Source organism: Physella acuta, unplaced genomic scaffold (assembly GCF_028476545.2).
Source record: "Physella acuta isolate Inbredline_101_S28 unplaced genomic scaffold, ASM2847654v3 ptg000562l, whole genome shotgun sequence".
NCBI lineage: Eukaryota > Metazoa > Mollusca > Gastropoda > Physidae > Physella > Physella acuta.
Window position 1 is genome coordinate 1,679,164 of NW_026732081.1, and position 72,089 is coordinate 1,751,252.

Consider the following 72,089-nt stretch of genomic DNA (forward strand, 5'->3'; position numbering starts at 1 on the left):
AAAAACCAGCAACTGGTTTTTTTGTTGTCTTTATGATTTCCAGTGGTACAGAAGGAAAAAAAACTTTTGGCTCGTGAGTTTCACCTGCGTTGCTCGCGTGCCGTGAAATTTAAGAAGCCACTCAGTGAACCCCCCCACCCCCACACACTCCACGTGACCTCATACACATCAATATTTTTTCCAAGTCTTTGCTTGGGGGCGTGGTGGGAGTGAAGAAGGGGCGGGGGGGGGGGGGGGGTGGGGGTAATCTCGTTTGTGTTACCACTTACACAACCGTTTATTTTCTCCACGATCCTGGCCGAGGTTAGATTTGACTCATTGCATACACACCAATTAATTAAATTTATGTTCTCTAATAACAAATTCTCACCACAGTTAAATTTTTTTATTTGTTTTGAACAATTCGCTAAAAACGTTAGCCGTGTTTAACCGTGTAGTTCTATCTAATGTGTCAATTCTTCTTTCATACAGTACACAAGGCCGCACGCATCAACCAAGACCTTGTATTATGCGTGAACTCAAAAGAAAACCAATAACTAATCCCCCACTTCCCTTACTTAAAAATCGTTAACTCATTTGTAATCGTTATCTCAGCGTCTCTTGTCTTCCCCTGATTCCCACGAGTAGTCTCCCCTCTTATTTTATCACAGGCTTACTTCCCCTACCTCGCTTACTCCCCTTTCCCAACGCGAACGACGGTAGAACATGTTGCAGCTGAAATGTGTAACTATAAAGTTGGAAGTCACAATATGTTGCTAGAGCTAGCTCGGCTCACGGCTGTGGTGTGGTTCACCCGTGTGCTATGATTGAACTCACCATCAGCTAAACAACGGTCGAATATCTGGATATTATCCACATTGTAGGACCAACACTATAGGATATTTAACACACGTTGAAAAAAAAATGTTGCCTGTGTTGATTCTGTGTTTGTTTCTTCAAGTTTGTGCGGAGATGGATTTAAACGGTAAGCAGTGAGTAAATATAGATACAATGTCTACATCTTTCTTTTAATATACGTGGGCAAACAACTTTTAGTGATGGCATTAGTTCTTTATACGCGGGTGTTGTGTGATTGGTAGTGCATGGGATTAGTGCATTAATCCTATGTTTATTAGATGACAATTAAGGTGATAATTACTGCTAATTAGCGTGATAAATCGCGTCAAATTTTCCCGGTTTTGTTTATTTAGTGTTTTTTTTTAAATAAGTGGGTGGGAATTTTTTTTTTGACAAAATTGTTTTCACACGTAGGCGAGATTTGTGTGTGTGTGTATGTGTGTGTGTCGGGTGGGTTGTGTGAAGGTTATGGTGTGCTGTGTGATGGATGTGTTGTGTGAGGGATGTGTTGTGTGAGGGATGTGCTGTGTTGTGTGAGGGATGTTTTGAGCTGTGTGATGAATGTGTTGTGCTGTGTGAGGGATGTGTTGTGTTGTGTGAGGGATGTTTTGAGCTGTGTGATGGATGTGTTGTGTGAGGGATGTGCTGTGTTGTGTGAGGGATGTTTTGAGCTGTGTGATGGATGTGTTGTGTTGTGTGAGGGATGTGTTGTGTGAGGGATGTTTTGAGCTGTGTGATGAATGTGTTGTGCTGTGTGAGGTATGTGTTGTGTTGTGTGAGGGATGTGTTGTGCTGTGTGAGGTATGTGTTGTGTTGTGTGAGGGATGTGTTGTGTTGTGTGAGGGATGTGTTGTGTTGTGTGAGGGATGTGTTGTGTTGTGTGAGGGATGTGTTGTGTTGTGTGAGGGATGTGTTGTGTGAGGGATGTGTTGTGTTGTGTGAGGGATGTGTTGTGTTGTGTGAGGGATGTGTTGTGTTGTGTGAGGGATGTGTTGTGTTGTGTGAGGGATGTGTTGTGTGAGGGATGTGTTGTGTTGTGTGAGGGATGTGTTGTGTTGTGTGAGGGATGTGTTGTGTTGTGTGAGGGATGTGTTGTGTTGTGTGAGGGATGTGTTGTGTTGTGTGAGGGATGTGTTGTGTGAGGGATGTGTTGTGTTGTGTGAGGGATGTGTTGTGTTGTGTGAGGGATGTGTTGGTCTGTGTGAGGGATGTGTTGTGTGGGGGATATGTTTTGATATGTGAGGATTCATTTGTATTAGTGCTGTATTATATGATTCCTGTTTACAACGATGCAAATCATTCTGTTAAAATTATATGTGTTTGTATTTTGTATGTAGGGTGTAGGAAGGGGGGGGGGGTATGCGGAGCAGTAGAGCAGCAGATAAGTATCTATGTATTTGTGCGTCGCTGTATAAGTATGTTTGTATATGTTATGTTTGTAGGATTTCTTAGCAAGATGTTGTATGTTTCTATTTGAATATACAGTTACTATGTGTGCTGTATGTCTGGAACAAAGGTATTGTGTGGTACAGTTATATTTCTATGTGGGCTAGTAATATTTTATACATTTGTCTATAAGTGACTGTGGCTGACTGTGTGTGCTTGTGGCTATATGTCTCTAGTTTATGCATATATATATATATATATATATATATATATATATATATATATATATATATATATATATATATATATATATATATATATATATATATATATATATATATGGCCTATATATATATATGGCCTATATATATAGTACAAGTTGTTGATTGAGGCTGTTTTATTTACATTTCTGCGTGTATGTGTGTATGTGTACGTGTGTGTGCGTGTGTTTACCAGTTTAAACATTATAAAGAAACCCATAAATCCCAGTATTCTCAACAAATATTTAAATCCTTTATTTGTTCCCTTCACCCCCCCCCCCCCCCATTGATCAATGTGAGAAATGTTAAGACCAATGTGTCCTGATTTAATCACCAATCGATACTCGTGGTTTTGATAACATGAAACTTGAGGGCAGGGGGAGGATATGAGTCAATGAATACATTGGATAGGAAGCTAACAATTTACATTAAGGAGTCAAGGCTAGGATGACCTTAAGCTGGACAGGCTGCTCTATAACAGTAAGCCACCCTCCACCAAGCACCAATATTATTGTGTTGTTTCATTCTCACCCACCCCTCACTACGATCCCTTACACCATTACGCTTTCAGAGAAAATCTCAATACCTCATACTTGTCATCAGTTTTATGTTTACACTTAAAAAGGGGTGTCTCGCTACCCCACATACGTCCCACTCCCCCACACACGTCACATTCCCCCACACACGTTTCATTACTGACACATTTCCCACTCCCCCACACACGTCCCACTCCCCCACACACGTCACATTTCCCCACACACGTCTCATTACCGACACATTTCCCACTCCCCCACACACGTCACATTTCCCCACACACGTCTCATTACCGACACATTTCCCACTCCCCCACACACGTCCCACTCCCACTCACACATGCACGTGTCACTCCCCCCACACACACTTCCCAATCCCACACACACACACGTCCCACTCCAACACCCAAGTCTTCCTTCCAGACACAATATACCACTCCCCCACATCTGATTTCTACAGACAGTGGCCTTACTCTATTTTATTATCAGTCTGATAAGTACACCATAACACGATATTTCCTCGCTGAATGTTATTAAACTGGCCATATCCCAAAAACCAATTATTGCTTGAGATCTACATAATCACTATCTCGGCTTGGACCCCACCTACGATCCCTGCTGCTAAAAATCTCTACTAAGACCCCAACTAACATGTCTATTGTCCCACCTAAATATTTTGACTAAGACCCCAAATAACATGTCTATGATCCCACCTAAATATCTTGACTAAGACTCCAAATAACATGTCTATGATCCCACCTAAATATCTCTACTAAGACCCCAACTAACATGTCTATGATCCCACCTAAATATCTCTACTAAGATCCCAACTAACATGTCTATTGTCCCACCTAAATATCTCTACTAAGACCCCAACTAACATGTCTATTGTCCCACCTAAATATCTCTACTAAGACCACAACTAACATGTCTACGATCCCACCTAAATATCTCTACTAAGACCACAACTAACATGTCTATGATCCCACCTAAATATCTCTACTAAGACCCCAACTAACATGTCTATGATCCCACCTAAATATCTCTACTAAGACCCCAACTAACATGTCTATGATCCCACCTAAATATCTCTACTAAGACCCCAACTAACATGTCTATGATCCCACCTAAAAATCTCCACTAAGACCCCAACTAGCATGTCTATGATCCCACCTAAAAATCTCTACTAAGACCCCAACTAACATGTGTATGATCCCACCTTAAAATCTCTACTAAGACCCCAACTAACATGTCTATGATCCCACCTAAATATCTCTACTAAGACCCCAACTAACATGTCTATGATCCCACCTAAATATCTCTACCAAGACCCCAACTAACATGTCTATGGTCCCTGCTAAAAATCTCTACTAAGACCCCAACTAACATGTCTATGATCCCACCTAAAAATCTCTACTAACACCCCAACTAACATGTCTATGATCCCACCTAAATATCTCTACTAAGACCCCAACTAACATGTCTATGTTCCCACCTAAATATCTCTACTAAGACCCCAACTAACATGTCTATGATCCCACCTAAATATCTCTACCAAGACCCCAACTAACATGTCTATGGTCCTTGCTAAAAATCTCTACTAAGACCCCAACTAACATGTCTATGATCCAACCTAAAAATCTCTACTAACACCCCAACTAACATGTCTATGATCCCACCTAAATATCTCTACTAAGACCCCAACTAACATGTCTATGTTCCCACCTAAAAATCTCCACTAAGACCCCAACTAACATGTCTATGTTCCCACCTAAATATCTCTACTAAGAACCCAACTAACATGTCTATGATCCCACCTAAATATCTCTACTAAGACCCCAACTAACATGTCTATGATCCCACCTAAAAATCTCTACTAACACCCCAACTAACATGTCTATGATCCCACCTAAATATCTCTACTAAGACCCCAACTAACATGTCTATGATCCCACCTAAATATCTCCACTAAGACCCCAACTAACATGTCTATGATCCCACCTAAATATCTCTACTAAGACCCCAACTAACATGTCTATGATCCCACCTAAATATCTCTACTAAGACCCCAACTAACATGTCTATGTTCCCACCTAAATATCTCTACTAAGACCCCAACTAACATGTCTATGATCCCACCTAAATATCTCTACTAAGACCCCAACTAACATGTCTATGACCCCACCTAAATATCTCTACTAAGACCCCAAATAACATGTCTATGATCCCACCTAAATATCTCTACTAAGACCCCAACTAACATGTCTATGATCCCACCTAAATATCTCTACTAAGACCCCAAATAACATGTCTATGATCCCACCTAAAAATCTCTACTAAGACCCCAACTAACATGTCTATGACCCCACCTAAATATCTCTACTAAGACCCCAACTAACATGTCTATGATCCCACATAAAAATCTCTACTAAGACCCCAACTAACATGTCTATGGTCCCTGCTAAAAATCTCTACTAAGACCCCAACTAACATGTCTATGATCCCACCTAAATATCTCTACTAAGACCCCAAATAACATGTCTATGATCCCACCTAAATATCTCTACTAAGACCCCAACTAACATGTCTATGATCCCTGCTGCTAAATATCTCTACTAAGACCCCAACTAACATGTCTATGATCCCACCTAAATATCTCTACTAAGACCCCAACTAACATGTCTATGATCCCACCTAAATATCTCTACTAAGACCCCAACTAACATGTCTATGATCCCACCTAAATATCTCTACTAAGACCCCAACTAACATGTCTATGATCCCTGCTAAAAATCTCTACTAAGATCCCAACTAACATGTCTATGATCCCACCTAAATATCTCTACTAAGACCCCAACTAACATGTCTATGATCCCACCTAAAAATCTCTACTAAGACCCCAACTAACATGTCTATGATCCCACCTAAATATCTCTACTAAGACCCCAACTAACATGTCTATGGTCCCTGCTAAAAATCTCTACTAAGATCCCAACTAACATGTCTATGATCCCACCTAAAAATCTCTACTAAGACCCCAACTAACATGTCTATGATCCCACCTAAATATCTCTACTAAGACCCCAAATAACATGTCTATGATCCCTGCTAAAAATCTCTACTAAGACCCCAACTAACATGTCTATGTTCCCACCTAAATATCTCTACTAAGACCCCAACTTACATGTGTATGATCCCACCTAAATATCTCTACTAAGACCCCAAATAACATGTCTATGATCCCTGCTAAAAATCTCTACTAAGACCCCAACTAACATGTCTATGATCCCACCTAAAAATCTCTACTAAGACCCCAACTAAATTGTCTATTATCCCACCTAAATATCTCTACTAAGACCCCAACTAACATGTCTATGATCCCACCTAAATATCTCTACTAAGACCCCAACTAACATGTCTATGATCCCACCTAAATATCTCTACTAAGACCCCAACTAACATGTCTATGACACCTGCCGTGAAACATTGCCTAAGCCTCCTGTAAACTCAATTCATGCCGAAACTCCTTAAGTAAAACTATTTCCAAGAGCAGATAACCAGGTAAGTCAGGGGAGTGCATCTGTTTCTGGTTAATAAACACGATATGTTCAGATAGGCTTGTCAATATAGAGGGCTGAGTACACGTGGATGGGGCTGTTGGCTGCCTCCGTCTACCTCATTAGCTCTTTACATAGGCACATAGGCTACTGCATATCTCATTCCCCTCATTTATCCATCAATACACACACACACACACTATATATATATATATATATATATATATATATATATATATATATATATATATATATATATATATATATATATATGTATATATATATATATGTATATATATATATATATAATATTAATATATGTGTATGTATACAAAATACATACGTACAGACACACACACACACACACACATCTATATATATATATATATATATATATATATATATATATATATATATATATATATATATATATATATATATATATATATATATATATGTGTGTGCGTGTGTGTGTGTGTGTGTTTCCTACTCCGTATTAATATAAACAATACATGTTTACAAGCAAAAGCTTTGTTTACATAGAAAATATTTGAACAACCGCCTAACACCCCAGGATATCAATTGTTTTATAAAGCCTACAAAAATGTGTATAAAATTCTTTTTCATCGATTATTTTCGTTGATGAGATGCACATAAAAATCATGGAAATGTCTTTAAATATAGACAAGTTGTCTCCCCGCCCTGCTATACGACAAGTTGTCTCCCTGCCCAGTTGTAAGACGTGGGTGTCAACATCCCCCCTTCTAAACAAACAATCAAACTCTCCCCCGATTGCCTCCCCCACCCCTCCAGCCTCCAGCAGCTTATCACGTCAAGTATTTACCAGTCTGTGAAAATATCCCCCACTCACCCCACACACCCCCACACACTATCCTTTTCTACAGAACTATTCGCATGTCAACTCGTTTCCCGCTAGCCGCCCTTGAGTTGGAGAAAAAATGGCCGCTCACAATGGAACCGGCAATTGATCTGTCTCGTTAGTGTCTGGGCAATCCTTGGTGCTAAACTAGCTAGTCACAGCTATAGGGATGGCTAAACTAGCTAGTCACAGCTATAGGGATGGCTAAACTAGCTAGTCACAGCTATATGGATGGCTAAACTAGCTAGTCACAGCTAAATGGATGGCTAAACTAGCTAGTCTTAGCTATATGGATAGCTAAACTAGCTAGTCACAGCTATAAAAATGGGTAAACTAGCTAGTCACAGCTATATGGATGGCTAAACTAGCTAGTCACAGCTATATGGATGGCTAAACTAGCTAGTGACAGCTATAAGGATGGATCAGCTAGCTAGTCACAGCTATATGGATGGCTAAACTAGCTAGTCACAGCTATAGGGATGGCTAAGCTAGCTAGTCACAGCTATATGGATGGCTAAACTAGCTAGTCACAGCTATAGGGATGGCTAAACTAGCTAGTCACAGCTATATGGATGGCTAAACTAGCTAGTCACAGCTATATGGATGGTTAAACTAGCTAGCCACACCTATATGGATGGCTAAACTAGCTAGTCACAGCTATATGGATGGCTAAAATAGCAAGTCACAGCTATAAGGATGGGTAAACTAGCTGGTCACAGTTATATGGATGGTTAAACTAGCTTGTCGCATCGCTAAACCATCTTGTCACATCTATCTTTATCGCTAAACTAGCTTGTCACAGCTACATTTATAGCTGAACTAGCTTGTCATATAAATCTCTAACAATGAAAAGCTAGATTGTCACAGCTATGTTGATAGATAACTAGCTTGTCACAGTTATGTTTTTTTTAAAATATGGCTTAACTAGCTTGGTGCAGCTTTTTGTGGCTAGAATAGCTTGTCATGGTTATCGTTATTGCAGAATTAGCCCTCAGAGCAAATTTTATATAAAAAATTATATAAAAGTTATAGCTTAATTTGTATATCACATCTATTGATATAGAAAATCTAGCTTTTTACATTAGACTCTGTGACTAAAGGGCGTACAACTCTCAAATCTGAAGCCTTATAATCGTTTGGTCATAGTAAACAAACACCGCTAGCCGTTTTATTATCACTGTTAAATCAAACTAAATCATTATGCATCTGCCTAGATACCGTTTTATTTTCTTTTAATGCTTAGTCCAACATAGTGATTTGGATTGGTATCTGAAAAATATTAATTAACATTCAGATTATGTATTGATTATTCCATTTAATGAAATACCAGATGTGTGGAGGAAATAAAGTCAGTCCCATTTCAGTATTCGAGTCGGTGTGTTACCTTTAAGTGGTAGAAGATTCACCTTCTGAATACATGGATCTGTTAGACAGATCTGTTCTTTTCCTGACATGTTATAATGAGCTATGTTAGAACAATTCGAGTCTAAAATAGCAGGAAACGAAGGTGGAGGGGTGAGAAACGTTGGCAACTTAAAGCAGTACAGAATTCGTCTGTGTGGTCTGTCTGTTTGAGGTTTGGAATGAACAAACACGTCTCTCTCCTCAACCATACCTGGAGAATTCTGATGACGCTATTTCTACAGGTTTTATCTTAACATAATATCGACTCTATAACCTCGACTCTTCACTCAATAGACTCAACTTTTCTAAATGCAACAATATAAACTCGACTCTAGTCTCAATATATATTCTCACTACAAATATACTATAGAATGTTTAGATCCACTCTAGGCCCATCTATCCACCACTGTGGATTTACTATCCATGAAGGGCTTTAGTCTGCATCATCACATTCTTTTCATCAGACTTGAATCTGGACTTCAACCTGCGCAGGTTGGTCTCCACTTCAACTATCCAACTGAGTGTTTGTATATTTGATTTTGTCCACATATTTGTCTACCATATAACCTGTTATCTATACACAAATTCCCTTTACATTTTGTCCATATTTTATCTAGACATTAGCCTGTTATCTATACACAATTTCACACTACATTTTGTCCACATTTCTGTCTGGAATCTACACATTAACTTCTACCTATTTCCACACTTTTGTCATACCATTAAGATCAAGGGCGTTCACTCTAGGAAAGAAAAATACCTGTGTAGAACGTCATAATAAATAAATTCTGGAATATGCAGTTCACATGCAATACGTTAATGATTGTCACGACCGAAGGTAGAGGCAGCAGAATGTACATGTTTGTTTATTCAAGTTAGATGTAGCCAACATATGGATTCGCGCCAAGAAATAACAACTACTGTTCGCATCTCGAATACTTTCCGTTGGCAACCAGTCGTCTCACACATGCAACTTGAAGCTATTTAGTAGAAGAGAAAGTTGACAAATATAGAATTACTAATGGAACGATACTATCTCTGTGTTTCTCTCTCTCTCTCTCTCTCTCTCTCTCTCTCTATCTCTTCTATCTCCTACTTCACAATATCCACATTTAATTCATGAGACTTTGTACACAACAGAAGTCAATGTCTAAAGTAGTCAATGTCTAAAGTAGCCAATGTCTAATGCAGTCAATATCTAAACTTACCAATTTCTAAGGCAGTCAATGTTTAAAGCATTTTCTAAAGCGTCCAACTTCTAAACACTAAAGTAACCACAGCTCAAAACACTCTCCAAGTTAGCCACCTTCCTCAGTGGACCCACTCTCAGTGAACCCACTCTCTCAGTGGACCCACACTCTCTACACCAGTGGACCGACTCTCTCAGAGTACCCACTGTCTCGGTGGACCAACTCTCTCATTGGACCCACTCTCTGAGTAGACAACCTCTCTCTCAGTAAACCCACTCTCTCAGTGGACCCACTCTCTTAGTAAACCCACTCTCTCAGTGGACCCACTCTCTCAGTAAACCCACTCTCTCAGTGGACCCACTCTCTCAGTGGACCCACTCTCTTAGTAAACCCACTCTCTCAGTGGACCCACTCTCTCAGTAAACCCACTCTCTCAGTGGACCCACTCTCTCAGTGGACCCACTCTATTAGTGGACCCACACTTTCAGTGGACCCACTCTCTCAGTGGACCCACTCTCTCAGTGGACCCTCTCTCCGAGTGGACCCACTCCTTAGTGGATCCACTCTCTCAGTGGACCCTCTCTCTCAGTGTACCCTCTCTCTCTCAGTGGACCCAATCTCTCAGTGGACCCACTCTCTCAGAGTACCTCAGTGGACCCACTCTCTAAGTGTATCCACTCTCTCAGAGTAACTCAGTGTACCCACTCTCTCAGTGTATCCACTCTCTCAGTGGACCCACTCTCTCAGTGGACCCACTCTCCCTACACCAGAATAACGTCTCTTCCCCCACCCGCTCTTATTAAAAAAAAAGAACCCAATGGAAACGAACGCAATCAGTGATGCGTGAACTAATTAGAGTCCGCTCGTGCGTGCACGGGTTACCGCTAATGGCTCAGTTTTTCCCTTCCTTCTTTAACTATATTTTTGTGGTATCCATTTCTCTCAGGAGAGTGCCATCCATTGTCTTGAGAAACATTATCCGTGTCTCCTTGACTCTCCAATCTTCAACTCACCCATTGATTAGAGATTATATGCGATGGTTACGAAACTCTCCCCATACAAAGAGCAAACTGGGAGCCCAATGCTGATATACACGCTATCTCCACAACCAATCTTTATCTTCTACACACTAAATCGTATAAGATTATTTTCGCTGTCGATTCAGCTATAAAGCTTCGAGGTTAAATCAGATTAAAAAACAACTTGTTTATCAGAAGATCTTAATCACGTGTTAAATACGTTAAAGTCGCCTGTATGAGTATTCGTTAACTGGAGACGTAGAAAAAATTTGACAATACCAAAAGTTCTAATCTGTGGTGAGATGTAACCAGCTGTGACCACGTCAATACTGGGGGGGGGGGGGGGAGACGTTTCTTGGTATACGTCACCGATGTGGGTCACGCTGAGAACATGTCACTCAAACCTGGGGATGTATTGATTGACGTGAAACGGATGGGACAGGCCGGACACGTTTTCTTGACGTCCCCTCGTGTTGACACACCCGGCCTTCCGAGCAGTCGGTTGCCTTGGTAACAGAATACATGAGTTGGGTGGGGATATGATTGAACTTATATTTTTGTTTATCATTATGTCTTCTCCTAAACACAACATATATATATATATATATATATATATATATATATATATATATATATATATATATATATATATATATATATATATAAACAAAAGCTATAAACAACAGAGCCATAAGCACAACACAGGCATAAACAGAAAACACAGCCATAAACACAACCAACACCATAATCTAAACACATACCATAAACACAGCACACACCATAAATACAACACAACTTTAAACACAACACAGACATACATACATCGAACCGGCAGAAAAAGTCATCAAACGCTCCGACAGACAAGACACCAACCACCAAGGGCAGGAACTCCCATCGAACTATCCATCTGTAGTGTACTCCCCTTAAAGAAGTTTTTCCATCAAAGCCTGAACCACCGACCATAAAACAATGCTTGACCTTAAGACCAACTCCAGGAGAAGCGATGGTTAGATCGAGGTCAGTCCGTCTGACCTTATCAGAGGGTTAGATCTGGTTGGAGGAAGAAACAACCTTGTCGGTTTTTATTAAAGGAATTTAAAAGAAAATTTCTAAATCCGCGTTTTTAGATTTGCTTTAAAAGGTCGTCCATAAATGACGTTATACTAATAAAGGGGAGTAGGTGTTTGGACGTTTGGTGAAGATTTATGACCAGGTGGGGGGAGGGGGGTCAGAAAATGTGACGTCATATTTTAGCATTTTCAACAATAGTTTTTTTTAAATTGAAATTTCACTATCACTTCCTTGAGAAGAATTTTTTTTAAATTCGTGGTTATAGAGTTGCTTCAACAAGTCGTGTACGAATGACGTCATACTTATAAATAGGAGTAGGTTTTGGACATGGTGACGATGTGTAATGGGGGGGGGGGAGATCCGAAAGTGTGACGTTATATTTCAACATTTTAACAGTAATTTTTAAACTGAATTTCAGCAGCGTTTTAGTATTGTTAAAAGACTGAATTTTCCTGCTTTAAAAAAATGACGTAAAAACGTATACTCAGACGTTAGATGTATTCTCGACCCAGCTAACTTTTTAGACAAAAATTCCTGTTTCAAAATACGAGAGTGGCAAAGGGAGTGAGTAGACTGAAGTGTGGCATCATTTTATGGACGTGAGTCTGATATCCATGACGGGGAGTGGTTGCACCAGAGATCGCGAGATCACACGGTTGGTATGTGAGCTATTCTAGATATCTTAGAGTTCCCATACGACTGTAACTATGTGTTCGCTTCAGATCGCTTCAGAATGACACTCTAGCGTTGATCTCTTATAGAAATCGTACAAATAACACAATAATCTATATATATAATTCTCTTCTGGGAGACGCTAGAAAACAAGCTGTAAGCGCGCTCCCTACCACCCCACCCCTACATTGTCTGGTGAGCTGTGGTTCACGCTAAATGTTTACATTCGTAGAGCCGGGTTTAGTGACGGCTATTAGGGGCAGATAAGTTAGTTTGAAACGATTTTAAACTTAGGGGAGGTAACTAAGAGGAGGCTGCTTTCATGGGGGGGGGGGGGTGTATGGTAAGGGTTGGGGGAAAGGAGGGTGGGGGTAGGGGTTGGGGGAAAGGAGGGTGGGGATAGTATCGATCTTAACGACCTACTGATAGTGTTTTAAAGCAAATATTTTCAGTGGCAGCATTCGTACTGTCGAATTCACAAATTATGAATTACTGAAAAGTAGAAAATAAAACAACTAAATAGCGGCATATGATATGCCGCGGGTCGGCACGTGTGATATATTCCGTACTTTTCATGTTTGACAGAAGAACACTTCCTCGGTAAGTATACAATCGATTTTGTAGCGTTTTAGGGAGTACAGGGTGGGGGGGGGGAGGGAGGGGGGAGGACAGTGAATACAAATGCGATGTTTTTCTTCTTTCTTGTATGTGGTTGTCTGTTAACAAAAATAAACGAAAGTAAAGGTAAATGTTGCTGACTGTGTTAATACTGATTTTCATTTTTTTAACACAGAAAATTACCTGTTCATGCGCCAGTTTTAACACAACACATTCATTTTTCACTGGCTACACATCTAAACAAGATGTTACTACACATTATGATGTATACAGGTTTCACATGAGAAAGACGTTAAATTAAAATAACTCTGCCTACTGCACATATGAAAACAAAATAATAACTCTATGTCGTTTGCATACATGACGACTGAAAAGAATGTGTCAAATATCACGATGGCGCAGTGGCGTAGCGAGGTCGGGTGTCACCCGGTGCGGCACTTAATGGTGTCACCCCCCAGAGGCGTAGCGACCCTTCCCGGGGACAAACTTTCAAGTTTTCGATTTGCACCCCCCCCACCCCCTCAAACTTTCGATTTGCACCCCCCCACCTCAAGTTTTTCTCTATATATTTTGCTATTTTTTGTCTTGATGTCACCCCCCTAAATGGTGTCACCCGGTGCGGTCCGCACCCCCCGCCCCCCCCCCCCCCTCGCTACGCCCTTGCGATGGCGTGATCTGTTTCAGATATCCCCATAAGTTATGTGATCTGTTTCAGATATCCCCATAAGTCACGTGATATGTTTCAGATATCCCCATAAGTCACGCGATCTGTTTCAGATATCCCCATAAGTCACGTGATATGTTTCAGATATCCCCATGTCACATGATCTGTTTCAGATATCACCGAAGAACGTCTCAACTACAACCTGTTTGAGAAGTATAAGTACAACAACCTGATTCGGCCAGTGATCAACACCAGCGACAGTCTCCAGATCAACTTCAGTCTGGCTCTCAGTGCCATCATCAACGTGGACGAGAAGAACCAGGTCATTAAGACCAACGTTTGGCTGCAGATGGTGAGTCAGCTTGATCACGTGGTACCCGTATTAAGAGGTTTGACCTACATTTTGTTGAATTATCGGGAAAATATAGAACTGTGCTTCAAAACAAAACTATTTTCTTCGATGGTTTATTTCCCAGAAAAAAAATACTTATTAAAATGGGGACTTAAGTGAAATACAAATATACCCCAAGCTTTCGTTATGAAAGACAATTTAGGATTTAATTTTAAGCTTCTTTTCAAAGGGTAATTGAACCTAATATTTGTGTCTTATATTCAAGAACTGACTACAAACATCTAGTAATTGTTTTTGTGATAGCGCTTTACTAAGATTTGGAAATATCGAATGGCTTTTGTTGTCTTAGTACTTGTTGAGCTATGTAAATATCCTCCAATATCTAACTAGTTTGTGAATCTACTATCCACCAACGTCTAACTAGTTTGTGAATCCACTATCCACCAACGTCTAACTAGTTTGTGAATCCACTATCCACCAACGTCTAACTAGTTTGTGAATCCACAATCCACCAACGTCTAACTAGTTTGTGAATCCACTATCCACCAACGTCTAACTAGTTTGTGAATCCACTATCCACCAACGTCTAACTAGTTTGTGAATCCACAATCCACCAACGTCTAACTAGTTTGTGAATACATTATCCACCAACGTCTAACTAGTTTATTAATCCACTATCCACCCAAGTCTAACTAGTTAGTGAATCCACTATCCACAGAACTGGCACGACTACCAGCTTCTCTGGGAGCCACAGGATTACAGGAACGTCACTCAGATCAAGGTCAGTTACACCAAGGTCTGGCTCCCGGACATTGTCCTGTTCAACAAGTGAGTAGCTTTCTCAGGTCATTAGGTCAGTTTTAACAAGTGAGTAGCTTTTTCAGGTCGTTAGGTCAGTTTTAACAAGTGAGTAGCTTTTTCAGGTCATTAGGGCAGTTTTAACAAGTGAGTAGCTTTCTCAGGTCATTAGGTCAGTTTTAACAAGTGAGTAGCTTTCTCAGGTCATTAGGTCAGTTTTAACAAGTGAGTAGCTTTCTCAGGTCATTAGGTCAGTTTTAACAAGTGAGTAGCTTTCTCAGGTCATTAGGTCAGTTTTAACAAGTGAGTAGCTTTCTCAGGTCATTAGGTCAGTTTTAACAAGTGAGTAGCTTTCTCAGGTCATTAGGGCAGTTTTAACAAGTGAGTAGCTTTCTCAGGTCATTAGGTCAGTTTTAACAAGTGAGTAGCTTTCTCAGGTCATTAGGTCAGTTTTAACAAGTGAGTAGCTTTCTCAGGTCATTAGGTCAGTTTTAACAAGTGAGTAGCTTTCTCAGGTCATTAGGTCAGTTTTAACAAGTGAGTAGCTTTCTCAGGTCATTAGGTCAGTTTTAACAAGTGAGTAGCTTTCTCAGGTCATTAGGGCAGTTTTAACAAGTGAGTAGCTTTCTCAGGTCATTAGGTCAGTTTTAACAAGTGAGTAGCTTTCTCAGGTCATTAGGGCAGTTTTAACAAGTGAGTAGCTTTCTCAGGTCATTAGGGCAGTTTTAACAAGTGAGTAGCTTTCTCAGGTCATTAGGGCAGTTTTAACAAGTGAGTAGCTTTCTCAGGTCATTAGGTCAGTTTTAACAAGTGAGTAACTTTCTCAGGTCATTAGGTCAGTTTTAACAAGTGAGTAGCTTTCTCATGTCATTAGGACAGTTTTAACAAGTGAGTAACTTTCTCAGGTCAGTAGGGCAGTTTTAACAAGTGAGTAGCTTTCTCATGTCAGTAAGGCAGTTTTAACAAGCGGAAATTTTAAAAGAATTACGGCATTTTTACCAAATAGTGATCGTTGTTTACAAGTGTACACAAATCACCATAGTGCTAAACTTGAAAATGTATGAATACCGTAATCCTTCCAATTATCTTTTCACATCTACAATAATTTTAAAATCAGCCATAGTGATTTAAAATTATGATATTAAACATTCTTTATTCGGTTGAGAAACATTGCTGCATTAATTGAACAAAAAACATTCACGTTAATAAAATGTTGTCATATGATGAAGCTGTTATTGTCTCTGATTGCTTAGATTTATTATAATCATCTTCATCTGTAGACCATTATAATCGATCCTGCCTTCACACATAAGATCTTTCTAATGCTAAATATCCACTGTTGTTTACAAATTCTGTTTTGCATTATTAAATACCTGCAGTTTAAATCAGTGTTTCTTCCATACTTTTTTCTCCGGGGGGTGCACTTGCAATTTTCGGGGGGAAGGGGGGCGGACAACAATTTCCGGGGGGGGGGGGGGAGGCGGACACTGTAAAAAGTATATATTTTCTATATAAACTCCATTTCGTTCGGGGGGGGGGGGCGTAGACTCCCCCCCCCCCTCGAAGAGATGCCTGGAAGAAACTCTGGTTTAAATGCCTGATGTTTACATGCCTGCTGTTTAAAAAAAATTGTGATCTGTTTTCCATTGCTAAATATCCACTGTTCATAAATTGTGATTTTTTTTCCAGTGCACTGTTTAAAAATTATGTTCCGTTTCCATTGCTAAATACCCACTGTTTACAAATTATGTTGTTTCCATGGCTAACTAACCACTGTTTACAAATTATGTTCTGTTTTCCGTTGATAAATGCCTGCTTTTTATAAATTGTTCTCTGTTTGCAAGTGCTGATGGTAAGTTTGAGCCTTCTTACAACCCCAACTGTGTGCTACAGAGTAATGGGAACTTGCAGTTTATCCCCCCTGCCATCTATACAAGTTCCTGTTCCATAGATGTCAAGTATTTTCCCTTCGATCAGCAAGTAGGTTTAGCACGAAAACACTTTTAAATTCCACAATACATTTATTGATATGAAATTTTCACTTATCGTTATAAACATATTATCATTATAAGCTCATATTTTTTTGTTTTGAAATATTTTTTTTTATTTTTAATTTTCAATTAGGCCTAAAAAAATTATTTTAAATAATGTGATGCTCAAATTTGTTTTTAAAAATTAATATTAAATAGAAAAAAGTCTGATTTAATCTGATCTGATGTATGGTATTTTATGATCGTATATTGTTTAGCTTGTTGACTATAAAATTTAGGAATGTGAAATGAAGTTTGGATCGTGGTCATTCGAAGGCAAGACGTTGGTTTATCACATGGTCAAGAGTAAGCTGGAGTTGGCTGATTATATGAAAAACGGAGCATGGGACATAATCGACTGCCCGGGGAATATTACGGTCATTCGCGATTCTATTACAGGGGAGGTAAGTGTGAATATAAAACTGTAAAAATATTTTTCTAGAGTAGTGTACCCTGTGCTCCAAAACCTTGTTTACATCTGTCAGTCTTGACAAGTTCTTTTATTTGTTTTTCATATCTGTTATAATATTAATAATCAATATAAAATAAATGAGAAAAGAAATCGTACAATTTAGCTTGAATCTACTCCGCTCCCAAAATAGCTATTTAAGTTTTTGTGAAACTGCCCTTTCTTTCTCTCATCCCTCTCATCATCTGAGCTAAGACATCTCTGTTTCCCAGTTTCTGTTAACTTATTCTAATTCTATTCATCTATTCTAGATCTAGATCTAGTAGTAAGTAGATTGTACTGTTGGGCCAGCATTATTTCCACAAAACATTAAGACAAGAAACAGATAGTTGCATCTATAAATAAAATAAATTATTTTTTAAATAATGTTTGAAGAAATTTGTTTGAAATGTCCAAAGTTTAACTTAGTGGGAATAAACAGCTCACAATCTCTTACTAGTCTAGCTGTACATAACGTGTAACTAGCATCTAACTCAAATCAAGTGAATGAAAAATACTTGATAACAAGTCATAAATTTCAAGAAAATATGACTGGCCACCTACAATGGAATAGTGTTTTATATTTTATGAATTTTGAATGACTTTTTAACTTACAAGGAGCAAGTAGATAATTGTTTTCAAACTTATGATCCATGTCAAGACTTCTTAACATTTCACCCAGGTGTATTAGCTATACCTACCATTGTTCTATATTTATTCACTTTGTTTTTTAGAGCAAGGAGATTACAGTTTTTAAACTTGTGATTTGCTGTAAGCTATGTTGTACACAGTCAGCCTGATCACTTTTTTAAAAAACTTTTCATCCTCTCTTTTGTAGAGCAAGGAAATTATAGTTTTCAAACTTCTGATTCACTGCAAGACTATTTTGTAGGGCTCACACAGTCAACTTGATTATTTTTATAAAAAACTTTTTACTTTGTTTTTTTAGAGCAAAGAAATAATAGTTTTCAAAATTGACACGGTCAACTAGATTATTTTTATAAAACTTTTTACTTTGTTTTGTAGAGCAAGGAGATTATAGTTTTCAAACTTGTGATTCGCCGCAAGACTCTGTTCTACACAGTCAACCTGATCATCCCAAGTTTTCTCCACGCGCTGGCCTGCCTGTGTGTCTTCCTCTTGCCAGCAGACGGCAAGGCCAAGGTCACTCTGGTCATTTCAGTCCTTGTGTCACTGGTTGTGTTTTTACTTTTGCTACAAAAGGCAAGCAACAGATTTATAACAAAGTTTGTTTTTTTTTGGATGATTATAGATACTGGTGTCCGATAATAGACTCTTCCATAAAATAGCTGTGTTGGGTTATTAGTAGTATTGTAATCTCGACTAATTTTATGGTTAGAAATTAGGGTTAGGCGTATGGTCACATGGTAGAACCAGGGTTGGGGTTAGGGACAGGGTTAGCATTGACATTAGCCAGCCATGTGTGTATTTAGTTAATTACCAGTAGCCTAACACCCCTTTTTTTTAAAGAAGATTCGATTATCTGACACCAGTATAAAAATTCTCCTTTTTTAAAATTTTGTTTGATGACAGTGGCATAAGCAAGATATTTTTGGGGGGTGGGGGTTCACACAAACTTATATATATTTTTTTCTTTAAGGGGAGGTCACTTGAAATTCACTGGGGGATTCTAGCTAAACACCCTAGTTGCACCGTTTATTGATAAAGCTGTTTTTTTTATAAAACTGATAAAGGAGATAAACATATCCCCACTATTTCTGTTTAACTTATGTTTTGTTATAAAGCATCCACACATATGTTTTAGATATATGCCAATTAAAAAAAACCATGACCTAAATAATAAACAATTTAATATTTAAATTCATAAGCATTTATCTAAATTGTTTTGATCAAATTTCTATTTTAATTCCACTCAGATTTTGCCACCATCAATGACCATACCTTTGATTGCAAAGTACTTTATATTTACATTTATAATGAATGTCCTGGAGATCATCATTACTATTTTTATAATCTACGCCCACCATAAAACTCCTCAAACTGCTGTCATGCCTAAATGGATGCGCTGGTTATTTTTATACAAGTAAGAACTTTGACACATCATTAAGTATTTAATCTCCTTAATTCCAAAAAAATAATCTGTCAAACTGAATAATTTAGATTGAATTTGCATATTTCAATTTAATTTGTTCTGTGGTTTTTATTTGTTTCAAAACCTTAAACACTTCAACATTATATTTTTTCATTAAAGCTGAAAAATCAATGCTACATTCAAATGATAATAAAACAAAAGAACAGCAATTTAAATAAATCTTAATACTTCTGATTGAAAAAAAGTTTGTAGTTTAAATGATGAAGGTTGTGCATTGTGAAATTGTTTTTTTATTTTTTACTGAAAAATGTATTAATGTTTAGACTGCCTAAGTATATATTCATGGAGAGGCCAAACCATGATGATCGCTGGCAAGAGAAGAATTGCACGCCCCCACCCTCCTACCCTAATACTCCTCAGGTAGGAAAAGTTACCTCTTTTGCTTACTCTTTTAACATGACTAAACACATTTTTCCTGGGCTTTAAATTGTCACTTTTTTTAAAAAAACAAATTCACAAAAATTGTTAATTTTTATTAATAGTGAAAATGTGTTTGATATTATTTTTAGATACGGAGTTATTTTATTTATTTATGACTTGTTAAGTGTTATAATTGTTACTTTAACTTAAAATCCATTTAATGTACAAAACAATTAATATGGATATTTTTAATGACTTTTTATCACAAAAATTTAGATCAGCATTTGAAAAAGACAGATTCATTTTAAGTGTAATGAAAAAAGTATCAGTTTAGTATGATGTATTATAATATTTATGTGTTAATAAGTTGCACAATATATAATAATACTTGGATATGTTAATTAGAAGGATAACAAAATAATATTTGTATGTAAAAAAATCAGGCTAAAATATAATATTTGTATATGTCAAGTCCAAAAGCAGGATGACATATTGTTCTAATAATATTTGTGTGTGTCAATAATCATGCTAAAATATAATATTTGTATGCATAAAAAAGCTGATAATTAATAGTCCTTATAATATTGTATGTTGATAACTAAGATCAGATAATAATATTTCTATATGTCAATAATCAGGATGACATATAATATTTGTGTATTTAGATAAGATAACATAGTAATATGTGTATATGTCAATTTGCAGGATAACATGTAATAATATTTGTGTATGTTGATAAGTAAGATCACATAATGATATTTGTATTTGTCAATAATCAATATGACATACAACAATATCTATGTATCTCCTCTAACTGTAGGTATCTAGAGCAAATATTTTCTTGAGACACCTCCCACCAGAAGGTAAACACAAGAAACATAAACAGAGTAACCTCCCATCTACAAGCACAGACTCTAGGTACCAACAGATTTATTACCAATTCAACTCTCTTATTGCTAGCCATCTTCTTTTAATGTTTGGTTTTAATTCAATTCAAGAATAAATATATTCTGTAAAAGAAGCTATTTGGTTAAAATTTGACTATTTAAATGTCAAACAAGGTTATTTATAGGTAGATTTTAGATGTAAAAAAATTCATAGTTTATTCAATGATTTGAAAGCCTAATGACCTGATACGACAATATCCTACAGGTAAAATAATACACCAGCTTATTCCTGTAGTACCCTTATAAAAAAAAACCCATCTAAAACCAACTTTAATTTTCTAGAGAACACGACAGAGTGATGGCTTGGAGGGAAAAGTTCAGCAAAAGTCACTCTCACGGTCAGAGTGGACTGTCCTCTTCTGCATCTGGCAGCCATCTGTCATCTGATGGTCAGTCAAATGTTCTATGTTCTAATCAAGTACATGACCAATTAAATGTTCTTTGTTCTAATTAAGTACATGACCAATTAAATGTTCTATGTTCTAATCAAGTACATGACCAGTTAAATGTTCTATGTTCTAATCAAGTACATGACCAGTTAAATGTTCTATGTTCTAATCAAGTACACAACCAGTTAAATGTTCTATGTTCTAATCAAGTACATGACCAGTTAAATGTTCTATGTTCTAATCAAGTACATGACCAGTCAAATGTTCTATGTTCTAATCAAGTACATGACCAGTTAAATGTTCTATGTTCTAATCAAGTACATGACCAGTTAAATGTTCTATGTTCTAATCAAGTACATGACCAGTTAAATGTTCTATGTTCTAATCAAGTACATGACCAGTTAAATGTTCTATGTTCTAATCAAGTACATGACCAGTCAAATGTTCTATGTTCTAATCAAGTACATGACCAGTTCAATGTTCTATGTTCTAATAAAAAATGGATAATAATTTAAGAATAAGAGTAAAGGAATTATCCTAATAACAATATACAGTTTACAGGAACCTAATCAGTTGGTTGTTTTTTTTTAATTGTTTTTCTAAATTTTATAACCACTATTGTTATAAATTAGCTATAAACTTTTCCTAATACCAGATTAATGTTAATTTGGTATAAGATGAGTTCAAATGAAATGTATCCACACAGTTAAGATATAGGCCTACCTCGAGTGTATAAGATTTAAGGATACATGGGATCGCATAACCCTCAGAGCTAGACTGATAACCCAAAAGTCTTGAGCTCGAATCCATGTTCAAGTCAGTGGACCATTCCTGAGTCCACCCAGCTCTGATGGGTACCTATCTCATGTTAGGAAAAGCAAAGGATAGTGCACTATCCCTTCATATGCAGAGGTCCCCATAACAGTTTAACTCTACTTCATCTGCCCTATTTGTCTTGGGCACAAATGGGAAAAGATGCTGATGATACCATTTTTACTACTGGTAAATACATAAATGTATCTCCACTTTTCAGAGAGTCCTACTCAAGAAACCCGTGAGTTCCTTCCCCCTAACTTTCCCCCCAATGGCCACAGATGTATGCTGAGGGAGTCCACTAGCCAATCAGAAGAGAGCTTAGCAGGAAGAGAAACCAATCGGGCTGTGTTGTACACTAGCAACTCTAACCCACTTGTGTTGACTAAGGAGATCTACAGTGTTAGCAACGCTATCAAATTTATCTGCCGGCAAATGAAAAACAAGGATGATTATAATACAGTAAGGACACATATTTTTGAAACAATTGTTTAACATACAAACATGTAGTACTTGCAAGTTTCTGTGTTTAGTAGTTGCTACTTTTAATCTATGAATTTACTCAGTTTATTAATTAAAGACAAAGTTTATTTATGACCGAATCAATTTTCAAATTTTGTTTATAAAATATATAATCTGAAATAGCAGCATCTCTGAAAACTGTTATGCCATTAAAATTCTCTGAGCCTAGTCATTCCATACAGTGTAAACAAAGCCAGTAAACATGACACACAATAGTTAATTGATTTAATAATGACAGCTATTGCAATGTCCAAATAAATTTAATCAGTAGCAGATAGCATTTTAATACCACATGAGTTGTGAACATTTGAAATATTTCATCATAGGATCAATAAAAACTGACAGCAATTGACAAAATATAAAATTAGAGCTAAAAAAAAAGATATCTTGAATCTTTGCGTATCAAAAAATTAAGTGTTTATAAGTAGGCCTACATGTGTATGTTTGATCATGTTTATGTGTACTTTTGTCTTTGCGTCTTTGTTTATTTACGTCTAAGTTTATTTGTGTGTGTATTTTTATGTGCCAATGTTTGTATGTAGGCCTATATTTATTTATTTATGTCTTTGTTTGTTTTGGTCCTTTTTTCATTTTTTTGGACTATGATGAGTTTGTTTCTTTCTGTTTATATCAATTTATTTCCATGTATTTTTATCTATCCTGTGTCTGTTATTCATGTCTAGGTTTGTGTGTGTCTATGACTGAACTTGTCTTAACCTTTAAACATTTTCTGACCTTGTCTTAACCTTTCCCCAGGTCATAGATGACTGGAAGTACGTGGCCGCTGTGCTTGACCGACTTCTTATGATCATATTCGTCCTAGTCTCCTTATGTGGGACTTTGGGTGTACTCACTAACGCCCCACACATTCTAGAAACTGTCAATCAAGACCAAATTTTGGACAAAATCAAACAAATTACAACAGCCGAGGAATCTTAGCACGTGATGTTTCAGTGGATATCAGTGTGTTTTGCTGCTGAACTGGATTGTTTTGGATAATATTTCATTGAGTTGTTGTTGAAATGGATTAACTAACACAGTGACTTAACAAGCAATTAAGTTGAATTTATATTATATTTATGTTAGGTAGTAAAAATATCATTAATAATATTAATAATAACATTTATAATAATAGGCCTAATGATAATAATTACAATTTTTTTTAATAATAATTGTAAAAATAATAATAGTAGGGCCTAATAGTAATAAACGTAATAATAATTTTTAAAAGAAAAACTAATATGTTTTAAAAATTATGATAAAAATGCTGGATAACATTAAATGTGAATTGAAACTTGTTGAAGTATTGAATCTAAAAAGAAAAAAAAAATCAGACTTTAAGACCTCTTGTTATCTTCACTTATAATAATAAAAGTCTCTTGAAAAAAAATCATTTTTTAAGAGCAGGAGAAAAATAATGAGATTATTAACAAGTTGAACTTTTTATAACTTTCAACATGTGTTTTTTTTTCATGGATTAATGTAATTTTTGAATGTGGATATATGACTGGGTTCTCAATGGATTATCCAGATGTGGATATGTCTGTAAGGTAAGGTTTTACAATTGTTTTTGTAGCTGTAGATATCTCTTTTCTGTTTACAGCTGATATAAATTAAAATGTGGGCTGTCTTGTTGAGAGTTTATTTATTATACAATTAATTTAAAGATATATTTTTGTGTTTAGATATACAATTATATATTTAACATGTACTTATATTAGCATTCACTACAAAACATTGTAGGTCTAATGAAATGTATTAATTCATATTTAATTAACAATGTTTAATGACAATAATAATGTAAATGAGCACAAGCTGTGCAAGCTTCAGCTTGTTGTGTTAAATATTTAAAGACCTGCAAAGATATTCATTAAATTCTTTAACAAAATAGTTAACTGAATTGTGTTGTTATTGAAAGCTTATAACTAGGTATGATTTATTTATTTTGTTTAAAAATGCATTTAAATATAATTAAAACTAGCACAATATAAACCGGGGTTAAATCAGATTTTTAACATGGGAAAGGGGGGAGAGTAACTTGTGTGACATCTATGTATATCAAACTCTTTGTTCATTGTAGCCTACCTACAATTAAACAATAAACCAATAAATTTATGGCATAAAAACAGATCAGTAAATTAATTTAGTCTACCATTTGTCAAAAAGATAACTGAAATAAACAGGCTACACACACATATATATATATATATATATATATATATATATATATATATATATGTGTGTGTGTGTGTGTATGTAGGCTATATATATATATATATATATATATATATATATATATATATATTATGTCTGTAAAATGACAACCCTGGTCATTCTATCAGGTGCTACAGGATATTTGTACATCTGCCCTATATAAAGACCAATCTTATGCATCTGATTTATGTACAATTGCCCTATAGAAAAGACCAATCTCATTCAACTGGTCTCCTGCTGTCTATTCCATTGCCTGTGAGAACAGAATCTCCTCGTACGTCGTAGCCGTCAGAGAATCTTTATTCCATGTGTCACGTGATTGCCGTCCTGCTGACCACACACGTCAGCCCGGGTGATGGAGTGGGGTCTGGTACCGTCACGTGACTAGAACATCCATTGCCACCGTCCCTCTAGCTCCCAGGACTAGCTTAAAGTTTCCATTTTTTTACAGTCGCTCTTCATTTGAACTTTTATAAGTAGCAGAAATGAAAATATGTTATCAGAGGGCGGTGCTCTTTATGTCCGTGTAAAGAAATTCATGTTCGTGCCTAAAGGCCTAAACTCCCCTAAACTGTCTCGAATATTCTTATATAACATACGGGGGATGGCAACTCGGAATATAGACAATTTGTTTAATCCATTTTTAATTACTTAAACTTTTTAAAATAGAATAGAATATCGAACAAAAAAGAATTGCACACCAAGTGAACGCCAAATAAAATGTGTGTAATAGTGCGGAATATTATTAGTACTTTATAAATTTACTTGCGTTTTTTGAGTAATCGGAAATAGCCTAAATTACTACTTACGGTCAACGGAAGTTACTCAAAATTTGATAGAAGGCAGAGAATTAGATATTTTGCTTTTATGTGAAATTTCATTTATCTATCTGAAATAGTACTCAATTTATAGGCTTTTGAAAAATTGAAATTAGAAAAAGTTCCACCTCCGGTCATCGGAAATCGTTGAAAAGATGATACTGATCTACAAATTTGATATAATACTTATATATGAAATTTCATCAACCTAGCTGTAACAGTACTCAAGTTATCGTGTTTACAGACACACACCCACATACACACCCACAGACATACGGACAAGATTGCAATCCTATGTTTTTCCGACTCAGGGAGGTGTAAAAAGTCGAAATTTGCACAAATCTCGGTTTTTTTTCACGATTACAGTACTTTCTCTATACTCTGTATAAGAGAAATTAAAAAACGTCACAGTTTTTGTAAATTTTTGTTCGTGAGGGCTCCAATGTTTGTTTAAGATCTTTGAACATCTCTTAATTAGTTTAGTGATCACGCAGACAGGGTGAATCACTGCTTAATTTCTTTCCACCATTAGTGACCACCACAGCAGCCATTAGACAAACACACCAGACCAAATGTTTATAGCGACCACTACATCTACCATTAGACAAACACACCTTACCAAATGCTTGACCACCATGCTACCACTAGACTGTGACTAGACAAACATACCATATGTTTAAAACCACACCATACCAAATGTTTATAGCGACCACTACAGCTACACCATACCAGAACACCATACCTTATGTTCAATGCAAACAACCACCACAAGAAAGCGTACAACTTAACAAATTTTTTATAAAGTCGTGTCTGTAGAATTTTACTACGTAGCAGTATATTAGCAAGTCTGGTATAGCGCATCAACATTTAGGGGACGGTGTTGTATAATGTGAGGTCATCAATCAGTTCCACACCATTCAGCAGATATCCTAGCTACGCCACTGTTCTGTCGGCCGACTCAGTATTGGTTTTTTAAATCGTTTTATTTATTGATTTTCTTGTTACTTTTTGATGTCTTTTACTCAATGTTTACGTGTTTGAATTTTTTTTTTTTGAATTGGAGCAGCTTTGCCTTTACATTGGCAAACCATTCAATGGACAATTCGTGTCTTATAGTAACTCTTTGATTTGACATTTCATGTGTCTTATAGTAACTCTTTGATTGGACATTTCATGTGTCTTATAGTAACTCTTTGATTGGACATTTCATGTGTCTTATAGTAACTCTTTCATTGGACATTTCATGTGTCTTATAGGAACTCTTTCATTGGACATTTTATTTGTCTTAAAGTAACTCTTTGATTGGACATTTCATGTGTCTTATAATAATTCCTTAATTGGACGGGGATTTTGTTACGTTTTGTAAGTTATTATGAGGCCGTAAAGGATCCAAACAGGCATGTGTTTAAAATATGTGGCGTTTAACACAGTTTATGGTATATTATTCTTGAAGTTTAGGTAATTATTTTAAGCACCACTTGACTTCGCAACTAATTAGTACCGTAACACCTTTCAAACACATCCGGTTGCGCAGGTTATGTCAAAACACGTCTAAGTGTTAGGTACAGTTAAACTGTTTTGGTCTCACTAAACTCCGAAAACTCAAGATTAAATAAACAATCAGCGAAAAGCAAGCCCAAACAAAAAGCACATACTATAGTTAGTAACGCTTTTATTTTTAGAATGGAGGCCTGCATTAAGTTACAAAAAAAAAAAGTTAAAAAAAAAGTATTTTATTTTAGTGCAGTAGAGATTTAGGCCTACACTTCATGAATTATACCTAGAAGTAGGGTATTCTTAAAGTTTTAGTTGGTAGGCTGCCATTCACGAAGTGGGTGAATGTCAAGGTGGTTGGATATTGAACTGATCACATCCCAGATATACTTACCCAACTATCATAAATCACTAACTTTATTTTACTGCAGCGGTAAGGCTATCTGTGTTTTATACACCTTATGAAAGCTTAAGATTATTATACATCTTGGAAGGCATATATATGAAATACTTTTGTAGTTAAAATAGGCTTGTGTCTTTAAAAGTCTTGTATCTTTAGAAGTGTTTAATCTTATTAAGCATCGTATTTCAAGATAAATTCCAATTAATCTTGTATCCGATGTCTTGTTTCTGAAATTGTTTTTTATGAAATCAGACTTTTAGCTGTCTTGTATCGTAGATACGTCATTTTATTTGAAAAACTTAGATTAGTTTTTTTATCTAAAAACATCAAGTCATTTTTAGAGTCAGCCGGGGAGGGGTGATGGTGGTTGTTCTTAGACTTGTTTGTAAACTTCTATTTACAATAAGTAAAAATTTTAAACTACTATTTACATCAAGCGAAGTATTGTTTGTAAACTTCTATTTACATCAGGTGAAGTATTGTTTGTAAACTTCTATTTACAGCAGGCGAAGTATTGTTTGTAAACTTCTATTTACATCAGGTGAAGTTTTGTTTGTAAACTTTATATTTACATCAGGCGAAGTATTGTTTGTAAACTTCTATTTACAGCAGGCGAAGTATTGTTTGTGTGAGTTGTCTCGTCGTGCCAGCACCACTTGCCTAAAGCCACTCAACATTTACACTTTCCTCCCCGCCAGATGGCGCACGTGTTGAGCGGTTCTGGCCCAGCTTTCATCACTTTTACTCACCAAACTTTCCCAAATGTGACGCCACTAGCACGCGCGTGCATGACAATGTACCGTCTGCTGAAACGCCCTTTAATACGTCATAGTAAGAAAGGTCGAAACACGTTGTGCAGGTAAAAATGAGCGGAGTACCGGTACTTAGATACCTTTGTGGCGCGGTATCTAGGGGAAGGAAATAGCAAAGGGAGGGAATGCATTCAAGGGAGGTAACGCGTTCAAGGGAGAGAATTGCTGCAAGTAGATAACTAAGAATTTTTAGCCGTTTATTTTATCTTTAATTATGGACGAGTTTTCTTTAAGAGTTCGGTATCGTAATTAGTTTTTTGGTAAGATAACATTTTAAAAAAATGTGTTAACGTAAAATTATTTGTGCAGAAGCGCATTAATTAAGATCTTGTCTGAATATTTTCGGCTTTTTTTTTTTTAAAAAAAAAACTTTTTCGTGACAGTTATTCAATTCTGCAATCTGCTCGGAATTAAGATTTTTTTGTTGGTAAAAATCAATTTTGTTATTGAAAATTAGATATTCTTGTTCCGGGCTTTGATTTATTTTCACCCCCACCCCCTCTCTTCTTTTTCTATTGATGATAAATCTGAAACAAGTCATTTATAAAAATAAAATCTTTAGAATAGCCTCCCCTTCTCCCCCGCTAACCTCGCCTCCTCTCGTATTGGCCTCACTCGATAGCGAGATCAGTAAGCGTTACACCAGTGGGGAGACTCAGTTCAGACAGAAGGCTAGTGTGGGACCAGTGAGCTGTTGGTGGATGTGATCATGGACGATGTTGTTGATCCACGCACGGACCGTCTGCCCAGAAATCTGATTACCTAAACCACACCTTGTGTTCGGGAGGATGGACGGCCAACCAATTTGGTCCTGGGTGACCGGATTTCTGTTTGTTTTGACCCCGTTCTTCCTGAGACAGGTCAGCGCTGAGATGGACAGTCGAGGTAAGGATTTGTTTGGCATGTTGGTCTATAGAAACAAAATATGCAGAATCGGTATTAAAAGGTTACATTTAATTTATATTGGCTTTTTAATAACTAGACGCAGATATACGATAACCAGTTTTATATGACGAAATTTTCATTAAATAGGTGTAAAATAGCCCCTAACTAGTTTTGATAAATAAGATTTAGATCTAATTCATGTTGGCTTTATGTTTATTATGTAAAGGAAATACAAGATTCTACTTTTAAATATTAGGACATTGCAGGCCTAATGGTAACCGAAGTGAGTTTTATGAATATATTCCAGAATTATTGCGTTTCCAACTACTGTATTCTTAATGTGCCAAAAAACCGCTCGTCCCCCCAACAAACAAATCTAAAAATGAATAAAGTGCGTGACATTTTAATAACTCAGTTGGGTATTATTATTGTCTTTTTCTGAAGTTGCTAGTCTATTATTTTTAAGGAAACTGAATTGTGTTATTAATCAAGTCGTATTCATCTTGTTCCATTGTCTAAGATGTACTTGTGTAGCATACGGGTAAAGCCTTTATGGTGAAGCCTTACTCTGAGTAAGTTACTCATGTAGCCCTACTTATATAGCTCTACTCAGATTGCTGTACTGATGTAGCCCTACTTATTTATCCATATGCACGTATCCCTACTCATGTAGCCTTACTCATGTAGCCCTTGTTGTGAAGCACTACTCATGTAACCCTACTGATGTAGCCCTAGTAATGTAGCCCTAGTAATGTAGCCCTACTAATGTAGCCCTACTAATGTAGCCCTACTAATGTAGCCCTACTAATGTAGCCCTACTAATGTAGCCCTACTTATACAACCAAGTTTGTGTAGCCCTTGTTGTGAGGCCCTACTCAACCTACTGGACACAAGTTCTAGATGCAAGCACCATATACACACCACATCTATCTATCAGATGTGTAAATATTTCACGTAAATACAAGAGTGTTCCTTGAATTAGCCACGATTTAGTTAGAACCCCAGTATTTTATTAAAATATTTTATATACTCTATAAAATAGTTATTCTAAGCCTGGACTTAAAAAGACTCTGATTCGTATAACCAATTAACGATAATGTAGAGTTTACATTATAGACCTTTTATCGATCAAGCCGTACTTCCTCAAATAAATGCGCCGTGTCTCTGTGTACATTAACGGGTCAAATACTGCTGTAGACGGTGGTGGATACACGGTTGCTTCGTGCACTCACACTAATGGTGGGTCAATAGCACTGTCAACATTGGTTGGTGGGTCACTAGCACTGTGGTTGGTGGGTCACTAGCACTGTCAACATTGGTTGGTGGGTCAATAGCACTGTCAACATTGGTTGTTGGGTCGATAGCACTGTCAACATTGGTTGGTGGGTCAATAGCACTGTCAACATTGGTTGGTGGGTCAATAGCACTGTCAACATTGGTTGGTGGGTCAATAGCACTGTGGTTGGTGGGTCAATAGCACTGTCAACATTGGTTGGTGGGTCACTAGCACTGTGGTTGGTGGGTCAATAGCACTGTCAACATTGGTTGGTGGGTCAATAGCACTGTGGTTGGTGGGTCAATAGCACTGTCAACATTGGTTGGTGGGTCACTAGCACTGTGGTTGGTGGGTCACTAGCACTGTCAACATTGGTTGGTGGGTCAATAGCACTGTCAACATTGGTTGGTGGGTCACTAGCACTGTGGTTGGTGGGTCAATAGCACTGTCAACATTGGTTGGTGGGTCAATAGCACTGTCAACATTGGTTGGTGGGTCACTAGCACTGTGGTTGGTGGGTCACTAGCACTGTCAACATTGGTTGGTGGGTCAATAGCACTGTCAACATTGGTTGGTGGGTCACTAGCACTGTGGTTGGTGGGTCAATAGCACTGTCAACATTGGTTGGTGGGTCAATAGCACTGTCAACATTGGTTGGTGGGTCACTAGCACTGTGGTTGGTGGGTCAATAGCACTGTCAACATTGGTTGGTGGGTCACTAGCACTGTGGTTGGTGGGTCACTAGCACTGTCAACATGGTGGGTCAATAGCACTGTCAACATGGTGGGTCAATAGCACTGTCAACATTGGTTGGTGGGTCGATAGCACTGTCAACATTGGTTGGTGGGTCAATAGCACTGTCAACATTGGTTGGTGGGTCAATAGCACTGTCAACATTGGTTGGTGGGTCAATAGCACTGTCAACATTGGTTGGTGGGTCGATAGCACTGTCAACATTGGTTGGTGGGTCAATAGCACTGTCAACATTGGTTGGTGGGTCACTAGCACTGTGGTTGGTGGGTCAATAGCACTGTCAACATTGGTTGGTGGGTCAATAGCACTGTCAACATGGTGGGTCAATAGCACTGTCAACATTGGTTGGTGGGTCGATAGCACTGTCAACATTGGTTGGTGGGTCAATAGCACTGTCAACATTGGTTGGTGGGTCAATAGCACTGTCAACATTGGTTGGTGGGTCAATAGCACTGTCAACATTGGTTGGTGGGTCAATAGCACTGTCAACATTGGTTGGTGGGTCGATAGCACTGTCAACATTGGTTGGTGGGTCAATAGCACTGTCAACATTGGTTGGTGGGTCACTAGCACTGTGGTTGGTGGGTCAATAGCACTGTCAACATGGTGGGTCAATAGCACTGTCAACATTGGTTGGTGGGTCAATAGCACTGTCAACATGGTGGGTCAATAGCACTGTCAACATTGGTTGGTGGGTCAATAGCACTGTCAACATTGGTTGGTGGGTCAATAGCACTGTCAACATGGTGGGTCAATAGCACTGTCAACATTGGTTGGTGGGTCGATAGCACTGTCAACATTGGTTGGTGGGTCAATAGCACTGTCAACATTGGTTGGTGGGTCAATAGCACTGTCAACATTGGTTGGTGGGTCAATAGCACTGTCAACATTGGTTGGTGGGTCGATAGCACTGTCAACATTGGTTGGTGGGTCAATAGCACTGTCAACATTGGTTGGTGGGTCAATAGCACTGTCAACATTGGTTGGTGGGTCGATAGCACTGTGGTTGGTGGGTCAATAGCACTGTCAACATTGGTTTCATGGTGGGTCAATAGCACTGTCAACATTGGTTTCATGGTGGGTCAATAGCACTGTCAACATTGGTTACATGGTGGGTCAATAACACTGTCAACATTGGTTGTTAGATCAATAACACTGTCAACATTGGCTACACAGTAACAACACGTTTCACATAGAGTAAGTTCCCATTCGATAAAAGAAGTACTGGCTCGGTGGAATGTCAGTGAATGGCACGGGTCAATGCAATCAACCAAACAAAAAGTATGCAATTCTAATTAGAGCACTAATTAGACAGAGGATGTACGAACTTTTTTAACATAATAGTATCGTTGAATTAGTAATCTTGGTCCAGTGGATAGACAGGGATAATGTCAAACAAGGCCACAAGGTGAGTGATCACAGACCAGTACCCCTGTACACAACCTTCTGTACACAACCCCCTGTACACAACCCCCTGTACACAATCCCCTGGACAAAACCCCCTGTACACAACCCCCTGGACACAACCCCTGTACACAACCCCCTGTACACAACACCCTGTACACAACACCCTGTACACAACCCCTTGTACAAAACCCCTTGTACAAACCCCCTGTACACAACCCCCTGTACACAGCCCCCTGTACACAACCCCCTGTACACAACCCCCTGTACACAGCCCCCTGTACACAACCCCCTGGACACAACCCCCTGTACACAACCCCCTGTACACAACACCCTGTACACAACACCCTGTACACAACCCCCTGTACACAGCCCCCTGTACACAACCCCCTGTTCACAACCCCCTGTACACAACCCCCTGTACACAACCCCCTGGACACAACCCCCTGTACACAACCCCCTGTACACAACCCCCTGTACACAGCCCCCTGTACACAACCCCCTGTACATAACCCCCTGTACACAACCCCTCGGACATGGCCCATTGTACTGCAAACACCCTATACATTCATCCCTCGACATTAAACCCTTGGACACCCTCGTCCCCCTTAGACATAAGCCCATCTGTTGAGTACAAAAATTGCCTTTTGCTGAGTGAAGAAATGGCCGTTGGTGCAGCAAAGATGCCATAGTACAGACTATCTGGCCATTGTGGAGAACAAACAAGTGGTCGGCGTTGGTAAAGCTCATTGTAGCTACACCGAGAAGTCTCGAGTTCGAACACTTGGGCAAATGAGGCTCCAGTGGCGTAGGCAGGGGGGGGGGGGGGGTTAGGGGGTCATAATCCCCCCCCCATAGACCCCTCTGTATATATATATATAAAGTATGAGGGGGGTGCAAATCGAAAATTTGAGGGGGGGGGGGGGGTGCAAATCGAAAGTTTGTCCCCGGGTAAAAGTTGGAACCCCCCCCCCCCCCCCCTTGAGACGATCCTGGCTACGCCACTGTGAGGCTCGATAGATGTGGGCTAGCAACTCTTCTAGGAGAGACAACTCCAAAATCAAACTCCTGCCTTGTAGTTTGTTCTTGGCTGGAAAAGGCTATGCAAGCAAATCCAAAAAGAAAAGCAGACTGAAATCGGAGTCAACGGCGTATGGGGCATGCCAAGTTGACACATAATACTTAACTGTATTGATTGTATCCTTTCCAAAATTAAAAATAAAGAAAAAAGAAAAAAAGTACCAACTAACATGGCCACATGCTAAGCTCTTACAAAAAGTCATCACATTTATAGTGGTAACTAGGCAACCAACTAAACTTTCATTTGACCGATAACTAGAAAAGTGCATGTCATTTGACCTAAATTAATTTTCTAATCTGAATGTGTATTGACACAAGGATACTTACAAATCAACTAATAATATCTAGAGTGTATTGATTGCTCAAACAGTAGTGGGCATTTTTGTTCCAAATAAGAAGGTCATAACTTTGTCTTTACACTGTAGACCTACACCTGTTAATAAAGGTGTGTTTCTATCATAGTTCTTCTCATTAGAAATGTGCAGTGTGTTTTTATTTGCAGGGAATGTTAGCGTTTTGGTATTTTGGGCATATTGCTTACATAAAATAAATAAGAAATTTTGATAGACTAGGATTTTTCAAAAGAATATCTTAAAAGTATAGGTTTGGCTGGATGCAGTTAAATATTCCAAATATAATTTAAGGCTGACAGTATCCGTGTTGTGGTTGAAAGCTTCCATTTGAGAGTGTCTTGTGTTGGATTATAATGCAGAACAAAATGTAGATTTAGAGGCGTGTAATTAGTGTGATCCTTCCCACTTCATATAACAACTCACAGCCGAAAGTCTGATGATTTTGTCCCCCCCCCCCCCCCCCCAACCCATGATCCGCACCACCCTCTCATTACACCGCTCACACTGGAGTTTTTCCCCACCATCCATCTCACACTCTTATCCCACCCTTCATCCCACCCTTCTGCTCTCACATACACTTGTTGCCAGCCTCCACCCCACAATCCTGATGTTTTTATCCCCCACCCCACAATCCTGATGTTTTTATCCCCTACCCCACTATCCTGATGTTTTTATCCTCCACCCCACAATCCTGATGTTTTTTATCCCCCACCCCACAATCCTGATGTTTTTATCCTCCACCCCACCCTTCATCCCACCCCGCCTCTCATCCCCTCCTGTTCCAACTCAACCCACCCCACCCCCTCCTTACAACAGCTCTCAGAGCTGACACTGATGTTTTGTCCCCCCCCCCCTACCCATCATCCCACCTCTGCTGTCACCCTCCACCCTCTGCTTCCACCTCTTGCTCCCACCCCCTACACCCCCACCACCCCACCCCCTCCTTACATTCTTACAACAGCTCTCAGACCTGACACTGATGTTTTTGTCTTTCCCCACTCTTCATCCTACCTCTGCTCTTACCCCCCCCCCCCACCACCCCACCCCCTCCCTACAACAGCTCACAGACCTGACACTGATGTTTTCCCTGCGAACGAAAAGTAAAACGGGAGCCTCGTGTTGACCACGGCAGTTGACTGGTTAAGTCAATAGCTTCGATCTTCTTAACACATCTAGGCCACACACCATCCCCTCCCCTCTCCCCTCCTGCCCCCCCCCCCCCCCCCCCCAATCCCAGTATAACAGTATCGGTTTAAAAACAGTTCAGACGTCGGAATCTTTTTATTCAATCTATCCCGAAATCCACAATCTGGAACATTCTTCACTTCCATTGTTAACGCCTTTCTCTTAACTCATCTCCTTCCCCCCTATCTCTCTCTCTCTCTCTCTCTCTCTCTCTCTCTCTCTCTCTCTCTCTCTCTCTCTCTCTCTCTCAATCCAATTTCTCACTTTTCCAATACCGTGTCCTTTTTTATCCTTTTAGCCAGACCCCATTTTGTTTAGCTCCAAATGATTTCACTCTATGTTCAAGCAAGCGTCTCTCCACCTCTCCCCTCCCATTACAATCTGAAAATAAGAAACAACTATCTAATATATTCCTGACCAGACAAGCCAAGCCAAGTTGAGATCGTGGCTATTGATCACATTCATTATGAGCTTCGCTATTTTTCGCCCCTAGCCTTCACCTCGAAGATGTCTTTATAAGCAAATAACTGTATTGCTATTGTGATCTTCATCTTGATAGATAGACGAGTTGATGTGAATATTAATAGCGGTGACATTTTGAAATGAATACAAATATCCTGAGGTTTTTGGACAGAGGGAAAAATACTCAAGTTGTATTACGTAATCGCCAGAAGTTAAGAAGAAATATTTTTTATAATTTTTTTGTACTTTTTGTGGACGAAAATGCAAATCAAGCGTTTTTATACCGAACAAATATTAACCTATGCTGAAACTAATTTACACATTGAATTTTAATTAACGTTAATTATATTTTAATTATCAAATTTAACGCTGTTTTAACTACATCACTTAAAAAGTTCCCGTACACTCGACAACAGTACCTGCTAATGTGTGAGTTCAGGCTATCCGCATCTAAGGGAGTAACGCAAGTGTACCGAAATAACTCACGCCATTCCGGAACGGTTCAGGTGAACCATCTACTTCAACCAGCAACGAAAGGTTGAAATTCTAGAACGGCGCAGGTACCTCCACCACTAGCGAGCATACCGGAACTAGAGTGTACTAAAATAACAGACGCGACTTCACAAAACATTCAATTGTGTGGTTATCACTTCCTTCACCAAGTTATTATCATCCAAATTAATGGTAGGAATGTGCCTCAAAAACCGAACTTTTAGATTTTTGGTAAAAATAAACAATGTATCAAGCCAATCTCTAGCATAGACGGCAATATTGAGATGAAGCGTTGCAAGGCCAACTGGTAACATGACACGCTGAAAAAGGGGAGGAAACCTGTCCATTTTGTAAAGGTTAAAGGTTAGTTGGCTGGCGTGTAAAGACCACACTGCTTTACCTGAACATTATAACCATAAAAACTAGGGTTGAGAGACTAACACGAGCTTCTGGTGCTAGAGAGTACTGGTACTAGAGAGTACCGGTTCACCTGGTACCAGAGAGTACCGGTTCACCTGGTACCAGAGTACCGGTTCACCTGGTACCAGAGAGTACCGGTTCACCTGGTACCGGTTCACCTGGTACTAGAGAGTACCGGATCACCTGGTACCAGAGAGTACCGGATCACCTGGTACCAGAGAGTACCGGTTCACCTGGTACCAGAGAGTACCGGTTCACCTGGTACCGGTTCACCTGGTACCAGAGAGTACCGGTTCACCTGGTACCAGAGAGTACCGGTTCACCTGGAACCAGAGAGTACCGGATCACCTGGTACTAGAGAGTACCGGTTCACCTGGTATCAGATAGTACCGGTTCACCTAGTACCGGTTCACCTGGTACCAGAGAGTACCGGTTCACCTGGTACCGGTTCACCTGGCACTAGATAGTACCGGTTCACTTGGTTCCAGAGAGTACCAGTTCACCTGGTACCAGAGAGTACCGGTTCACCTGGTACCAGAGAGTACCGGTTCACCTGGTACCAGAGAGTACCGGTTCACCTGGTACTAGAGAGTACCGGATCACCTGGTACCAGAGAGTACCGGTTCACCTGGTACCAGAGAGTACCGGTTCACCAAGTACCGGTTCACCTGGTACCAGAGAGTACCGGATCACCTGGTACTAGAGAGTACCGGTTCACCTGGTATCAGATAGTACCGGTTCACCTAGTACCGGTTCACCTGGTACCAGAGAGTACCGGTTCACCTGGTACCGGTTCACCTGGCACTAGATAGTACCGGTTCACTTGGTTCCAGAGAGTACCAGTTCACCTGGTACCAGAGAGTACCGGTTCACCTGGTACCAGAGAGTACCGGTTCACCTGGTACCAGAGAGTACCGGTTCACCTGGTACTAGAGAGTACCGGATCACCTGGTACCAGAGAGTACCGGTTCACCTGGTACCAGAGAGTACCGGTTCACCAAGTACCGGTTCACCTGGTACCAGAGAGTACCGGTTCACCTGGTACCAGAGAGTACCGGTTCACCTGGTACTAGAGAGTACCGGATCACCTGGTACCAGAGAGTACCGGTTCACCTGGTACCAGAGAGTACCGGTTCACCTGGTACCAGAGAGTACCGGTTCACCTGGTACCAGAGTATACCGGTTCACCTGGTACCAGAGAGTACCGATTCACCTGGTACTAGAGAGTACCGGTTCACCTGGTACCAGAGAGTACCGGTTCACCTGGTACCAGAGAGTACCGGTTCGCCTGGTACCAGAAAGTACCGGTTCGCCTGGTACCAGAGAGTACCTGTTCACCTGGTACTAGAGAGTACAAGACCCACTTTCTGGACTTCCTGATGACCGTAACGTGTTTCCGGATTGATTGCAGATTTTTGTGACCCTTTATGGCAAGTCGAATCGATGAGCTTAAAATTATATCTTAGTGTTTGATTGCGGCAACCGTTTTTTTAAGCGTTTGTATTAAGCCTTAGTTGAAACTAACATTAGAGTGAAGGTGGCAAAACTAGCTCTGAGATCGAAGTTGAAACACCAAAATTACACTTAGAAGTTCCAGTTGAAAATAGTTATTATAGATTAGGAGATGAAAAACAGGCCAGACAACGAATGCGTTTCATGGTTGTGCATGTGTATGTTTAGGATTAGGTTAGATTCAAGTTGCTGTTTTATTTTGTTATGAGCATTTGGTAATTATTGTTTTAAAGTTTATATATTTATGAACTTAAAAGCATGTTTGAGTTAACGTTTAAATTTTGAAATGGTTACTTTTGACCAGAGCAAGACCTGGCCGGAACGGCTGGTTGTATATAATGTCTTGAAAATACTACTGATTGCAGTTTACATCAACGAAAACCCTTGCATATTTAAGAATGTGATGAGCAGCCCTTTGACTGTAGTTTATATCACCAGACATGGACGAGAAGCGCCTGAACCACGACTTGTTCAAGAAGAACAGCTACAACCATCTGATCCGTCCTGTGATCAACACCAGCGACAGTCTACAGATCAACTTCAGTCTGGCTCTCAGTGCCATCATCAACGTGGACGAGAAGAACCAGGTCATCATAACCAACGTTTGGCTACAGATGGTCAGTACACTCTCTGTGTAGTTAGTGGTCAGTTATATTTAAAACTGTTTTGCTGTTAATCTACACCAGGGGTCTCCAAACTACGGCCCGCGGGCCGTATGCGGCCCGCGAGGTCCTCTCATCCGGCCCGCGGAGATCATTTTGTCTACGGAAAAACCGTTTGTTGGTGATGGCTGAGGAACTTTATCAAAGACATGTCAGGAAGAAACTGGCCCCTGATCTGAAATTTGATAGTCAATGCGGCCCTCGGACTGAAAAGTTTGGAGACCCCTGATCTACACATAGCTTACACGCGGTTTTATTTTTATAGTCGAAAATAACGATAGCTAAGACTTAAGAGTAATGTATAGGTTATCTAAGGAATGAAGTATATTTGATGTGTATAATTGTAAAGTTTCCTAACAAACCATCAGTAAGTCTTGATTGCGTGTGTCTGAAAAACGTTGAGTACCTACGTGTGATTGACCAATGGAGATAGCTGTTAAGACAGATGAGTTAAAAAGACAAGTCTGGTCGATGTTTTGTCGGATGACACTGTTAAGGGAAGAACTGCAGAATGATGAATTGTCAGGGGAACATTCAAGTAGATTTTTTACTAGAAGCCCCACAAGTAGATTTTTTTACTAGAAGCCCCACAAGTAGATTTTTTACTAGAAGCCCACAAGTAGATTTTTTACTAGAAGCCCACAAGTAGAATGTTCAGTACACAAGTAAATTGTTCAGTAGAAGCCCGACAAGTAGATTGTTAAGTAGAAGCACCATATGTAGATATCCAGTGGAACATACAAATGAAGATTGTGCAACAAAATCAACCACATGCAGATGGCACAACAGGAGACTCATCGAAGTAGTCCTACACATTCATATGCATGACACAACAGAACACTATAGTCTAAACTATTGCCGTTATGTACATCCGGTTTCGACCAGACGAGAAAATGGTTAATAAGTTTTAAAAATTATTTCTAAATATTGATCGAAAATAATCTTTTAGCGACAAGTACCGGTATGTTAGTCAACAGGATTTATCGATTAACAAAAGCCCTATGTAGATCTAATTATTTTTTTAAGTTTCTTCAAATAAAATACAAGACGCATAACATATATGAACAAGGGTTATGAATAAATGTAATAGAACATAGGAACACACATCAGACACAGAATAGTTCAACATAACTCAACAAAGAACAAATTCCAGAACATTATGCAACAATGAACAAATCCACATAAGGTAACAATGAACAAATCCCATAAAGGTTCAACGTAAGACAACAAAAAACAAATCCCAGAACAGCTCAACGTAAGAAGACAATAAAGTCCTAGGTACACCATGACAACACCCTAACAACGCCCAACTTCAACAACAAACTGCTGGCTACACCACTATACGTGGACGTCCATGAATATTTCCCCACTCCGATGATTTGTTATTGTAAAAAAATCAAAGCGCTAGCCGTGTGCAGGAATTTATTTTACAGACATTAAACCTGCTAGCCGTTTTTTTCTCCACAATCTTATCTGCGATATTCTATCGCCGATTTTAGGGGGGGGGGTGAAAGCGGGGTGGGTGGGGGAGTGGGGCTTATATCCCAGCGATCAATAAGGCCACACAACCGGGCAAGCTTCCTGTTGCTAGGAAAAGACGAGTCGGGTCCACATTGGGCAATAAATGCTTCACCCCCAGATTAGGCTGTTTCTCTTTCTTCTATAGACGTGATGTCTTCATATCAAGTGGCGGTAGGGCTGCAAGTGCAGACAATCGTGTCTAAATATTTGTATTTACCCAACCACCAGTTGTCATAGATACAATTCATGTTGTAATAATGCTTTGAATTGATCATATATATAAATGTATATATATATATATATATATATATATATATGTGACCTAGGCTAGTTGCATCTTTCCTGTTTGCAACGCCAAATGTGACCTTCCCCGAGTCTATCCTGCCCGACAACGCCAATTGTAACGAGTTGAACCACTCATGCTACACAACATCGACCACAGTAGAAAGACTCGAAGATGCAGGTTCGCTATTGATCCTTTTATTACATGAATCAAGAAATGCTTCAATATAACACAATGAATCAACAGAAATGTTTCACAATAATAGTCTGAATCAACTGACCCCCTAACAGTCCTCACTAGGCTTCATATAACTGAATCCACATGTCTATTGTCCTTCTTAACACAATATAACCAACTTGAGTATGTCACACAGACTGACTGATCTAAAGCGAGCGACGACGACGGAAGAGCTCGCTAACGGGAAGAGAGTAAGAGAGCGAGTTCAGTCGTCCCCTCCTATTTATGCCTTGTATCCGTACTCGTCTCCGTACTTGTATTCCTCCGTAATCGATACTTGTACTCGATGTCTCCGACCACCAGTTGCGTAGTTCTACGTACAGTCCGTGAAATAACATCTGCATCCTATCAATCAAAGTTGACAGGCCGTCTCACTCCTCGTACCGTTTCCCAAAATAGCACGCGTTGGCTTTGAGATTGTTATCAGCCCGACCCAATAAGCCACCTGTTATCGGTTGCATCAGACCAATACTGCGTCTCGGCTTCTCGTTCGTTATCAGATTTGTAACTAGTAGTTAGGCCCACCCTAGCTACATCCACCCCTGCCTTTTTTTGTGTGTTTTCAACCACAAACAACGCCTGGCAGGTGCACTCCTCCAAAGTCAATCGCATAATCGTAAAAAAAATTTTATTGTTCCACTCACTGTCTACGACGTCCCATTCGTATACGATTGACAGTTATACCTATTTCACATATCAACTGTGTCTACATCGTCTTCCTGAGACACAAAACAGTTCTAGAATTCACATCCACCCTTCTCGTTTGGTGCCTTCACCAGTTCACTTTTATAGCTTTTTGAACCGTCTGTTCTCATACCAGCACGACCATGAAAGACTTGATGGTTGCTGACAAAAAATTTCGTCTTCCTTCTGTTCCTCAAACTTCTCCGCGGACCACTTATCTGATGGTCTACTGTCTCTCTGCTTCTGGAAGGAACGGGATCCTCTTTGTTGCCGTTATCCTCCACTTGTGTATCGCGGTTGTTCTGTTGATGGTGATATGGTTCCGGGATGGGTATGTGAATTTCCGTTATAGTTTCCGGTTCCCTAATCGTCTTGGATTTCCTTGTGTGTAACTGCTCTTCTTGCCTATTCCAATATTTCTTTAATTGAGCAATATTCGCCCACCGATCCGGTTTGGCGTGATCGATGGGTCTTATCTTAAAGGGGCCACCTGCTACTTTAGGCATCTCCACGACTTGCCATATCTCCCGTCCCCAGAGATCGTGGATTTTGTTTCTGCCTAACGGGTGACTACGCAGTAATACCCTGTCATTCAGTTTGAGTGGCGGGTCCTTTGTCTGTACCGGCGGTTCCCTTCGCCGTGCTTCATGTTCTAGTCTTTCCTGTACTACCCTGTACATTTCTCTAATTCTTCTCATATGTTCATTCACATATTCCAGTGCTGTGTCATACTCTCCCTTTTTCCTAGGAACAAATCAAGAGGGAGTTGAGCCTCCCGTCCGAACAGCAACATGTATGGCGCAAAGCCGGTTGTGGCATGGGGTGTGCAGTTGTATAGATATACCAACTCTGGGAGAAAATCAGGCCAACGTTTTTTCTGTTCAGGTTCTAGCGTACGCAGCAAATCATGCATGCTGCGGTTGAACCGTTCACACTGTCCGTTTCCTTTCGGATTAAATGTGGTTGTTCTAGATTTGTTGATCCCGTAGTGGCTGCACAGTTGGTTAATTACTTCTGACTCGAAAGCCCTTCCTTGGTCAGAATGTAATTGTCTTGGTATGCCATATTTGATGAACCAATGTTCTATTAAGACCTTTGCCACTGTTTTGGCGGTCTGATCTCGCGTGGGCACCGCCACCGTCCATTTGGTGAATACATCAGTCATTACCAACACATGTTCCGTCCCATCCGATGATTGCTCCAACGACGTAAAGTCCATAGCCACAATCTCTAGTGGTTTTGTCGCTAGTAGGTGTCCTGATGGCTGTCTCATTTTGACAACTGGCATTTTCGCATGCTGACACCTCACACAGGCCTCACAATGGCGTTTGACCTCCATTTCCATATTGGGCCAGTAACACCTCCGTCGTAATATTTTGTGCGTCCTGTCCTGACCCTGGTGTCCTGCCCTGTCATGTGCCAACCTTAGCACTTCTTCTCTTAACTGTCCAGGCACCACCACCTGGTGTATTGTCCCATCAATTTGGTCATGAATTCTCCGCATGAGAACACCATCCTTTATACTGAGACGGTCCCACTGACTCAGTATTTTCTTTGTTTCTCGACCAAATTGTTCTCTTTCCCTTCTTCCTGGGAATTTTTGTTCCTGGACGTATTTCAATAGCGGTTGTAAGCCACTATCCGTTCTCTGGGCATCTCTTATCTTTTGGTGATTAAGGCAATTAAAATCACTATTGTCCATATGTCCGGGTTCCGTGGATATGTGCTCCACCCCGGTCTGCCCGTTCTGCATCACTTGTACCCCATGAGGGATATCTGTTGACGCTCTGACCTCACATATTCCTGTCAGTGTTTCTTCCTCATCACCCGGTCTCTCGTAAGGATTCCTTGATAAGGCGTCCGCATTGCCATTGGACCGCCCCGGGCGATACTTTATCTCTAGGTCAAAGAGTGCCAATTCTGCTGCCCATCGCTGTTCGATGGATCCCAACTTTGCTGTCTTTAGGTGGCTCAAGGGGTTATTGTCAGTGTATACCACACATTTAGCACCTAATAGATAGTCCCTGAATTTCTCAGTCACAGCCCATTTTAATGTCAAAAGTTCTAGTTTCATGGCGCTGTAATTTGTCATGTTCTTCTCTGATTCCTTCAGAGCTCGACTGGCATAAGCAATAACCCTGAAGCCTTGCTTTTGTTGTTGTGATAGCACAGCTCCCAGACCTTTAGAGCTGGCGTCAATTTCTAGCCGAAATGGTTTGTCAAAGTCTGCGTATCCTAATATCGGCGCCTCTGTCAAAGCCTTTTTCAATAGCTTAAACGAGTTCATGCATTCATCAGTCCATAATTTACCTATCCGTTGTGTTTTACCTTTCTTTTTCTCCTTACTGTGTTTCTTTGTTATTTTGTTTACCAAGTCATGCAATGGTGCGGCAATTTTTGCAAAACCCGGCACAAATTTTCTATAATAGGAAGCAAAGCCCAAGAATGATCTGACCTCTACTGTAGTTGTTGGCTGTTTCCATTCTTTAACAGCTGCAATTTTATCTGGGTCAGTGGCGATGCCATCCGACGAAATCACATAACCCAAAAAATGTACCGATTTCAGACCGAAGCAGCATTTGTCTGGGTTCAGCTTTACTCCTATCTCCCTAAGACGGAGAAACACTTGTTCTAATCTTTCTAGATGGTCCTCCCAAGTTTTTGAATAAACTAGTATATCATCCAAGTACACCAACATTATTTGAAATAGAAAGTCACTCATAGCACTCTGCATTACTCGCTGGAATGTAGCAGGTGCATTAGTTAGACCAAACGGCATACGGGTCCACTCGTACAGTCCCAGTGGAGAAATAAATGCAGTTTTATGTTGATCGTTGGGGTGCATGGCCACTTGGTGGTAGCCACTAGCCAAATCCAAGGTAGAAAAAAAACTTGCTCCCCCCAACGCATCAAGACATTCATCAATACGAGGCAAGGGGAATGCATCCCTTCTTGTGATATTGTTCAATTTCCGGTAATCACAACACAGTCTTATCTCCCCTGACTTCTTTTTTACCACTACTATCGGTGCCGCATACGGGCTCGTACTGGTTGTAATAATTCCCTTTTTTAGTAGATCATTCAGGTGTGCTTTCACCGCCGAGTAGTGACTCGGTGGTAATCTTCGATAAGGTTGCGCCACCGGCTTGTCTTGTAGTAAGGGTATCTGGTGTTTTATTACTTCCGTGTACCCCAAATCACCCTCGTACGAGGCAAATATATCACTGTATTTATTCAGCAATTCATTTAGTTTTGGGTCCTCAGTTTCCGGGAATGTATATGATCGGCCATCCTGTTTCTTCACCTCGGCCGTCACATTGACCGACCTAATTGTTACTTCATTACTGCTGGTATTGCTCAGTTCGATACACTGTGCCGACCTTAGTACCTCGACGTTCTGTGGTACTCCTACCAGAGTATTAGGTGGTATAAAAATTTCTTCATCCAAAACATTTGCCACTAATCCTTGAACTAGTCCATTTTCCGCTGATGTGTATGTCCGCAGTAACACGACGCCTGCCCTCAGTGCGGCGCCACATGGTTCTATCATCACATCACCATTCACGCTTCTATCACCAATTTGTAATGTGATTGCCTTGACCGTGTTTGCCGGGACTGCTGTCCTTCCTCTGGTCTTGGCAAACCTGGCCAACTTGGATCCCCGACCTGGTGTGGTCGATCCGACAATATTTGTAAGAAATTCTGGCAACTGGCCAAGAATATTCATGCCCAACAGGCAAGGTATATTTGACACATTTGTCTCTAGGTTGTGTTTCGTAACGAACACCCCAACCTGCTTCAACCTATGTCCTGCCACCACGACATCCGCCAGAAAATAACCACAGTATGGAATGGTTAGTCCATTAGCTGCCGTCAGGCGCATGCATGTGTCAGACCTCAACCTATGGTCTTTTCCTTTCATCCATTTGGTGTAAAAATTTTCCGTGATTGTCGTCACCTGGGAGCCTGTATCCACAATTGCCTTCACCGCGATGTCCCCAATCGTAATCACCATTTCGGGACAGACTCCCATCATTTTGCTTCTTGGGCCATACCCTCGCCCCTCTGTAGCCTGGCCCTGCCTTACAGAGGACGACCGTTTCCCTGGCAGTACCGTGCCATATGTCCGGGTTGTGAACAAGACAAACAAATTGGTCGACCGTCGGCCGTCCATTGGAGTGATGGCTTGGCAGGACGCGGCCGTCCAACCCGTCCCTGTTTTGTCCCGTTCTTTTCCCGATTCTCAGCTGTTGACCTGCTTTCTAACCTCTCCAAACGTTGGTCAACCTTATCTAGGTGGGCCAACAGTTGAGCCATCATGGTCTCCATCGTGTCGGCCCCTGTGGGTGGGGATTGTCTCTGTTCAGGCACAGAGACTTTGTCCACCGAACAGTTCGATTGGTCCTCATCCTCGGACCTGCGGATCGCTGAGTTCCTGACCTGAAGGAAGGTCAACTGCGGTTCTTTGTGGACCTCCTCTTTCAACTCTCTTCTTAGGATCGGGGTTGCCAGCCCCTCAATGAAATGGTCCCTCAGTAGGCGTACGTCAATGTCCGGTGTTTTGACCTTTACCGAATCAAAGGCCCTATTCATCCGGTGTGAGTACTCCATCACACTCTCCGCCAATCTCTGCCTCAAGCCTACGAACCCTGCTAGCAGTTGCGATCCCGACCGTCTCTCCCCAAAGGTCTCCATAATCAGATCCAGCACCTTATCCGGATCTGATTGGATGGTTTTATCGTGGCATTTGACCTCTGCCCTAACCGTCTCTCCTATGCTGCCCATCAGCAGTCTTAATCTTTCCTCTGGTGACATGCCTCTCGAGGCCCAGGCCGCTTTGACCTCTTCACTGAACCTGTTGGTTAAAGTGGGATCACCGTCCCCGTAAAATTTGTTAATGTGGGACTCTCTGGGTAGGACCACTATATGGGTCTGCTTCTCGTCCAGAGTAGACATTTTATCCCGTAAGTAAAACAAAAGAGTTCTTTCTTACCGTGTGTGTATGAAAAAATTTTCCTCAATTTTCACAGTTCCTGAATGTCCGAATTCACATACACACAAAACACAGTTATGCACAAGGTTGACTGTGGGTGCCTAAATCGGCAAGTCTAGTTGAATTCATCCTGTTCGACAACGCCAAATGTGACCTAGGCTAGTTGCATCTTTCCTGTTCGCAACGCCAAATGTGACCTTCCCCGAGTCTATCCTGCCCGACAACGCCAATTGTAACGAGTTGAACCACTCATGCTACACAACATCGACCACAGTAGAAAGACTCGAAGATGCAGGTTCGCTATTGATCCTTTTATTACATGAATCAAGAAATGCTTCAATATAACACAATGAATCAACAGAAATGTTTCACAATAATAGTCTGAATCAACTGACCCCCTAACAGTCCTCACTAGGCTTCATATAACTGAATCCACATGTCTATTGTCCTTCTTAACACAATATAACCAACTTGAGTATGTCACACAGACTGACTGATCTAAAGCGAGCGACGACGACGGAAGAGCTCGCTAACGGGAAGAGAGTAAGAGAGCGAGTTCAGTCGTCCCCTCCTATTTATGCCTTGTATCCGTACTCGTCTCCGTACTTGTATTCCTCCGTAATCGATACTTGTACTCGATGTCTCCGACCACCAGTTGCGTAGTTCTACGTACAGTCCGTGAAATAACATCTGCATCCTATCAATCAAAGTTGACAGGCCGTCTCACTCCTCGTACCGTTTCCCAAAATAGCACGCGTTGGCTTTGAGATTGTTATCAGCCCGACCCAATAAGCCACCTGTTATCGGTTGCATCAGACCAATACTGCGTCTCGGCTTCTCGTTCGTTATCAGATTTGTAACTAGTAGTTAGGCCCACCCTAGCTACATATATATATATATGTATATATATATATATATATATATATATATATATATATATATATATATATATATGTATATATATATGTATATATATATATATATATATATATATATATATATATATATATATATATATATATATATATATATATGTATATAGTCTTATAGTTGCTTGTAAAAATCCCTGTAACACATCCATTTTATCCCTCGCCCACCCCTCAGTAAAGATAATATAAATAAAAAGACATTTGCATAAAAATTATACCCTTTTAGCACCGTAATAAAAAATATGCTTTTAAAGTTTTGTTAAGAAAAACAATTACTTCATTAGTTCTAGGTGTGCACATTTTACTTCAAACTTTGTTGAAAACACGAACAGACCAAATACAATTTTTCGGAAGTTAAGTGTCAATAAAAAAAAAAAAGATTTCCAGACAAGATTTCCTAATAGGCGATCCACAAATCAATAAGACAATGCGTGCACTCTCTCCGTGAGGTTGGTCTGTGTAATGTCTGATTATTGAAGTCCGGTGTGTGAACTTGTGTCGACATGTGAAAACTTATCACTTTACCTTCAACCTGTAAACTTGTGTGTCGACCTGCGACCTTTAGACTTGTCACTTGACCATCGACCTGTAAACTTGACATTTCACCTGTGAACATTTCCCTTGACCTTTTTTCACTTGACCCTTAACCGTTCAATTAGTACATTTACTGATCAACTGATCTAGCTTTTACTGTATGTTAATAGAGGTTCATATGAGCCCTTAAGTCTTTAAGATGAAGATGGGCCAAAAAGCCATTACTGGCCAGTAACTTAATCACCGTTATCGGAATGTTGATCGTTGAGCTGCGATACTTACAACGGACTGACCGTCTCATGTCTTTAAGAGAAAAAAGACGTCCATGAGGCCTGAGTCCACTACCAGATCAGGGCCTTCCTAACAAGTCTGTGAAAGGTGGCTTGGTGGAGTACTGACCACTCTACCCAGGCATATCCAATGATAAAGAAACTGTGGAATGAATGGATAATTGATTTTACAGACACATAAGTAGCCGATCTCTATGTATAGATGTACATATATTATATATATATATATATATATATATATATATATATATATATATATATATATTATACATATATATATAAACGCTATACAGTATTTAAATCCTAGTACTGGCACACGTTTGTACTTGCACAAGTTTGTTTCTCTAGTACTGGCCATGTTTGTACTGGTACATGTTTGTCCCACTAGTATTGGCACATGTTTGTATTGGCACATGTTTGTACTGGCACATGTTTGTACTGGCACATGTTTGTCCCTCTAGTACTGGCACATGTTTGTCCCTCTAGTATTGGCACATGTTTGTCCCTCTAGTACTGGCACATGTTTGTCCCTCTAGTATTGGCAAATGTTTGTCCCTCTAGTACTGGCACATGTTTGTACTGGCACATGTTTGTCCCTCTAGTATTGGCACATGTTTGTCCCTCTAGTTTTGGCACATGTTTGTCCCTCTAGTACTGGCACATGTTTGTCCCTCTAGTATTGGCACATGTTTGTCCCTCTAGTATTGGCACATGTTTGTCCCTCTAGTACTGGCACATGTTTGTATTGGCACATGTTTGTCCCTCTAGTACTGGCACATGTTTGTATTGGCACATGTTTGTCCCTCTAGTATTGGCACATGTTTGTGCCTCTAGTATTGGCACATGTTTGTCCCTCTAGTACTGGCACATGTTTGTCCCTCTAGTACTGGCACATGTTTGTCCCTCTAGTACTGGCGCATGTTTGTCCCTCTAGTTCTGGCACATGTTTGTACTGGCACATGTTTGTGTTGGCACATGTTTGTACTGGCACATGTTTGTCCTTCTAGTATTGGCACATGTTTGTCCCTCTAGTACTGGCACATGTTTGTCCCTCTAGTACTGGCACATGTTTGTCCCTCTAGTATTGGCACATGTTTGTCCCTCTAGTACTGGCACATGTTTGTACTGGCACATGTTTGTCCCTCTAGTACTGGCACATGTTTGTACTGGCACATGTTTGTCCCTCTAGTATTGGCACATGTTTGTCCCTCTAGTACTGGCACATGCTAGTATTGGCACATGTTTTTCCCTCTACTACTGGCACATGTTTGTCCCTCTAGTACTGGCACATGTTTGTCCCTCTAGTACTGGCACATGTTTGTCCCTCTAGTACTGGCACATGCTAGTATTGGCACATGTTTGTCCCTCTAGTATTGGCACATGTTTGTCCCTCTAGTACTGGCACATGTTTGTCCCTCTAGTACTGGCACATGTTTGTCCCTCTAGTACTGGCACATGTTTGTATTGGCACATGTTTGTCCCTCTAGTACTGGCACATGTTTGTCCCTCTAGTATTGGCACATGTTTGTCCCTCTAGTACTGGCACATGTTTGTACTGGCACATGTTTGTCCCTCTAGTATTGGCACATGTTTGTCCCTCTAGTACTGGCACATGTTTGTCCCTCTACTACTGGCACATGTTTGTCCCTCTAGTATTGGCACATGTTTGTCCCTCTAGTACTGGCACATGTTTGTACTGGCACATGTTTGTCCCTCTAGTATTGGCACATGTTTGTACTGGCACATGTTTGTCCCTCTAGTACTGGCACATGTTTGTCCCTCTAGTACTGGCACATGTTTGTCCCTCTACTACTGGCACATGTTTGTCCCTCTACTACTGGCACATGTTTGTCCCTCTAGTACTGGCACATGTTTGTCCCTCTAGTATTGGCACATGTTTGTCCCTCTAGTACTGGCACATGTTTGTATTGGCACATGTTTGTCCCTCTAGTACTGGCACATGTTTGTATTGGCACATGTTTGTCCCTCTAGTATTGGCACATGTTTGTCCCTCTAGTACTGGCACATGTTTGTCCCTCTAGTACTGGCACATGTTTGTCCCTCTAGTACTGGCACATGTTTGTACTGTTTGTCCCTCTAGTACTGGCACATGTTTGTACTGGCACATGTTTGTCCCTCTAGTACTGGCACATGTTTGTCCCTCTAGTATTGGCACATGTTTGTACTGTTTGTCCCTCTAGTACTGGCACATGTTTGTCCCTCTAGTATTGGCACATGTTTGTCCCTCTAGTATTGGCACGACTACCAACTAGTCTGGGAGCCACAAGACTACGGCAACATCACACAGATCAAGATCGACAACAAACACATCTGGGTACCTGACGTCGTCTTGTTCAACAAGTGAGTTTAACGTCTTTAATTGGTGGTTTAACACGTCGGTTTAGCGCCTTTAATTGGTGGTTTAACACGGGGGTTTAACGCCTTTAATTGGTGGTTTAACACGGGGGTTTAACGCCTTTAATTGGTGGTTTAACACGTTAGTTTAACACCTTCAATGGGTGGTTTAACACGTTAGTTTAACAACTTCAATGGGTGGTTGAAAAATAGAGTTTAACTCATTAGGTGTGTGGTTTAACAAGTGAGCTTAACACCTTTAATTGGCGGATTAAGAGCTGATTTTAACGCATTTAATGACTTGTAGAACAACAGAGTTTAACTCACGTATACTGCGGTTTAACATATTGATAGTGTGGTTTCACATGTGAGTTTAGCATAATTATTGGGTGATATGCAACATGAAAGTTTAGCAATGGAGTTTAACACTTCAGCACATGCGCTATACACGATCCTTCTTAAACTTTCTTTTCTGCCTCAGACACGTAATTTATAGCGTCAGTTGTGTGTTCGCTTTAGTATTATAGTTTTCATCATCGGCTTGTGAGGACTGATACAGATTTACAATAGTAATATTTCTTTCTTACTTGTAGCCTGCTTTCATTCATTTAAGATAGTTTACTTATACATAGATCATATATAGATCTCGATCCTTCTTAAACTAACTCATGTTGTCCTATGCTCAAGGCCTAGCCATTCAACACACAATTAATGCTGCCACACTTTATACAAACCTTAATTAATTTTACAAGAGGACTGTTATTTTGTCCTACAAGAGGACTGTTATTTTGTCCTACAAGAGGACTGTTATTTTGTCCTACAAGAGGGCTGTTATTTTGTCCATACTTTAAGACTTGACAGAAAATCAATATCCTGAAGAAGAAAAAAATATATTTCTGATTTTACAAAACAATTTTTTTTTCCAATTAAAAAAATGGTGTCAGTGCGGATGGGAAATTTGAGCCCTCGTATAATCCCAACTGTGTTCTGGACTCAACCGGGAACGTCAAGTTTATCCCCCCTGCTATCTACACAAGTTCGTGTTCCATTGATGTGGAGTATTTTCCCTTTGATCAACAGGTAAGGGAACAAAAATAAGACGCTTTACGAAATATATCGACTAAAACAAGTTGATATTTCTATAAATCTAACAGTATTATAAGCTCTGCGTAATGTACTCATTAATACATTTTAAAATTTAGAAACATTAAGCTTAACAATTCAATCTCCTCATATTCGGGAGTCACTTTTTAAACACAAACCATTAAAAAACTTCACTTTTTATTTGATACAAAGTTCAGTTATCAAATTTAATTAGTTTCCTTTAAAATGTTTTGAGGCGTGTAATATAAAATGGCTACCGGGTTAAATCTCGTTTCCTTTATTCCTATTATGTGTTCAATTTCTCACGTGTTTAAAAACTACAAAATGTTTTAAGCTATGCACCAGTATACATTGTTAAAAAGTGTGATTACCAATGAAGTATTAAGTTAATTACTCCCGTAGTTGACGTAACAACTGTTATCATTAGATGAAGTATCTATATATAATTCTCTTCTTGGAGACATTAGAAAACACCTAGCTGTAATAGGGCGCCTAGCAGTCCCCTCTCTTCCTCTCTAAGCATATAGCAACCACCCCCACATGGTCTTGTGAGTTGTGGTTCACGCTAAAATTTTACAATCGTAGAGCCGGGTTTAGTGTCGCCTATTAGGGGCAGACAATTTAGTTTGAAACTATTTTAAACTTAGGGGAGGTAACTAAGAGGATGCTGCTTTCATGGGGGGGGGGGAGGAGGAGGAGGGTTTTAATGTTTTAAAGAAAATATTTTCAGTGACAACATTGGTACTGTCGAATTCACAAATTATGAATTACTGAAAAGTAGAAAATAAAACTAAATAGCGGCGCGTAATACGCCGCGGGTCGGCTCGTTTATTTTAAAATACACACATTTTTCCCCGACTTCATACGTCAACGATGACACTTGCGTCCCGAACTGTCCTCTCCGAAAATCGCTCCAAATTTATCTCCCCTTACACGTTTTCTAACGTTAATTAGTCATCTTTGTTTTGTATTGTTGATTTTTTTAAAAAAATGAGTGCATTAATTTTAAAGGCATATAACTAAAACTATTCCAGGAGTGTGACATGAAATTTGGGTCATGGACGTTTGAAGGCAAGACACTGGTCTACCAGTTTCAGGGCAGCAATATGCTGGATCTGACGGACTACATGAAAAATGGGGCGTGGGATATCATCGATTGCCCTGGTCACATCTCGCACACTCGAGACTCCATCACTGGCCAGGTAAAACTGTAGTTATGTTGCTCAACACGAGAGTTGTGGCCAAAAAAAAAACAGGCTAAACAGCAGCGCAACATAAAATATCATTAAAAAGAATTACAAATTAAAAACACGTGAAAATGAAAATTAATTAATGCCAGATTAAGTCTAAGTGCCAAATTTAAATAGTTCTTTTTTTAAAGACAATGCAATGGTGCACATACTATTGAATATAACACAAAATGAGAAGGGCAGTGATTTGTCCGTTTGTTATAGACCTATATCTGGGTAGGGGCGCACGACCCCCCCCCCCCACCTTATGCTTGGCCTTTTTGTATTTTAGTGGCGTAGGCTGGAATTGGTCTATATATTGGCCTATATTCCATAAGGCTTTTAAGAGTGAAACTACTATTTAAATGACAATCAATTTTTTTTTATTTACTAAAAGCGATACAATCCAACCATCCAACAAGCGATAAAAGCTGTCACTGTAAGACAACACCTAACACCCCCGCCCCCCCCCCCCCCCCTCGGCTAAGCCTCTGTTGTATACTGATTATTATATATGCCAAAGATCTTTCCCGATAAGCCTCGCCAAATGGTTAATACCCGCCACCCAAAAAAGATTATAAAATACAGGATATGAAACATACTTTTAGTTTTTATTGAAGAGTAAAATTGATCATGTCATTAATAATTTGCATGAAATGGTCTGTATTTCGGTACCTGTAACCCTAACCCTCAAGGTTACGTGCATGCATTAAATTGGAACTGGCTAAAAGTATCGGGTCTTAACATTTCGCGCATGCACTTTGCATTAGTGGAGGGGCTTATGTGGAAAAGACCCTATGCTACAAAACTTATTGTTGGTTTATTATTGCAGCAATGTTTTACTATTTCAGGAAAAGGAGATCATAGTCTTTAAACTTGTGATACGCCGTAAAACCCTGTTCTACACGGTCAATCTCATCATACCCTGCTTTCTACACGCTCTCGTCTGTCTGTGTGTCTTTGTGCTTCCGGCAGACGGATCAGAGAAGATAACTCTTGTTATTTCAGTACTTGTGTCGTTGGTTGTGTTTCTGCTCTTGTTACAAAAAGTAAGTTTTTTTTTTAACTTGCTTATTTTCTTGCTTTTAAAAACATAGTCCATGCGGTAGTCTATAAACATCACACTTATAGGGGGAGTAGAGGGGGGAGGGGAGTAGGAGTTTTGTTACGAGAGGGATTAGAAAATGTGATGATACACACTCAGTGTTTTTCTCCCCATGGGGTGGAGGGCGCACTTGAAACTTTCGGGGGGGGGGGGGGGGGGGGTCGGATACTGTTAAAAGTATTTATTTTCCATATAAATTCCGCGGGGGGGGGGAAGCAATAAACTTTCTTTGGGAGAGATGCCCAGAAGAAACACTGTACACATTTCTATTTTAAAAGTGTAAAAAACTATAGTAGAAACTGAATTTAAGCCGTAATTTCTTGTTTTTAGAAGGCTGTTTTTGTAATAGAAATTGATTGATTTAGCCTACTCAAATGTTGACAGAGCTAAGAAAATATTTGAGAAAGAAATCGATTATTTTAAAAAAAAAACTTTAATTTTAAGGGGGCAGGTTCTAGGCTGAGTTGTGGCATCATTTAGATGTGTATGGTGAGGGGGTGGGTAAGATTTTTTGTGACGATGGCAAGGGGAAGATCAAAATCGTTTTTTTTTTTTTTAAAATGTAACATCATTTTTTAATCCCCCCTCCCAATATAGACATAAATGTTATTATGTAAACTATTGATACAATTCTTTAATTAAAATTTTAAAAAGATCATTAGTCCATCCAATTGGCTATTGAATAATTACTTTGATAGGTTTGTAAGATCAGCCATTGTTTTCCTGCAAGCTGCCACCCTGCTGGCCAGGTTTCTTATCACAAACATTTTAAAACTAAAATATGAAAATAATTCAGTTAAAAGCAATAGGTCTATTCTTCTACTCTATATTTAGCCGTTTTATGTAACCTACTACTACAATTTGACTAGTGAGCATTATTTCAAAAGTAGCTTAGATTTTTTAAAATCATAGACTGAACTTAATTTTCTGTTTTTCAGATATTGCCACCATCAATGACAATTCCATTGATAGCCAAATATTTTATTTTTACATTTATGATGAATGTTCTGGAAATATTGGTGACTGTTCTAATTATTTTTGCTAATCATAAGACACCTCGCACTGCTGTTATGCCTAAATGGGTCTGTTGGCTATTTTTGTACAAGTAAGTTAACATGAATAGTTATTTTAACTGTTGTTTACAAAATAATTATTTTAGGTTTTTATAAAAAAAATCTATACAATATTGTTTTATTATTTCCAAGTTAATCTTAAAATTGATGAAAATTTTTTTTTTGTAATTCATTTTACTTTTAAGAAAGAAAACTGATTCATTAAATAACTAATGCTAAAAGAAATCATTTGTTTAAAAAAAAATTATTTACTAATAGAAAGTCAAATTGTAAATTACTTTCACTAAACTTTAAAATTAAAGAGGTGCATTATGTTTCAAGCTATAAATTAAGTTTACTTAAGTTTAAAATTAAAGAAGTGCATTATGTTTCAGACTATAAATTAAGTTTACCAAAGTTTAAAATTCAAAATTTAAGTGGATTATGTTTCAGACTTAAAATTAAGTTTACCAAAGTTTAAAATTAAAGAAGTACATTATGTTTCAGACTATAAATTAAGTTTACTAAAGTTTAAAATTAAAGAGACACATTATGCTTCAGACTTTAAATAAAGTTTACTAAAGTTTAAAATTAAAGAAGTGCATTATGTTTCAGACTATAAATTAAGTTTACTAAAGTTTAAAATTAAAGAAGTGCATTATGTTTCAGATTTTAAATTAAGTTTACTAAAGTTTAAAATAAAAGAAGTGCATTATGTTGCAGACTTTAAATTAAGTTTACTAAAGTTTAAAATTAAAAAAGTGGATTATGTTGCAGACTACCAAAGTACCTGCTAATGGAGCGTCCAGACCATGACAACAGGTGGCAAGAGAAGAGCTGTGCCCCTCCCCCTTCCTACCCTAATACTCCGCAAGTAAGCCAGGATTTTCTTACAGATTTTAAATGTTGATTTTATAATTTAATCTACAATGGATTTTATGTAGCAGATTAAGTAAGAAAACTATTAACTGGGTGATAACTCCACTTTAAAAAAAAAATTGTTTCTTAAATTAATTCAGTGAAAAATAACGTTACATCTTTTTGTCTAAATGTTCTAAGAAAGTTTTCAACAGATTTTTTAAAGATTTATTTATCTTATTGACTTTTTAAAGATTTATTTATCTTATTGACTTTTTAAAGATTTATTTATCTTATTGACTTTTTAAAGATTTATTTATCTTTTTGAATTTTTAACATGTTTCAGATTCCAAGAGCCAATGTTTTTTTCACCCCACCTGTCATTGAAAACAAGCATAAAAGACAGAAGCAAGCATTTCTTCCATCTACTAGTGCTGATTCCAGGTCTGAAATAAAAGGACTTTCACCCTACTTGTTGTCTTGCTTTTGATCTATGTCATGTTTTAAACTAAGGAATAAGTCACAACCTTGGACATAAAAAAAAATTAATGTGGCGATAAACTTAACAAGCTTATTAATATGGAGAATTTAAAAACTCAACATAGTGTGTAAGGAATTTAAAACATTGAAATAGCAATCAGAGTTTAAAGTATGAGAATGTTGAACCTGATAAATTTTACTTTTCATTTTGAAACCTATCTTTTATTTCTGCTTCGCAATGATGCAGAAGTACATGTTACATCATAATTACTAATTTAGCTGTATAAATACACATAATGCATTTACACTATATTTTGTTTTCATTCCTAATTACAACTTTTGTTTTATTTACATTATTATTTATAAAATAATTATCATTTTGCAAAGCTATATATAGTTTATGCTTTGGTTACAGAGCTATTTATACATTACTTCTCCCTTAAGTGTTACTTAACAATTATTTGTTTGTAATTTATTAAAAAATTTTATGATGTATTTTTGTTTAGGGAGCATGAAAGAGTTTTAGCCTGGAGGCAAAAGTTTAGCAAAAGTCATTCTCCTGGTTTTAGTGGTATGACTTTATCTTCTTCAGCCTCGGGGAGTCACATGTCTTCAGAAGGTTTGTCAAGCTGAACAAATATCTTAATACGTTCCCTAGTTGTTAAAGTTAAATTAAATTTAATTAAATACATAGATAAAAACCTACACCTTTCATGTTGAAATAAATGTTTACTTACGATTTTGTTTTTTATTTTTGAATGTTTTTGTCCAGAGAGTCCAACTCTAGAAATGCGAGACCTGGTTGCGTCCAACTTCCCCTCCACCAGCCACAGGTGCATGCTCAGGGACTCAGGTACCAGCCAGTCTGAGGAAAGTCTGACAGAGAGAAAAAGTCTGGAGTTGGCTAAACTACATGCTGCCCAGCGATTAAGTCCCTTGGTGCTAACAAAAGAAATTTACAGTGCCAGCAATGCCATTAAATTTATATGTAGGCAGATGCAAAATAAGGAGGACTATAACACAGTGAGTGATTTTAATTGTTGGTCTATTTTATTTTTTTTTTGCTTCAACTTTTTAAACTATTCGTAAGATGTAAATTTTGTAAGTTTAGTCATTAACAGTTTGTATAATAATTGGAAAAGTTTTAAACTTGCCAAATATTGAGTACAATAACTGCCCCCAGAGTTTCTTCGAGGCATCTCCTCAGGAAGAGCCACCCCCCCCCCTAGAAAAAAGTCTAGAAGAAGAACGGAACTGACTACCCATAATTTGCAGACAAATTTAATGTATCTTTCATCATAGCAACAAAATTTAGAATGTAAACATTTTTACAGTCAGTTAGTACAAACCAGTACATATAAATATATAACAGTAGGCCTACATTTTAACAAAATTAATCCATTGGTGGACATTTCTGGATGTGAAAAAATCTGACTACCCCTTGAGAAACATTTGCAAATATCGCTAAACAGGTTTTCAGGAATTTAACACCGGAAAATTTCATAAGATGTATACAGCAGCATCTGGTAGTCATAAATCATATGATTCATCATTGTTCAACATAGTGTTTTAATTTTTTACATTTATTTTTGTTTGAAATGAAAACTCAAATATTTTTTGTAGAAAAGAATTGTATGTTCTTTAAAAAAAATTGTTTGTTTTTAAATATTTAAAAATATTCTTACATATGTTGACCCCCAGGTTCTGGATGACTGGAAGTACGTGGCGGCCGTCCTTGACCGACTGCTCATGATCATATTTGTCTTGGTCTCCCTAGGGGGAACGCTGGGTGTTCTCATAAATGCTCCTCACATTCTGGAGACTGTGGATCAGGATAAAATACTTGCTAGGATAACTGCTGGGGTTTAGCGTGTTTTATCTGAGAGTTCATGTTCTTTGCCTAATGTGGGGAGAAAAAAAAATATGTTACTTGACCTTAATGAATTAGTATATATTTATGTTTAAAAAATATACTTTATAATTAACTCTACACCTAATGAAAAATGAGAACATTTTTTAAAGTGAAATGTAAATCAAATCATTGTGATAGACTATTTGGACATTAAATAAATTATTCTGATATTGTTTACAAAGATGAGGGTGGATTGTGTCCCTTGAACTTTAACCTAGTTGTAGAAAAATATGGTTATACATGGGGAATATGTAATTTGTGCAAGTTTGTGGTAGAGTTGTGTGTACATAGTATGTAAATAATAAAAAAAGTGTGTACATAGTCAATGTGCCAAGTTTAATGTGAGAAATAAATCTTGTTTGTCTACATAAGTTGTTCGTTCTTTAGTTACTCACTTGGCTTAACATTTAAATTTTAGCCTTGAATAATTTTTTTCTCTAAAAGTAGTAAGCTATATAAAGATAAAAGAAGAAATGAAAAATAAGAAACAGCGTAAAAGATTGTAGAATAAATTTGCTTTTTGATTTTTCAAGGACGTAATTCTTTGAAAACCTGTCCAGTTAAGTAAGCAGTCTAGGGGAAGTAATGTGAAACGTAGTCAAAAGATTGCTTCTTTCCCTTGGATTCTTGACATATTAAAATTATGCCCAAAAAGAGAAGTCTTATAATAACATAATAAGCTTTAAAAAAAGGAAAATAGCCTTAGCGAGTGGAGGCGGTGCGATTTTAAGTTATCTCATCAACATTGTTGTGTTTAAAATAGCCCGAATAACTGCACCTTTAAACTAAAAGGTATCGCCCTTACATTATTATATTGTGTAGTAATTTAATACTAATTAGTATATTATTTGTATACACGTTACCCTCATAAATGATAACATTTGCGAAGCATCAACATTACTACTTTGAAAAAACATTGAACAGTGCATGACAGATTTATTTCAAACAGGTTTTGTGGGGGCTGGGATAATTTTAAAAGTTAAGTTTGTTTCCAAACTTTTAGTCCTCATTAAAACTTAGTAGGACTGGTTTACGAGTCAATACTTTTGTTGCATGTTACTGGTGTTGTAAAGGCATGGAACATATTTGTTACGGATGGGTTTGTGTGTTAAATCTTTGCACACGTTGTATTTCATAAAATACGTCCATATTTAACATAGCAAAAAAAATCAGATTATAAGTTAATTGGGGGGGGGGGGGGGGGCAACATTTATCTGTTTGCTTTCTAAGTAAATAAAAATTTTAAAAATAAGTTCAATTTTGCTTTTATTAAAATAATTTAGAGGGACAGGGGTTGGTCAGAGCTGTGACATCATTTTTAAAGGAGCGAGGGTTTATTTATTGTGTGTGCTGACGTTTAAATATAACACATGTAGGTAAAAATAAGTACGAAGAATCGTGTGGCGTCATGCACAGACAACCTCCATAATGCACCGGTTTTATAAACGAAATTTTATACATACAAAAAATCCACATGTAAAAGAACATTTTTTAGCACCGGAAATAGAAGCAGAAAATGGAAACGGTTTTTATGGAATAACATTTTCAGGCTAACGATCGCTTTTCACGCACAGTTTTTTTTATTTATTTAACAAGATGCATTAGGGTTATGTATTGTTAACATGTCAAAGAACAAAAAGAAGTGCATGGAAGGTCTTCCTGTGTCATGTGACAAACAAGGCTGTGACCAGAAGGGCTGTACAGATGTCATATGACCAACAGGGCTGTATAGATGTCATATGACCAACAGGGCTGTATAGATGTCATTAGACCAGCATGGCTGTAGAAATGTCGTATAACCAGCATGGCTGTAGAGATGTCATATAACCAGCATGGCTGTATAGATGTCATATGACCAGCATGGCTGTATAGATGTCATTTTACCCGCAGGGCTGTATAGATGTCATATGACCAACAGGGCTGTATAGATGTCATTTTACCCGCAGGGCTGTATAGATGTCATATGACCAGCATGGCTGTATAGATGTCATATGACCATCAGGGCTGTATAGATGTCATATGACCAGCATGGCTGTATAGATGTCATATGACCAGCATGGCTGTATAGATGTCATATGACCAGCATGGCTGTATAGATGTCATATGACCAGCATGGCTGTATAGATGTCATATGACCAGCATGGCTGTATAGATGTCATATGACCAGCATGGCTGTATAGATGTCATATGACCAGCATTGCTGTATATATGTCATATAACCAGCATGGCTGTACAGATGTCATGACGTTTAAATTGTATATGAGGTATACAGAGGTATATGGAAGTCAGTATTGAAATGCTTTATAATATGGTAAAATGTTGTTGAAAAACTTAATTGACAATATCAACCAAAATACTCCGTCAATAACAGCACAGTAGTATAGCAGGAAAACAGCCGGCAACTGAAACAGTTCCCAAGTTATTGTGTCCACGGAAAAGGAGCGAAGTACCATTTTCGATTACCGGAAATCTTTAAAAAATTAACTGAAACCTGCACTTACAATGTAATACTTATATGTGAAATTTCGTTCAACTAACTTAAATGGTACTTAAGTTATCAGCTTTTGAAAAATCATAATTAAAGCAAGTACTACTTTTGATTACCAGAAATCGCTTAAAAGTTGACACAAAATTACAAATTTAATATAATATGAAATTTCATCAACATAACTGAAACGGTATTTAAGCTATCTTATTTACTGACACACATACACACTGACAAAACTGCAAAACTAAGTTTTTCCGGATCCGGAGGATGTACAACAAAACAACTTGTCAAAATCTTAATTTAGATTATTTCGCAAGGTTACAATACATCCTTTATATTCCGTATACGAAAGTGTGGGGAGGTGTAAAACGGCGAAAACTATTAAAATTTCATTTTCCTTTTCTGTACGATTACAATAATTTCTCTGTACTCAGAATACGAGAAAGTATAAAAAAAACCAAAACATTTTAGCACCCTACGCCCAATTCGCTTTTCAGCTTCAAAAGACCCCTAAATAAAGCAACAAAAAACCACGAATGCAGGAATCCTACATACCCCGATGTTGTATAATATAATTATAAATTAATTATTACATCTAATACATGACATCACACTAGGTTGAACACGCGAAAACGTGTCTGCATGAGCACACACGAGTAAAATGTTCATTGATCGCTTCAACAAACACATCCAAGGTCAGATTTCGACCTTCGCAAAAAATTAACTTCCGCTAAATCAATCATCTCTTTAAAATATTGGCAGGCTATATTACAACAGACACTCTCAGCAAATCATTGCAACTCATTGGGTATACAGCAAATTCTCCTTTATTGCCGTTCTTTGCAATAAAAAAATCAAACTATCGAACCCAACGAAACAAATTGTGCCGCATCGATCTGAGGAAATTGGTGTGTGCTTTTCATTAGTGACACAGGGAGTTGAATCGAGGGCGATCGATGGTGGTGGTGGTGGTGGTGGTGGTAGTGGTGGTGGTGTGTGGCTTTGTGTGTGTGTGTGTGTGTGTGTGTGAACGTGACATTTCGGCGCTGTGCACATCGTAACTGGGGTCCCTGACCATCTCAGTATACAAACATATGTTTCTATGTCCTCTCCACCACTATCTTACAGTCTCCTTAGACTGCACGATCCCAGTGTCCATTGGATGATTACTGTCATTCCGTATGACATCATGACCCTGGTGTCCATATGACCTCATGACCCCAGTGTCCATATGACCTCATGACCCCAGTGTCATTATGACCTCATGACCCCAGTGTTATTATGAACTCATGACCCCAGTGTCCATATGACATCATGACCCCGTGTTTCACACGACCCATATAAAACGAGTTGAGGAGATGAACAATTAGGTTTAATTCCTGAGACCAATTAGCTAACTAGACTTCAAAGTTTGAAACACACACAATAGACCGCAGCTTGAGAGACATAAAAGTGTCTAAAGACTTCACAGTGTGAAACAGACGCAAAAGATTTCACAGCTTGAGACAGACGCAAAAGATTTCACAGCTTGAGACAGACACAATAGATTTCACAGCTTGAGACAGACGCAAAAGATTTCACAGCTTGAGACAGACACAATAGATTTTACAGCTTGAGACAGACACAATAGATTTTACAGCTTGAGACAGACGCAAAAGATTTCACAGCTTGAGACAGACACAATAGATTTTACAGCTTGAGACAGACACAATAGATTTTACAGCTTGAGACAGACACAATAGATTTTACAGCTTGAGACAGACACAATAGATTTCACAGCTTGAGACAGACACAATAGATTTTACAGCTTGAGACAGACACAATAGATTTTACAGCTTGAGACAGACACAATATATTTTACAGCTTGAGACAGACACAATAGATTTCACAGCTTGAGACAGACACAATAGATTTTACAACTTGAGACAGACACAATAGATTTTACAGCTTGAGACAGACACAATAGATTTTACAGCTTGAGACAGACACAATAGATTTTTCAGCTTGAGACAGACACAATAGATTTTACAGCTTGAGACAGACACAATAGATTTTACAGCTTGAGACAGACACAATAGTCTTAACGGATATAGGACATTACCCCCACGGACATTTACCCCCCCTCCCTGGACATTTACCTCCCGGCGCAATTTCCCCTGTCATTTACCCACTGGGGAATAACCATCCTCCATCCACCAAGAAGATTGGATACACCTGGGGACAGTTGGAGAGACTAGCCCTGGACAGAGACGTCTGGAAAGTTCTTGTCAGCGGCCTATGTCCCAGTAGGGACGACAGGCAAACCTAACCTAACCATCCACCAAGATAGAATCCTGATTCTAACTACAACTCTATACCTTAATCCTAACCTTAAGCCAAAGACGAAAAACCTAAGAATCACCTCACCCTAAAATTAACTCAAAAACAAACCCAACTCTAGAAGTTGATTTAAGCTTTACCTTGACCCTGAGCCTAACCCTAACCCTAACCCCAACCCTAACCCTAGCCCTAGCCGTAGCCCTACCCCTACCCCTACCCCTACCCCTAACCCTAACCCTAACCCTAACCCTAACCCTAACACTAACACTAACCTTAACCCTAACCCTAACCCTAACCATAACCATAACCATAACCCTAATCCCAACCCTAACCCTAACCCTAGCCATAGCTAGGGGGTAATTGACAGGGGTAATTACTCCGGGAGGGGGGTAATGACGGGGGAGGGAAATGTCCGGGGGTAATTGACGGGGGGGGGGTAATGCCCTGTTCCCAAACTTAACAGCTTGAGGTAGACACAATAGATTTCACAGCGTGAAACAGACACAATAGATTTCACAGCTTGAAACACATAGACACAATAGACTTCACAGCGTGAAACAGACACAATAGATTTCACAGCTTGAAACACATAGACACAATAGACTTCACAGCGTGAAACAGACACAATAGACTTCACAGCTTGAGATAGTCTAAAATAACCAGGTGATTTGTTTAGTTTAATAGCTCATATGTAACATGTTTTGTTATCGCTTTTTTAAACTCACAACTCCTGTTATGATTGGCTGAGTTCGTCTGAAATCATGTGTTAACTCGATTTTAAATAAGCTTTAAGATAGATCAAAGGCTTTCAATGGCAACATTGAATCAAAGGTACTAAATTTTGATGAAATATTAGTTCATTTTTTCATGTCGTGTTGTTTACTTTCAATGTTATCTTTAGGAACTGATCAAGTCAACTCAAAATTTAACAAAACAAATGCGTTTCTTTTTATTAAAGGTCTGTTGTGCGACGGACTTTGTAGCTAATTTGTGGTACAGTTAATGAATGTCGTATGGGACTGAGTGGTCTAGCGGTAGAGAGCTGGACTGCTAACCCGTAAGTCTCGAGTTCGAATCTTCTACATTTGTCCATAGTCCGTCAGGTTTGAAAGGAAACTTTTAATGAAAGTCGTGATATGGGGTGTGGAGGGTGGGGAGAAAGGATTAACCCATTACTAAAAGAATTAGAAAATGCTGTTATCATAATCTTTTTTTTCATTTATTTTTCCTTTTATTTCTTTTTCTTTTTTTTTTTTTATTTTGCTACAAGGAATTTGTTTTAAATTAGTAGCTCCTCGTAGGAACTCGAACTGTTTTGTAATATTTTTTTATAAATTTGTCAATAACAATTGTATAATATTAAAACATTTTAAAATAATAAACAACGACCTTGGCAACCAAACTCGTGTCAACATTTTTATTTTAAATTACACCCGCGAACTCTGATTTGACTGTCGTTATTACAGAGAAGGAAGGGGGTTTTCTAAATTGGCAATTAGCGGAGAGACGTTTATTTGATTTAAATAAAAACAATAACTTTTGAATTATTATTTTGATATTTTTTAAAGAGAAAAAAAACACTTTAGAAATAAAGTTAACTGATTACTGTGTCCCTGATCTCTCAACACTTCTAGTGCATGTCCACTGAGTTACTACACAGTTCACATAGCTATAAACTGTTCACGTAGCTATACACTGTTCACTTCGTTATACCTTGTTCAGCTATACCCTGTTCACTTAGCTATACAATGTCCACTCAGCTATACACTGTTCACTTAGCTATACACTGTTCACTTAGCAATACCCTGTTCACTTAGCTATACACTGTTCACTTAGCTATACACTGTTCACTTAGCTATACACTGTTCACTTGTTCACTTAGCTATACACTGTCCACTAAGCTATACACAGTCCACTTAGCTATACACAGTCCACTTAGCTATACACAGTTCACTTAGCTATACACAGTTCACTTAGCTATACACAGTCCACTTAGCTATACACAGTCCACTTAGCTATACACAGTCCACTTAGTTATACACTATCCACTTAGCTATACACAGTCCACTTAGCTATACACAGTTCACTTAGCTATACACAGTTCACTTAGCTATACACTGTTCACTTAGCTATACACAGTCCACTTAGCTATACAATGTCCACTTAGCTATCCCCCGTCCACTTCACAATCTACTGGGCTGTTACCGTCTACTCTAATGGCCGAGATTTATTTGAATTACCTCGAGCGTATGAGCAAGAAAAAGGCGTGTCCTGATACATAAACACATTTGGAGTCCGTCAAATTTCTTTATTGTTCACGTCCGCAGTTATAATTGAAGTTGCTACTAGTCTGTGGCTAACTTACGCAGCTGGGTGTGTTGAAATTACAACATTTTGGTGTAGTTGCTGTAAAAAATCACAAAGCTGATTGTACTAGTAAACCAATACACATTTCACGTTTTAAGCCATTTTTCTTTCTTTACATAACCGGAAATTTTCGAAACAAATTTAAACATGCATGATAGGAACCGTAATAGCAAACGTGTGTGACACATGCAGTTCTACTCTATTATATGTGTTATTAGAAAAGGTGTTTTTATACCAAAAAATATAATAATTAAAAGAAAACGTATTTGTTATAAAAAGTCAATAGGACTTTGTGGACTTTCTTTAGTTAGCGACAACACTGAGTAGTGAATACTATTTAATAAATGCAACAGAATCCACTAAAGCACATCGTTGTGATTCCAATAGTTGATTTAGTTAACCTTATTACTCCGATAAAGACACGTTTTATTCTGATCTGTCATGTTTTACCTTTCATCTTTACCATATTCCACACTCCAAATCTACACTCAACAGTTGATAAAGAATTTATAGTCAGATAATAAACGGCAAATATTTTTATGCAAGCAACGTCTCCATTCTTTCACAAAGTACACGTACATGCCATTAATTAACTTTGTTTTGTGAAGATTTCCACGGCAATTTTATACTCTGTTACAACACAGTTTTTGTTGTAGGTAGTCAAAGCCATTTTCAGGTAAATATTATCAGGTGAGTGCGATCAGTTGAGAGCAGTCAGATGAGTTTTTTTTTGAAGATTTTGTCAGGTAAGTGTGCTGACGTCATGGACAACTGGTCCAGACTTGACCTGTTGATCTGAATTAAATAGTCCAGACAATATCGACCAGTGGCGTAGCCAGGAACTGGTCATGGGAGGGTTTCAAAATTTTTCCAAATGTATTAAATTTTATATATATATATATATATATATATATATATATATATATATATATATATATATATATATATATATATATATATATATATATATATATATATAGGCTTTATTTATAGGGGTGAGGGGTCCATGGGAGAGGTTATAACCCCCCCTACCCCCCCCCCCCCCCCCTTTGCCTACGCCACTGATATCGACATTTACAAGACACAGGACTTTGTGGTGAGATGAACACATAACCATATGCACTAAAATCAGATTAATGCGTTCCTTAGTCATGGTCACATTTCTGTATGCAAGCGGACCTTGAACGCAAAGGGCTCAACTAGAAAGTAAAATCCAAGCCAAGGAAATGAGATACTAAAGGAAGTTACTACGAATCTCATTCAATGACTGAATTTCAAATTAAGTCGTATGTGACAGGATCGAAAAAAAAAAAAACAGAAAATGTTAAGGATATGTTGTCTCAAGGGCGTCAGGTCTAGTGAAAGATTTGCTACAAGGTACAGTATAAGTAAGAGACAGACACAAGAAAATATGTGAAGACAATTTAAAGAAATGGACGAAGTTGATATTGTGAGAAGAACTGAGGATGGTATGGGAACTAAAGAAAATGAGAAATACGATATAAGGACACTAGTGGAGCCCTGCTGTCCACCTAGAGCATCTTCTGTCTTGTACTCACCTAAATGTACTTCATCTTCTGTCTTGTAAAGTACATTTAGGTGAGTGGATTCTGGGGGAAACTTCTCAGGTATTTATTGTAAAGGTGTGTTCTATCAGGTGTGTTCTGTCAGGTGTGTTCTGTCAGGTGTGTTCTGTCAGGTGTGTTCTGTCAGGTGTGTTCTGTCAGGTGTGTTCTGTCAGGTGTGTTCTGTCAGGTGTGTTCTGTCAGGTGTGTTCTATCAGGTGTGTTCTGTCAGGTGTGTTTTGTCAGGTGTGTTTTGTCACGTGTGTTTTGTCACGTGTGTTCTGTCAGTTATTTTCTGCCATGTGTGTTCTATTACATGATTTTCTTATCCAGTGATTTTTTTTGTCCGGTCGGTAGTTTAGGTGAGCTCTCAGAAAACATCTCAATGTTTTACAGCCAGCCAGTGCCGCACCTGATGAACTATTTACGATTTTTAAAAATTTAGTACCAGCCGTGAAAGTTATTGCCAAATGTTTGTTTGCATTATTTACACATTTTTAGGTTGAAATTAACGTTAGGCTAATGTACTAAGCGGGAAAATATTTTCATAGATTGAGAATATTTTTCTATTTAGGGAATATTAAGGATGGTTATATATATATATATATATATATATATATATATATATATATATATATATATATATATATATATATATATATATATATATGTATGTATATATATAATATATGCATATGCATATATATATGCATATATATATATATATATATATATATATATATATATATATATATATATATATATATATATATATATATATATATATATATATATATATATATTAGTTCTAAAACACGAAAAATGAAATGTTTGAGAAAGAGTGCATTACATAATGGAATCTCTATTTGTCAGATCTGATTTCATGGTTGTCGTACCATGAAGAGTACCATGACAAAGGTAGACAACCCACAACCTCACCTCACCACCTTAGGAGTACAGTGTGATACAACACATTACCCCACACGATTTTCTGTCTTCTATCGGTGACGCAGCTCGAATCTATCCATCACTTGATACCTGAACCAACGACATCTTTATTGTTATTGTCTTTGTTTGCATCAGGTTGTCGTCTGCTTAAAGACAGTAGATGATGGATGAACGCCACGTCACTCAACCGTAAATAATAGTTTACGAAAACAACTTATTTTTATTCTCCGTGGCTATTTTTTGGTTGAAATTTTTTGGTTGGGAATATTGTAACCTGAGCTACGTACGTCATACGATGACGTATTTGTCTGATTTAATGACGTCTGCCAATTAGAAAATGTCAGTTTGTTACCTGGGGTGATGGATACAAGACATTTGTCTGTGTAGTATGTCTTCTGTTTGTCTGCTTGGGTCCAAACAGATTCGTCTGCTGATCGGCTGCTGTCGGCGCGTGTGACGGACGGTACTGTAGTGACGTATGAGGGTTGTTTGCTGTAGCTAAATATAGATAACCGGAAGTAGGGGAACTGTTTCCGGGTCATGGAAGTGTCTCTTAATACAGCGAGAAAAATATGGATTGGATGTAGAGAGATGAATTGTGTAGAGGATAGAAACGGTCACAGGACAGGTATATCTGGGCAGAGGCGTCGCGAAGCGGGGGCAGGGGGTGAAGACCGCACCGTGTGACACCATTTAGAGGGGTGACACCAACACAAACAATTGAAAAATCCATAGAAGAAAATTAATTTTCGCCAGCTTAATTAATGATTAATTAGAGTTAACAAATCGTATTAAGTGCAAATCAAAGATTCCAATATATAGAGAGAACAATGTTACATTCAGCTGTATTACATATATATATATATATATATATATATATATATATATATATATATATATATATATATATATATACAACTGATAAATGTGTGTTGTAGGGGGGGTGACACCATTAGGTGCCGCACCGGGTGACACCCAACCTAGCGACGCCACTGCATCTGGGCATACATACTGACTTTGGACAAGGACATCTGGGCATACATACTGACACAAGACAAGGGCATAGATGACAAAAGGTAGCATAAAATCAGGACTGAATATCACTTGTCACTAAAAGCACGTGCAGTGTTCCTTGCAGGCATTTTCCTCCAGAGGGGGGGGGGACCTAATATTTTTGGGGGGGGAGGGGGCGGACTAAATTTTTCAGGGGAGTGGACACTGGTAAAAGTATATATTTTCTATTTAAATTCCATTTCGTTCGGGGTGGAGGGTGGGGGGGGGTAGACTGGAAGAAACTCTGAACACTTGACATTTTAAGATACACATTATGACGTCATTTATTATATTGATAATGACATTTGCCTACACATAATGACTTTTTTACTTACATTTATGGTATTATGTGCCTACTCATTATGACGTCATTGCTTACATCAAATGTGACATAAGCTTTATGACTTCCAAACACACACATTTCAGGCTTTCTGCACACAAAAAACATTCTATCAATTTCCCTTCACTGTATCCCTCAAACATTGCAATATTTTAATCTAGCTTTCCCCAATACGATCATCTAGCTTTCCCCAATACGATCATCTAGCTGTAAGCACGATCAAAGGCCCATTTATTAAATAAACCCCCAACAATTCATGCACACACATGCCTCCTTTGATACAAAAATTGCATGATAATTCTCAAGATGTATTTTTTTTTCTTTATAAACTTTATTCATGTGCTCTCGCAGATAGAATTTTCTTTCTTTTTGTGTTAATCTTCCATTTTGTCAGTCCGACAGACAGTCTGTTGAATCTGTTTCATCCGTACAGTAGATGTTTCATTCTCCGTAGTTTCTACACCATAGAATCTCGCATAAGGGGCGCCACTCTATAATTTTTATGATGGATAAATAAGTATTTAAAAACGAATATAAATTATCTAATTTTAGATAAGACTAATTAGCTTACCTTCTCCTCATCGTTCTTAATTGCACGAGATTTCCTCCCACATAATTAACAATTACGTTAACTCCGATTATAGCCTACTTACTGTCTGGATTTGCTTCCATCCAAGAACAAACTACAAGGAAGAAGATGTATGATTTTGGAGTTGTCTCTCCTAGAAGAGTTGCTGTCCGTTGCTATCGAGCTTTGTCGGCTGGGGTTCGAACTCGCGACTTTACGGTTAAGCAGCCCTGAGCTTTACCTGCCCGACAGCGTCGACCCACATTAATAAGCTTCAAAGCTAACTAAACCATGTTTTGTGTACCAGACTAAGCTCCCTGCCCCCCCCCCCTTACATCTACCATTGATCACGTGACCTATACACCAGAAAGTACGAGCGCCCATGACTAGAACCACACTCACAACAACCACTTCTCGCCACCACTTGCAGACACTGATGTAACATTACGTAATCCATCCCCAGCGCCGTATAAATTGTGTTGAACTCTGAACTATAACACCAGCCAGGTAAATTTCACCCCCTCCCCCACCCCTCTCCTGTTCCATCCACATAGTTCTAAGACGCCATGTTTCTCTTGGGGCCGTTTCCAGTTTTGTCTGATCTACCCCCACCCCTCCCCCACCCCCTCGACAGAACACGACGCTGGAAGCTTATCTCCGAGTGTTGCAACGTTAATTTGATGTGATGGATAGCCCGCTAATAGCGGTAAAAAAATGCTCAAGAGAGATTATCTGCTTTAAACATGCCACGACTTCTCTCCCTTTTGTTTTTATTTTTTTTTTTTTTCCCCTCGCTGGCTACGTCACTCGCTGTGTAAGATTCTAGATGAACTTTTTGACCTCAGCAAGAACAAGGTAGAGAACATGGACGATCAATTGTTTAATTATTGATAAGGTTAACTATCTGTGTGAGAATCATATATAAATCTTACTCCTACACTAAGACATTGTTTACTTTGATAGAAACCTGCGCATCGCTATGTCGACGGGGTGGTATATTATGACATTTCATAATAAAATTATGAACGAATAGATTTAATTATTTAAGTCTGTGTTTTCCTTTCTTTGTTCTACGAGAATTAGAAATGCGATCTGATGATTGATAAATGACTTGAGAATATTCTCGCACTGTGAATAAATGTAGGTTATTTGCCGTCATTAATTAAATTAGGCTAAACGGCCGTTACAAATAGTTTTAATAGATCAGGTTTTATTGATTATTTTAGAGTGATGTCACGTTATAAATGACTATATACTACTCTGATGCTATACATGACTTTTGATTGATCTGTTGTTATATATGACTTTTAACTGATTTGATATTACAAGTGACTTTAGACTGCCTTAATGTTATTAATGACTTTTGGCTGATAATATTTTATAAATGAATTTAGATCGATCTGATGTTATAAATTTATTTTGACTGCTAGACGTTATAAATGACTTTATGCTAATAAGATATTATAAATAAGAGTGATCTATTGTTATAAATTGACGGTTTATATTGGCAGAAACAAGTTTATCTGTTTATTTGACATGAAAACAAAATCAGATTTTGTTTTCACGAAACATAGAGGTTATGTACGTATTGGGTTTCTATGGAGTTATTTTCTTTACGGCTTAAAGTAAGGCGGGACTATTGGCAGAGTAGTCACTGAATGGTAGAGGAGTTATATACCGCGAATTTTTAGGTGGTGTTTCTAAACTTTGCCATTTGGTTTTGTGGTAGTCGTTTCAAAACTTTGCCATTTGGTTTTGTGGTAGTC

At 38.6% G+C, this 72,089-nt stretch overlaps 2 protein-coding genes across 3 annotated transcripts; both read left to right on the forward strand.

Moving 5' to 3' along the window:
• The first annotated feature begins 692 nt into the window (after nt 1-692).
• On the forward strand, nt 693-24,713 carry LOC131946500 (acetylcholine receptor subunit beta-type unc-29). Its single transcript, XM_059307315.1, has 12 exons — nt 693-964; nt 14,265-14,443; nt 15,162-15,271; nt 17,086-17,221; nt 17,511-17,675; nt 18,746-18,943; nt 19,618-19,784; nt 20,117-20,213; nt 21,034-21,131; nt 21,443-21,549; nt 22,583-22,824; nt 23,641-24,713. The coding sequence occupies exons 1-12, from the start codon at nt 904-906 to the stop codon at nt 23,821-23,823; spliced, it is 1,743 nt and encodes a 580-aa protein (XP_059163298.1). The 5' UTR covers nt 693-903; the 3' UTR covers nt 23,824-24,713.
• Nucleotides 24,714-29,253: 4,540 nt separating this feature from the next.
• On the forward strand, nt 29,254-59,032 carry LOC131946499 (neuronal acetylcholine receptor subunit beta-4). 2 transcript variants are annotated; one of them, XM_059307312.1, is made up of 12 exons: nt 29,254-29,510; nt 38,886-39,064; nt 50,832-50,941; nt 51,880-52,015; nt 53,074-53,241; nt 54,120-54,317; nt 55,312-55,478; nt 56,203-56,299; nt 56,630-56,727; nt 57,270-57,382; nt 57,536-57,786; nt 58,465-59,032. In XM_059307312.1, the coding sequence occupies exons 1-12, from the start codon at nt 29,414-29,416 to the stop codon at nt 58,630-58,632; spliced, it is 1,782 nt and encodes a 593-aa protein (XP_059163295.1). In that variant the 5' UTR covers nt 29,254-29,413; the 3' UTR covers nt 58,633-59,032. The 2 variants fall into 2 exon arrangements, with proteins under 2 accessions (XP_059163295.1, XP_059163297.1); XM_059307314.1 differs by lacking the exon at nt 29,254-29,510 and adding an exon at nt 30,066-30,082.
• Nucleotides 59,033-72,089: the final 13,057 nt, after the last annotated feature.

What these genes read in the sequence shown, in the direction of transcription:
- LOC131946500 (XM_059307315.1), top strand. Translation starts at nt 904, where the DNA reads ATGTTGCCTGTGTTGATTCTGTGTTTGTTTCTTCAAGTTTGTGCGGAG. An exon ending in CCAACGTTTGGCTGCAGATG is followed by an intron (nt 14,444 to 15,161) that starts GTGAGTCAGCTT and finishes CACTATCCACAG; the next exon opens with AACTGGCACGACTACCAGCT. An exon ending in TCTACAAGCACAGACTCTAG is followed by an intron (nt 21,132 to 21,442) that starts GTACCAACAGAT and finishes TTAATTTTCTAG; the next exon opens with AGAACACGACAGAGTGATGG.
- LOC131946499 (XM_059307312.1), top strand. Translation starts at nt 29,414, where the DNA reads ATGGACGGCCAACCAATTTGGTCCTGGGTGACCGGATTTCTGTTTGTT. An exon ending in GACGTCGTCTTGTTCAACAA is followed by an intron (nt 50,942 to 51,879) that starts GTGAGTTTAACG and finishes AAATGGTGTCAG; the next exon opens with TGCGGATGGGAAATTTGAGC. An exon ending in ATTTTCCCTTTGATCAACAG is followed by an intron (nt 52,016 to 53,073) that starts GTAAGGGAACAA and finishes AAACTATTCCAG; the next exon opens with GAGTGTGACATGAAATTTGG.